Source organism: Hibiscus syriacus, unplaced genomic scaffold (genome assembly GCF_006381635.1).
Source record: "Hibiscus syriacus cultivar Baekdansim isolate YM2019G1 unplaced genomic scaffold, ASM638163v2 tig00111745_pilon, whole genome shotgun sequence".
Taxonomy (NCBI): Eukaryota; Viridiplantae; Streptophyta; class Magnoliopsida; order Malvales; family Malvaceae; genus Hibiscus; species Hibiscus syriacus.
Window position 1 is genome coordinate 707975 of NW_024063168.1, and position 72089 is coordinate 780063.

At 35.1% G+C, this 72089-nt stretch overlaps 2 protein-coding genes and 1 pseudogene across 2 annotated transcripts; 1 reads left to right on the forward strand and 2 right to left on the reverse strand.

Moving 5' to 3' along the window:
• Positions 1-9149: 9149 nt before the first annotated feature.
• LOC120169096 lies at positions 9150-29488 on the reverse strand (annotated as a pseudogene).
• Positions 29489-39682: 10194 nt separating this feature from the next.
• LOC120169121 (cellulose synthase A catalytic subunit 5 [UDP-forming]-like) lies at positions 39683-46405 on the forward strand. Its single transcript, XM_039177345.1, has 14 exons — positions 39683-40000; positions 40547-40742; positions 40828-41063; positions 41150-41252; positions 41385-41553; positions 42119-42385; positions 42558-42903; positions 43177-43314; positions 43429-43554; positions 43676-43888; positions 43988-44258; positions 44522-44718; positions 44828-45178; positions 45516-46405. The coding sequence occupies exons 1-14, from the start codon at positions 39920-39922 to the stop codon at positions 46095-46097; spliced, it is 3276 nt and encodes a 1091-aa protein (XP_039033276.1). The 5' UTR covers positions 39683-39919; the 3' UTR covers positions 46098-46405.
• Positions 46406-48483: 2078 nt separating this feature from the next.
• Positions 48484-69234, reverse strand: LOC120169071 (protein-tyrosine-phosphatase PTP1). The gene is made up of 10 exons (XM_039177299.1): positions 69230-69234; positions 64962-65216; positions 64785-64881; positions 64556-64638; positions 64312-64452; positions 63476-63610; positions 50040-50188; positions 49815-49956; positions 48911-48994; positions 48484-48752 (listed from the first exon to the last, which is right to left on the reverse strand). The coding sequence occupies exons 2-9, from the start codon at positions 65160-65162 to the stop codon at positions 48926-48928; spliced, it is 1017 nt and encodes a 338-aa protein (XP_039033230.1). The 5' UTR covers positions 65163-65216; positions 69230-69234; the 3' UTR covers positions 48484-48752; positions 48911-48925.
• Positions 69235-72089: the final 2855 nt, after the last annotated feature.

Consider the following 72089-nt stretch of genomic DNA (forward strand, 5'->3'; position numbering starts at 1 on the left):
TGCAAAAACGTGTATGCTAAAATGATGAATGTGATGCACCTAAGTATGTTTAAGATGCATGCAATATGAATGAATTATGTGTTATCTTCTGGATGGAGTCTCGTGCGTTGCCTGTCAATCAGGTCATTGGAATGGATCGTGCCCCATTTGCTTCCCGAGCTTTGGCTTTACAGACCTTTCATATCTGAGATTGTTCTGCTTGAAAATGTTTTTCTCATTTTTCTTTTTTTAGGAGAGAGACATGATAAAAATGTTGTAAAATATTGTTCGCAATTGAATCAAATTGTAAATGTGAGTTCAAAGAATATCAAAGGAATCAATAGCTCTTTTAACGTTTTCAGAGTTACAGCTCTTTGACAAATGTTCAAATGGATGGGTTGGCTTTCGCTTGACCTCCTTTCTAAGGTTTTGGAAAAAAAATGTCATCATTTTTTTAAAATATCTTGACATGCTTTGGCACTTCAATTGGGTGCGGACAAGATGACGAAACTAGCATGATCACTTATTAGACCTTTTATTTCAGTCCTCTGAAATCTTCTATTTGTTCAAGCTTTGTAGGCTCCTCTAACAAAGGCAGTGCAAAAACATCGGTCTAAAAATGAAATTCTTGAGTGCTCGTGTGTAGTTGACTATAACAGGTGTTCCTTAACTCCCTTAGTCCATTTTACCAAAAATTTCTTGCTTAGATAAATTTGATTTAATTTGTCGTTATCTGACTAGCTGAATCCATAAAGCCGGGGCATTAAACCAATTGCTTTAGAGGGACAGCTTAATATTATAATCACTCTTATCAAGTTAACTGAAGGGTTCATCTCATCACAGAGTCTTCGGCCTGACAAGAGCAGTGGAGCAAACACCGAATTGCCAAGTGTCCGAGCAATGTCATGGTTTGAACGTAATCTACTCATAAGGCCAGGGCTTTCAAGTTTCCTCTATAACCAATTGCCTTAGCGGAATAGCTCAGTTTTTATGGATTCAATTTCTTAAGATTGTCAAGAAGAACCTGTTATAGTCTAGGTGTTTGTTGAAAGTAAAAAATTTCATCTTTAGAGTTCAATTTTCAAGCAATTGACCTAAACTAGATTCACTTACTCGACTATTCCATCTGTGAAGATCATTATCATCACTGAACGTCTTAAATAAAAAGCATAGTAATGTCATATGCATATGATGCCCCATGTTGTTCGCACCTTATAAAAGGAAACGGTTACATTGGTTAATTGCAAGAGCATGGTACGGTGTTTGAGGGTATATTTTGGATAAGGTCAATGTCCTTTTTTTTAAAATCATGTTACTTTGTCAAAGATCCGTAACTTTGGACCATTAACAGAGTTTCTTAATTCAAATGATATGCAAAGAATTACAAATTTGCAAATGTGATTTATTGCTCGCCATCATTAAAACAACATAAATTTATTTAAAGGTCCTTGCAAAAACTTGAGAAAAGAATGAAAAAACAAATCCAAACAGAATGGCTCAAATGATGAAATGGTCTTCCTCACTTGGATGCCCCCAAGTTGTTGAAGTCAATCCGATTCTTGTTACGTATTTTCTGTATGATTCTCTTGATTGTGGAGTAATTCTCGATAGTGTGCCCTGGGACTCCGCTGCAATGAGCGTTCTCATCATACTACCTGGGGTACGGGGCTTCATGGATTTCTCTGGATATGGTGACACCACATGTGCGTCAAACAACTGTTGGTAAAGCTCCTTATATGTCATAGGGTCGAAGTGTTCTCATTTTTTGATGAATCATGTGAAGATAGTTAATGTGAATGTAAAGAAATGAACAATATGCAAAATGTTTAAATGCATGAAGCATGAAATGTCCGAGGCATTGATCCGAAAAATGTGCCTATTATTCTGAATAATCCTTATTGGGGACAAAAATGTTACGTCTGAAGAGACAAAAAACTTTTTGATGGTATAGATCCCGCACAGCCTCTGGCAGGTTGATTCGTCTTCCGCTTCTTCACCGGTTGAATATCCTGTCGAACCGTTCCAGCTCCTTTGGCTAAACTTGTGCGGGTGACGAGTTGTTTGCCCCAAAAAAGGTCTCGAATGACTGCATCTTCGGCCTTCACTCTATGCCGAGCTCGTTCCAAACGAAAGTGTCTTTGGAGCCTTCCATCCGAAGTTTGTCGACTTGTTTTTGGAATTCATCAATAATGGTCTCTAGCTTAGCTAGGGTTTCACCATCTTATTCTCGTAATTTTCGAAAGGATTCTCCGGGTCAATAACCATTTCCTCGTCTTGCCCCTGCAACCTTTGCCTCTAAGTATTCTTTAATCCCGGTTGGACTTCTGAGCTTTTTGTCTCTTTGTATTATAACTCCTTTGTCCATTAATGCAGATTATTTATGTTTAACAAACACATTTTTGGTGGATCAACACCTCGTTTTAATGATGCGAATGATCAAAAAAAAAACTGCAAAAAGAACAGAAAATGAAAGGAGGAAAAAAAGTTAGTGAGACAAGGATAATAAAAAAAAATTAAAATGAAAATGAAAAGTCCTACCCCACATGCTTATTATTCCTACCCGGACATGATCTCTATCCCGCATGTTGATTTTGAACAAGTCCTAACCGCATAAATTTCTAGTTCACATGCTTTGAACAGAAAGTAAAGCAGGAAATAATTCCAGCATCCTAGGGTTTGAAATGAGGTTTTGGGGTAGGCTCTAACTCCTTCAAAGTCTCCCGGGTTAGGTTCTAAAAAAACGGTACCCGAGTTCTCCTTGCTGGTGCCTCCTTAGGCTTACCAGACCCTTAGTCCTAAACCCATCACAGGCTTGTGTGGACTAAGTTAAACTCGAGAGGAAACATTCCCTTATGCCCATACGGAGAATAAATTCACACGAAGGCATAAGGTATATGAATCCCCGAAGGCTACTTGCTAGGCATATGCGGTGAATAAATTCACACGAATGCGTCGCTTTCACCCCCACTTAAAATGGGTTCGGAGCTCGGGTTTAGAGCTAGAGATGGAAGCTTTTAAAAAATCTGAAATCATTGAAAAAATGTTAGTACAACTATTTATTTGAAAAATAATCAAAGGTAAATAATCTGAACCGAATAAATAAATTAAAATTTAAACTTACAATTTTCGCATAAAAAGACAACCAGAAATTAATTCTGGCCTGACTCACTTACCTGTCCCCAGCGGAGTCGCCAAGCTGTCGCAACCGTCTTTCGGTTGGGCCCCGGAATTGGGCTTCGACTTGAAAAATATGGATTGGAGTCGCCACCGACCACTTTAAAACGAATTTAGGTGGGTCGGACACCATCTTACCTGATCTGCGTTGTACCAGAGACGTGTCGGGTTCGGGAGTCGGTTACGGTTAAGGAAGGATTAGCACCCTTGAACCGCCCTTTCGGTACCAATTAATTTATCGGTTGTCTTGATTGCGAAAAAATTAAAAATTTAAATTTAAATTTAAAAACTCGATTCGAATTACTTACTTGATTGGAATTACTCTAAAAAAGTTGAAAATGTTAAATAATAAAAAAATCAAAGAAAAAAAATAAATACAATGAAATAAAATAAGATAAAAAAATATTAAATGAAAAGGAAAACAATAACAATAAAATTCGGACGAATGGTGTTGAAGTTGATGATGCAATATTGCACATTTAACATCTTTAGAAAACTTTTAACATGTCAAACAAGAATTCAGCATGGTAGCCAAGTATAAAATATACGTACTCTCCAGGGATAAAAAACGAGTGTTGAAAACTTCATCTTTCAATTCACCGTTTGCAATGTCAGGATCCCGCTATAAACACGACTGAAGCATGCTGCTCCACCTCATCATTGACAACACCAGATGATTAGCGTAGATCTTGAGAGTTTTAGATTGCCTCATGACAAGACAAATTTTTCCAGTCTCTTTCTGCTTCAACAGCTCCACAGTGTCAGCGCCTCTCTCTTTCCATTGATTTGTTTCTTTATCAAATCGATACAGCTTCAACTTCAGATCGAGGATGCTATCTTCATTTTCCTCGTCGGTGCTGACACCTACTTCTTCGAGTTTGGCATAGAAGCAACTTGGACTCGGGTGTCTTCATCCTCAGTGGCGGGAGCAACTCAAACTGCTGGGAACAAAAGCATCGTGTTTTCACCCTTGGTCTTCGCTGATGCAATCCACATGAGATTCCCAACCGTGTAAGCAAAGTGAATATGACTAGTTTGGGCCATAACTGCCTTCTCAAGAGGCGGAAGTGCAGCTTTAATCCGTTGCACAAGAATTGTCAACTTATGACTCCTAGAAGCTGTGTTCATTACATGCTCTTGCAAATTCAGCAAGATCCCCTAACTGGCGTAAGAGCCCAACGAGGCCAGCGACGCCGTCGAGAACAACTTTTGGATCTTCTTCATTAGCTTCTTTGTAAAGCTCCAGAGGCATTTTCGTTTTTTTTTGCTTACTGAAAGAGAGAGAGCCCCCTAGGTTAAAGTGATCTTGCAAATCCAAAATCTGCAATCTTTAAAATTGAACTGCTATCATTTGTTGAGAGGAGAAGGTTCTGAGGCTTTAGATCTCGATGTATAAGATTATTGTCGCGGAGAGCTTGCAAGCCAGCTGCCAGTTGCTGCATGAAATGTTTTGCCGTTCTCTGGAACACTTCCATGGCGTGAAATATACATAGAAAGGTCCCCCTCCTTTTTTAATAAACAAAAAACCCCAAATACACGTGGGTTTTGATTAACAGAAAAGGATATTAAAGTGGAGACAGGTAGAGCCCACCAATAATTTGGTATGATGCTAACCTGATCTTTTTGCTGGATTTCAAACATAATAACAACAACACGAAACAATATGAAAACAAAATACGTACGATTTGCATGTCGAACTTTCATTAATTTGAATCGAAAACTTCGGTGTTGAGCGGTTCATGGTGACCTAGTTCTTGGCTTGATCGTTGGCGGTAATCTCAACACGATCATGTTGCCAAACACCAACGCAAGAATAAGTGGTTCCGAGATTGATGAACAAGGCGGCGTACATCCTTGCAATCGGCGGTGGACTAGGAATTGAGGATCGCTTCTGAGTTGAGGAAGGTACCCGGTGTGTGGAGACTCAAGTGGCAGAAGATAAAAGATGGATTGAACCACCATATGTAATGAAGATCCAGTCGGTTTCATGCTTGGGCTCTATCTGAGTTCTGTTTTCTTCTCGGTCTGTTCGTGCAAAGGGAAATGCTTGAAGGCAGAAGAGGAAGGGCCATTAGTTTGCACTGGATTTGGATAAGCCAGGTAAGTATGCTCCTTTCCTCCATCATTTTTACTTCATGTCGGCCTCTGTTTCCTCAGCCTGCGTCAACGGAATGACCACGCGTCTCGGTCAAGACGACGACAGGAAAACCCACAAGGGCTCTCGGATTCGCTCACCTCGGCCACCTCCACTAAAGCTCTCGAACCGCCCTCCTCTCTGGATCCGAAGAATCTCCTTAAATATTAAAAGTACAGACGTTTTTACAATCAAAGAGGAAGAAGATGATATTCACGTGGTGGCCCCCTTCCAATTTTTTCCCCCTTTTTTATCGCCCCCATTTAGGAACAAAAATGAGTGATAGATAAGGTGATAGTCGTGGGGTACTGGAGTAGGTGGAGATAGTGGGATTGAACGTGGTTTAGTGGGTTGTTTGATGGGAATGGAAGACCTGCAAAAAAAATGTATATATATATAAATTAATAAAATAATAATAATAAATAAATAATAAATTTTTTGTTGTCTCGGACAAAAATGGATGTCTACATATATTATCATCTATCATGACTCTCCGTCCAAATCAAAAGGGATAAACCATCAACTATCGAGGAGTTATTCCTATCAACAAACATATGATTGTGTTTTATTAGATTGTTTTTGTGATGTCAACAACTATAACCAAAGTTAACAAATGGGATGAAATTTTCAAATTCATAGAGTAGAGGAGCTAAAATTAAAATATAGGGATTAATTTTAATAGTTGGGTATAATGTAGGGACTTTTTGTTATAAAAAAAAAGGTTAACCGTCTTTCTCCGTACAGGACAGTGATCTGAAACATTTGGGATGTCTGCGGGCAGAGACAAGGTCATGATTTTAAGTTTAGAGACTGAACTTGAATTTATAAAATTTTAGGAAGCGAATTTAAACTTATAAAATTTTAGGGGGGCAAAAATAGATTTTTAATAGAAAATACGTAAAAAAATCTAAAATATATGATAATTTTATATTTTTAGGTGACGACTGCCTCCATCTGTTCCCCTATGTTCGTCCCTGTTTGCAGGTTCACCTTCACTGAATTCCTAAAAACATTTATATTTATTTGAAATTATGGATTTAGTTAATTACATGTATGATTATTGATTAAGAATATTATTAAATAAAGTTAATAATATTTACTTTCTTTTCGATTACATTGGAACTACGACTGGAGCATAAATATATAAAAGATCTTATATTTAGGTTTAAGTTTATAAAATTTTAAAAGAAAAATTTGTGAAATTTCAAAAGATACGAAATGAGATCATTAAAAAGGTATAAAATCGTTTAAATTATATATAAATTTAAAATTTTTAAAGATATAATTGTTCCTCCAACATTTATCGACACATCACTTAATACAATATTTTCATTAAATAACTCTTCATTTATTTGCATAATCTTAATATATAAAATAATAGGCATAATAAAAAAATTACCCTCGTTGCCTGCACAAATGTTCACTTTGTCTCCTATCTATTTTTTGGAAGCATTTTAACCCCTCCCTCCCAACTTTTTATTTTGGAGCAAAATATCCACATGGCTGGATGAAAATCGTTAGTTGACTAATGGTCAACGCATCTTATTGATGTGGCAGGTCCACGTGTGATGTCACATAATCAAAAAAATATTTTTAAACTATTTTTAAATATATTTTTATAAATGTATATATAATTAATTATTATTATAATTTACTCTAAAAATAATTTTTTGCTGAAGTGACATCATACATGGGCTTGCCACATTCGTATGATACATTAACAGTTAGTCAACTAACAATTTTCCTCCAACTAGAGGATATTTTACTCTAAAATGAAACGTCGGGAATTAAAATACTCTAAAAAGTAAGGACTAAAGTGACAATTTCTACAAACGTTAAAGGATAATTTTGTCATTATGCCAAAATAGTATTAGTTTAAAGCAGAACTCAACGCTTAAGTATGGTGGGAGAACATTATATATTTTGTAAAGTCAAAAACATTCTCTGAGTCTGTCTGAGACTTAGGTTAACAATACAGAGCATAAAATAAGGCCCAGGACGGTTTGTATTGACAAAAGCTTTGTTGTCATAAGCATTTTCAAAGTAGTACATTAAACAACGGGGCCATTTTCAAACAAATGCACGAGCTTCGTCCCAATTTTCAACATTAATTCTCTATTCCTTCAATACTTATTAATGATCTCCACCACATGGAATTAGCAATGCTACCAACTTCACGAAAAAATTAACACGAAAAATAATTATGAGCCATTAGGAACAGTTGAAGATAGGGTTGTTCATGGACAATTAATCGTACCGTTTAGTCTAAACTGTCGGTTAACTGTTATAATGGTTATGAGATTTTTTTAATCGTAACCTAACCATTAAGAAACGATTAACCGCTAACGATTAACTGTTATTAACGGTTCATTACAGGTTAACCTATTATAATTATTTGTCAAAAATTTTCATAATTCTTATTACAAAAAAGCATAGTGCTTAATACATACATACATACACCGGTGTAAGTGAATAAAAAAAATATCACTTAACACATACTTACATCGTGTAAGTATACCTCTCAATATTGATGTAATTATATTGATGTAATTTCAAAGAAATACAAAATAAAAAATAATAAAATATATATTAAGTTATTTGTTTACAAATTTTATTAAAAATATATAAATTAGAAATAATAAAAAGTAATATTAAGTTATTTGTGTAAAAAAATTAACAAATTACATAATTATATTGATGTAATTATGTTTATGTATTTTCAAAGAAATACAAAATAAAAAATAATAAAATATATATTAAGTTATTTGTTTACAAATTTTATTAAAAATATATAAATTAGAAATAATAAAAAGTAATATTAAGTTATTTGTGTAAAAAAATTAACAAATTAGAAACATAATTATAAATTTAACTTATTAACGGTTAACCCTTTATAAAAATTCGTAACTATAACCTTAACCGTTAACCACCATTTTGAGCGTTCGGTTAACCGAAACCATTTAATATTAATGGTTCAATTAATTAACTTGTTAAATATAACGATTATACCGGTTAACATTTGACCACTCAACTTTTCATTTTGGGTCAAAAAATTGCACCTTCTGTCACATTAACAAAAGATGCTTCATGTAAAATGCGCCTTCTGCCACATTAATAAAAGATGCTTCATGTAAAATGCGTCTTCTACCACATCAACAGAAGGCGCTTCATGCAGAATGTGCCTTCTTCCACATTAATAAAAGACGCTTCATGCAAAATGCATCCTCTACCATATCAACAAAATCCACTCAATACCACCACAGGTGTGGCCCAATTGGCAAAGCAATGACTCTTGGGATTATAAGCTGATTTCATGTCCTAGGTTCAAACCGTGCTGGTTGAGAATCCTAAAAAAAAACGGGAGGACAGAGTGATAGGTTCTTTGAGCCCCTCTGAAGGTTGTCTTGTAAGGTCGGATTCTTTAACCTAACCTTAGGAGGTACTACGTTATAAAAAAAAAGCCCCTTCATGCAGAACGTACCTTTACTTATGTAGCAAAAAATGGTGTTGATTCAATAATTAATCGAATATAGATATTAAAATAAAAATATTTTTATACAAAAATATTGAGGTAAAGAGCCTCTTTTTTGGGGTATTTAGCTTCTAATCTCTCTTTTTATTTCGACTTCATCAACCTCTTGGCTACAAGTATTTTATTAATCATGCATGACACGAAGCTCATAAAGAAAACAAATGGGTGTGATTGAAATGCAAATGGTAAACAGAAATCAACAAGTATAATTAGCGAGTAATGGAACAATAATAGGTGGAAGCTAAGATTATCAATTTCACCTCGGCTACAACTATAATTCTATGTGCTTTAATAATGCTATATCCCGAAATTCCCATTAAGATTATAACATCTTCCAAACAATTATGCCATTAGCTAAACCGTAACATATAATCAATCACATTCAACCTAAAATATTCACATTGGAATCTGCATCCCACAAACTAGGAGCTTTTAATTTCGAATATAAGTTGGAGGGGTAAAAAAAACTTACAAGCATAAGGTGAAACACCGCCATCTTCAGAGAGAATTTAGGGGTGCTCAACTCTGTATAGCTGGCACTAAGACCAATTCAAGCACTTATGGTGATTAGGCAAAGATCCATGGGAGATATGGACAAAACGATGAGCGAGTTCAATTTACATAATATCGGCTAGCATTTCATGTCTCCACCACTGTTAAGCACCCGACGTAAAAGGAATGCTTCACCCTGATCCCCGTTTGCCGACCTTCTCTCCAAACAGCATGCAGTCAGCTGCCTGAGTAATCTCTCAAGATAAGATTGTAAGCAGCCTTGCGAATCTTTCAAGTTGGGATTTGTTGATAAGACCATAGCATTTAACTGTGTCGGCCACAAGTTCACGTTGCGACTCTTCAAGAAGGTATCCAACAGAGGACTCCTGTGGAAGTTCATAAGCCAGCAGAGCAACACAGTCCTAAAAGCAAAACCAATTAAAACATTAGCTTCGGGTGCAACCAAAATACACAAGGATCTGGATCTAATTTTCTCAGCCTAAGCAGAGAGCGGAAGCAGGCCAGAAAACCATAAAACAAGGAAAGTTTTTCTCAGCCCAAGTAGACACTAGACATGCACTACAGACAAATAGCTTGTCAACTGCCTAAAAGCAAATACAATGAGAAAAGACAAGCTTATGTACATTTTAATTTTCCTAAAATATAGGCTAAAAAAAGCAAACAAAATTATATCAGATTGTATACGTGTCAGAATGAATTAATATAATTAAGAAATAAAGAAAAGTCAAATAATAGTCACGTCCCTAACATAATATTCATCATCTCATATTCTACAAGCAACTATCAATAGACCAAAGGGAAAGTAGAGGAAAAGGAATCATCTTAATAGTAATACCTGAAGTAAATCATCAAATCCAGCCAACCCAAAATATTTTCCAATTCAATCCTTCCATACTTTACAGCCTCTTCCAGTGCTCCCACCTACAAACAGGATGTACATTTATCTCATCTCAACGAAACTAGGCATCAACCGTCTGGTGCTGATATAGCAACACAAACAAAGAAGGATATACTACGCATTTCAGGAATCAAAGTTTAAACCTCACAAGCATGCAGAATTGAACAAACTTAGAAAGAAGGTTGTTATCATTCACCAAGTAATTTTCAGCCTTTATAGAGAGAACTAGGTACACATAAGGAAGTAATCCCTAAAAATCAGTAAAATTTCTAAGAATCGGTAACTAAATTAGTTCCTACTTTACAAGGCAACTCCTAGGAAGAAATCTGTCAATCTTAGGGATTCCAACACTCCCCCTCAAGCTGGAGTGTAGATATTTATCAAACCCAGCTTGCCAATAAGTTCCTCAAGCATGTTTCTGCTCAAGCTTTTGGTTAACAGGTCTGCAACTTGTTGTCTAGTAGGTAGGTAGGGTTTAGGGTACTTTTAGTTCTCCCATTAGTCTTTGTACCCATATTCCTTCGCATATATCATGGGATAGTGCTCGATACTCTGCTTCTGCACTGCTGCGTGCTACAACAGACTTTTTTTGCTTCTCCACGTCACAAGGTTACCCCAAACATAGCTACAGTAACCACTTGTAGAACGTCTTTCATTAACAAGCCCTATCCAGTCTGCATCGGTGTATACTTCCACATTCCGGTTGGTAGTTTTCTTGAAAAACAGGCCTTTACCAGGAGTCCCTTTTAGATACCTTAATATCCTGTACACAGCTTCCAGTTGCTTCTCCCTTGGAGCATGCATGTACTGACTAATAACACTCACACCAAAGGCTATGTTTGGATGGGTGTGAGATAGGTAGATAAGTGTCCCTACTAGTCGTTGATATCTCCCCCTGTCAACTTCTTCTCCATCATTATCAGTCCCAATTTAAGATTAAATTCCATAGGAGTTTCGGCTGGTTTGCAGCCTAACAAACCAACTTCAGATAGTAGATCAAAAACATATTTTCTTTGGGAGATAGAAATACCTGCCTTAGACCTTGCTACCTCCATTCCCCAAGTTATTGAGTTCGAATTCTGCACTAAGGAACTCTTTTAGCTTTTCACTTGAATTATCTCCTGTTAATATTATACCGTCCACATAAACAATTAGGATGCAGCATTTTCCACTTTCCGAGTGCTTATAAAACATGGTGTGGTCGGTTTGTCCTTGAACATAACTTCTACTGATCATAGCTTTGGCAAATCGGCTGAACCACGCCCTTGGAGATTGCCTCAGCCCATATAAGGACTTCTTCAACTTACACACTTTGCCTTCCTTTCTTCAAACCCGGGTGGGAAATCCACGTACACTTCCTCATTCAATTATCCATTGAGGAATGCATTTTTTACATCCAATTGAGTTAATGGCCAATCCAAGTTGACTGCTAGGGATAGAAGAACTCGAACGGTGTTTAACTTAGCAACCGGTGCAAATGTCTCATCGTAGTTAAGGCCATAGGTTCGTGTGAAGCCCTTAGCCACAAGCCGAGCCTTGTGTCAATCAATACTACCATCGAGTTTAAATTTTGTAGTGAAGATCCATTTGCACCCCTTTAGGTAGATCTGAGACTTCCCAAGTTTCATTGCTTTTTAGTGCCTTCATTTCTTCCATCACAGCTTGCCTCCACTCATTTGATTCAAGAGCTTCTTCTATATTTTTTGGAGTTTCTACAAATTCAACATTAGACACAAAAGTTTTGTAAGACTTAGACAAGTTTCCATAGGACACAAATCGAGAAATAGGGTGTTGAGTGCAATTCCTTGTGCCCTTTTGAATTGCAATTGGAAGATAGATGGATGGAGATGGAGGAGACACTTCTGTTTCAGAATAGTCCTCAGTTGGGGATAAAATTGACCCTACTATATCAATTTCAGGAGGATGCCCCCGCCGAGAGTAAACCGAACTTCTGGACGAATTTCTAGAGCCTATTCTTGTTGTCTTCCTATATCAGGTGGTTGCTGCTCCTCGGTGGTGTCAACCGTGTTAATTTCCTGCTGCATAGAGGAAATAGTGTCTAAATCTGGGATTACAATGGCACTCTGGTTATTAGGTTTGTTTGTGGTAGTAGTGGTAGGATCAGGTGGTATAATGAGAAGGGTATTAAGGGACTCATCTTTGTTGAATGTCTCCCCCTAAAGATGAGATACTGCAAAATATGGTTCATTCTCAAAAAAGACGTTGTCCCGAGAGACAAACATTCAGTGTAAGGTTGGTGAATAACACTTATAGCCTTTTTGTGTGGGGGAATAGCCAATGAAGGCGCAAGTGTGGGCATGAGGGTAAGTTTGGATTGATTGGGTTGATGATTATGGACAAAGGCTTTGCAATCGAATATTTTTTGTGGTAGATTGGGAACTCGAAATAAGGGACAAGCCTTTTGGAGGGTATTTAGAGGTGTTTGGAGATTTAGAACTTTTGATGGTAATCGGTTTATGAGATAGCAGGCAGTAAGGACAACCTCTCCCCACAAATATTTTGGTACACCCATGGTGAACATGAAGGCTCGAGCTACAAGTAGATGTCAATTTTTTCTCCTGGAGATCTCGTTTGTTGAGGGGTGTCAGGACGAGCTTTGGTGAATGATTCCTTGGTCAGAGAGATAAGGATTTAGGACATAGTTAAAATATTATCTCCCATTGTCAGTGCGAAGAGTAAGTATGGTAGAATTAAATTGGGTTCGAAACATTGAGTGAAAGTTTCGAAATATTTTGGGTGTTTCAGAGTTTTCTTTGAGAATGTAGACCCAACAAACCCTAGTGTAGTCATCAATGAAAGTTATAAACCACCTAGCCCCCGTAATATTTTTCACTCGGTTGGCTCCTTATAGGTCACTGTGGATTAATGAAAAAGGTTGGGATTGGATATATGATTTTAATGGGTATGGTACACGGGTAGTTTGGATAATTGGCAAATCTCACAGTTCAAGGAACTAACACTTTTATTTAGAAATAACAGTGGAAGATGTTTCTTCAAATACAAGAAGTTTGGATGCCCTAGTCTATGGTTCCATAACATAATTGTGTCCTCTTTTGAAGTAGATAGAGCCAATCCCTCTTGTGCACTGTCATTATTCCAAACATAGAGTCCATCATCGACTTTAGCAGTGCCAATCATCCTCCCCGATATCTGTACCACACAACCAAATGCGGAAAATTCAGCAAGAACATTTTCATCCTTGGTAAGTTTGTTGATTGAAAGTAAATTGTGAAACAAGTTTGGGACATGTAAGACTTTATCAAGAGAAAAATTCTTTGTTAGTTGTATCCGTGAATAAGAGCCATCAGCTATGCGGATTCGGGACTGATCATGGCAGGGTGTAGGTTTGAAACAAAGTGGAATTACCTGTCATGTGATCGGAAGCACCCGAATTGAGTATCCAAGAGGAATGGTTGTTAGATTCAAAAGCAATGTTGAGGGCAATACCTTGGGTAACTAAAGATCCATGAGAATTAGAAGTACCAAGCAACTTATGGAGACTCTCAAGTTGGGTTTTGGTTAGGTGAACATCGAGAGCATCATCTGCAGCATTAGAGTTATTAGAGGACAGCATTGCAGTCTTGTTATCCATATGGTTTTTTCTAGAATAGTTATGGAGTTTAAAGCATTTTTCCCTTGTATGACCAACACGGTTGTAGTGGTTACACCATGGACGAGTTGACCCTACATCATTCCCAGCTCGGTTTTCTGGAATTGCGTCCCTTGGAGATGAGGGCAGAAGTTTCAGCCGGACGGTGACCAAGGGCTGTCACTGTTTTAGATTCCTTTACGTCTCCCATTCATGACTCGGCACCAATTTTCCTCCCATCAAACTTCTGCAAATGCTTCACCAATGGTTGGTAGAGGAGTTCTACCCAAAATACGCCCACAGACTTCATCCAGCTCTAAGTTCAGCCCTGCTAGGAACTCAGAGTCGTTCCTTGTTGAGATGTGTCATAAACTTGGAGTGTTCCAAGCCTTCACCCCAGTCAGCCTCATAATACATGTCGAGTTCTTTTCATAGGATCTTCAGATTGTTGTAGTAATGAGTTACTTCGAGCGTCCCTTGTCGAATATCTTTTCATTTGAGTTGATCTCAAATACTTGCGAAGTGCTTCCTAAATCGGAGTAGTTCTCCTTGACTGCATCCCACATATCTTTCGTAGTCTTGAAAAGAAGATAAGTCCTGCTTATGTGGCTCTCCATCGAGTTGATTAGTCAAGCCATTACAATTTAGTTGTTGAGCTCCCATGTAGAATAAGTAAGATCTTCTATGGTTGGTCGTGGGATGTCTCCTATGTATTAGTTTTCCACGACCACGAATCACCATAAGAACGGATTGGGACCATTGTAAGAAGGTGTTTCCATTGAGAGGGTGATTTGTGATTATAAGGGAGGAGTTAAGGTCATCTTGAGTGACTACCTGATTGGTATTTGGAGGAACTTGTGAAGTTCCTGGTTTGAACTGGGTTTCGTCAACCATGGGAGGAAAGGGAGGCATTTTGTGAGAGAAATCAGAGTTGAAAGAGAAGGATCGAAAGAGATGGATCGGGATAATTCTAGCACTCTGATACCATGAATAAACTTAGAAAGAAGGTTGTTATCATTCACTAAGTAATTTACAGCCTCTATAGAGAGAACTAAGTACACATAAGTAATCCCTAAAAATAAGTAAAATTCTTTAAGAATCAGTAACTAAATTAGTTCCTACTTTTTTTTTTATAGAAGTTGGAGGTCTAGTTAAAAACTCCCTTCATATTCTTCCACATACTTAGAAGTATGTTGAAGAACATTGGAAGCGAGAAAAGAGTACCTCATATTTTATTAAATAGAAGACCAAGTACAAGTGGTAACACCAAACCCTCAAAGGGGAATAAAAACCAGTACAGACCGTATCACCTAAAAATCTTACATCTTCAAACAAAAAGCCCCTAAGACAATAACCGTATTTCTAAAATACACCTCAAGATGTAAGATAACATAGCAAAACAAAAACCAACAATTACAACCACAAACTAAAAAACACCTCTGAATACAGCTGTCGAATAATCACAGTCCAATTGGAGGAACAAGTTCTAAAGAGATATCGCAATCTTCAGGGACCCAAAAATTAGGTTTGAAGGAAGGGTCAACTTCATGCACCAAGATTTTGAATAAATTATCCCCGACCTTCAACTCTAACAACTCATCAATTCTCCCTTGAGCATTTGTGAGTATTTGAATTTTAGCCCGGTCAAAAGACGAAGGGAACTCACAACTGTTATCAATTCCTACTTTACAAGGCGACTCCTAGGACTAAGGAAAGAAATATGTCCTTATTCTTAGGGATTCCAACAAGAATTTTAGGGACCATTTGATTTCAGGAAACATAGATCGTTCTTGTTTTCATTTTCTTTGAAAATGGAGAACACAAAAGAAAACATGTTTTGTTGAAAATTTTAAAAATTGTAGAGACAGTAAAAGAGAAAATAATGCTTCTTGTGTAATTTATTTATCAACCATGTGGGTATATATACAAGTATAAAGTTCCTATAATAGGTAAAGTACCATCCTACATTAATTACAATATATTAATCCTAAGATTTAGCCTACAAATTTGTTACACTCCCCCTCAAGTTGGAGCATAGATATTAATCATGCCCAGCTTGTTATATAGATAATTAATTTGGACCACATTAAGAGCCTTTGTGAAAACACCTCCTAGTTGTTCTTCAATTTTCACGTAGTACTAATCAAGCCATGTTGGACTTTTTCACTAATGAAATGACAATCAATCTCAATGTTTTTCATTCGTTCATGAAAGATAAAATTAGAAGCAACGTGAAGCGCAGCTTGATTATCACACCAGCTCTCACTGCAGGTACTGAAACCTTATTTCCTACAGAGCTAATATACCCAAATGATTTAACGCACAAACTTGGCCATAGCTCAGCATTCAGCTTCCGCACTTGATCGTAAGACCACATTTTGTTTCTTACACTTCCATGAAATCAAATTCCTCCAAAAACACAAAATATCATGAAGTAGATCCACTATCTTCCTTACATCCTGCCCAATCCAAATTTGAAAAACATTTGATCCTAGCATGACTATGATTGCCATATAGAACTCAACGTTAAAGAGCACTTTTCAAATAATGCAAAAATTGTTCTACCACCTTCCAATGATCAACATTTGGAGATGACATATATTGGTTCATCACACTTACCAGATAAGCAATACCAAGATGTGTCACAGTAAGATAATTCAACTTTCCAATAGGTTTCTCTACCTATCAGGATCTACAAGTAATTAACCTCTTGATTAATTGTAAATTAGGAACCACTGGAATACTTCAGCACCCAATTTTCTCGACTCTGATAGTAAATCAAGCACCAACTTCCTCTGAGACAAGAAGATTCTCATCTTACGGATGTTATCTTCAACTCCCGAGAAATAATTTAACATACCCATGCTAGAGTTGTCTTGTAAAATACCTAATCCACCCTCTTATTTTTTCTTTCACGTCTTTTTCTTTCAATTTCCCGGTACATAGCCAATCTATATTTACTCCAATGCTAGATTTGTCTTGTAAAATGCCTACTTCAAGCTAGCTTGTGAAACCAGATCAAAGCAACTGAATATCTTTGTACAAGCTTGTATGAACTATCAATTTTTTATTATAGGCATCTATCTAAATACTAATTGACAATGGCATAGGCTCCTTTATATTCAACAAAGATACCCCAGGCATATCAACTTCGGGATTTACGTTATCACCAACTAAAATTAACCTATCATGTGGTATACACATCACACAGAAGCATAAGAAGCCTATCATGTAATGCCTGCAACAGAATCACCAGGCTTGTGCAGATACAAAGTCAAATTTTCTTATACATAAAAATTAGCTAACCCTATTCCCATATGTAAGGAATAGGATGAGGGGGAGGTAGGATAGTAGGTTGCCCCCAACGCCAGGTTGAGAGCAGCTTCCGTGGAAGACCTCTGACAGTCAGAATTATGAATTGCCTACCGTGGGACTCGATCCCACGACCACAAGGTTAAGAGCCTTGCGCTTTACCAACTGAGCTGGACGGGGCAATTTTCTTATACATATCCTACCTAAATTAGCAATTAGTTTTAAGTTTTAATGTTCACAGGTGATTTTGATATGATGTCAAGTTGTTTCTTTGCACATATGTTATTTGGTGCTAGTAGTTTGTTCCTTCGTAATTGTTGTCCATGCAGTAAAAACCATTAGTTTTAATGGTCTTGGTGGTGGGGGGTTAAGTAGTATTGTAACAAGCATTTAAGTTTGGAATTTCAAGTTTGTCTTTTCAGAATATATCTCCCAATATATCAAAAACTAGAATTTGGGTTAGAACTTACAAGATGTGAAAAAGACAAGTAATCAAGTATACCAAGCAAGTTATTTTCCATAAGATTTTTAAAAATTATGAATCAGTATTCCTGTAATTAGTGCCTCTTCATAAAAAAATACAATTATCACTAGAATAGGCTAATATACATGAAAGAAAATGTACCCGAATCAATTCAATAAATTTTTGGCAGTGCAGCAGAAAACATGTAGCAGATTTGTCATCCTGCATGTAGCATAACATAAAAAAAAGATGAATTAATTCAAAGCAGTGAAACTATTTCATGGAATAATGATCAAGTGGACCGCCTCAACACTTTCTTCAACATTTAAAACTTACGTGCAGCAGAGTTTTGTATCTAATATAACAAACATAAGTAGCAAACCACCATAAAACAAGAAATATCATAAATGTGTGACTGATATCGAAGGCAACCTTAAGGTTTGAGGAGAGCAATTAGGATTTTTTTATGTTAATGTAACCTTCTGCTTTGAAAGCATAATAATTCGCAATTCTCTTTTTCTCTTGCAGAGGGATGAAATGGCATGAACATAAACATATACCCAGTTTAAACATTGCTATCCCAACCAGTCCTGAAAAGCTACCAAAAAGTGTCTTCTTCCTTCACCCCACATCCCCACTCCAAAAAAAAAATAGAAGATTGTTTTTCCAAATCAGCAATTATGTATGTATTAGCCAATATCCATGTACGTAATAACCTCTACCATAGCATATGGACCGATGAAAACAGAAAAAAGGAAAGACGAATTATTAATGTAAAAGGAAAGAATGCAAGTTAAATTCGACTTTAACAATACAGGACTGAGGACACTCCTTCAGTTCCTAATGGTCAAAACAATAAGGAAGATCTAGTAAACCAAGATTATGGTGCAATGGCAAAGGACTTGAATTGAAATAAAACCTCGGATGACACCATATCCAACTAGAGGTGTAAATGATACAGTTGTTCTCACAAGCTATTCAAGTCCAACTTGAAAAAGAATTTGAATTTGATTTGGCAACCATTTTTTTTTATAGGAATATTAGGCCTCATTAAAAACCCCCTTCATGATTAATGGAACTCTGAAAAAGTTTCTTAATCAGCGGAAGGAGGAAAAGAGTGCCTTGGATTTTATTAATAATAAACTTAATACAATATATTACAAAAACCTAAAACTCCTTGAAGGAAATCGACAACCTAAATAGTTACAACCTTAAAAACAACATAAATATTAACCAATTCCAGCCTTAGCTAGAGCGTCTGCCACTAGGTTAGCTGCCCTATTAACCCATCTAATAACACCTTCACACAGTCTAAGCTTTTCAATAATATCTTTAACAATGTAAGCATAAACAGCAGGACATGAAACGAAATCCCTAACCCAGTCAACTGCCACCCTGCAGTCACTCTCAATTATCAACCGATCCTTTAATTTGTGTCGTATAGTGTGAAAGAAAGATAAGCCCTTTAGGATAGATTTCAATTCCATCAAAGTAGGAGGACCAGGACCTGCGGATTCCTTGTAAGAGTCAATGATTGTCCCGTTATCATCTCTCAAAACACCACCTATCCCACTTCTCTTCCAGTCAGTAGTAGTAGCAGCATCGACATTTAATTTGATGAAGCCCTTTGGGGGAGGGGACCAATTAATCACAGTTGCAATCAGTTTGGAGTTAGGAGAACAAGAATCCCCTAAGGAAGGATCTGAAATAAGCAAATCCTTAGAGATCGAAACCTGTTTGTACTTAGCTAAGTACCATGAAGCTAGCCTGAATCTAGCTAAAACGAAGAGTTCTGCTTGATCTACCTTTCCTCCTTCAAAAACAATATAATTTCTGAATTTCCAAATTGTCCATAGGACACCCCTGGAATAAATGACCATATGGTTGAATTAATCCTCAAATCAGCCCATGCTAGGAGAAATATTTTTGCATCAACATGAAAGACAGATTGAATGTTCCAGAACCTAATGAATTTATTCCAAATGCTCCAAACCACCGAACAAGTAAAAAATAAATGGGAGGGTGTCTCATCAAACTGCTTGCAAAAAGGACACAACAAGTCATCTATACCCATCATACCTCTTTTAACAAGAGTTGACTTCACTGCCAACTTCTGTAGAACAACTTGCCATACAAATGTCTCCACTCTTGGAGGCAGTAATCCACTCCAAACAACATTCTTCCAGAAATTAACATCTGATGAACTTGAGGTCCCTGAATAACACTAACTAACACAAGATTTCACAGTAAATACCCCATCTCCAGTGCCTTTCCAGACCAGTACGTCAGATGAATCAACCGAAAGGGAAATATTTGAAATAATTGTCATCAAATTAGACCACTGCTCATATTCCCAATCATTCAATTCCCTTCTTAAATGTATATCCCAAAACCAGCTGCCTGAGCTAAAATCACCAAACTCAGATAATTTTCCAATTTTGTTTAAGGAAATGGAAAACAATCTCGGAAAAATGATCTTTAATGGTTGATCCATTGCCCAAACATCTTGCCAAAATCGAATGCTACCCCATCGCCAACTTGAACAGAATAGTTGCTTCTAATTTTACAGCCAGTAGGGTCTATTCTGTAATGATTGTTCACCACAGATCTCCAAATCCATGAAAATTTGAGTGTAACCTTATTGTCAAATAGCAGTAAAGAAGAGTCTAAATTGTATTTAGAACAAATCAATCTCCTCCATTCTGCATTTCTTTCATTAGCAAACCTCCAAGACCATTTTTCTTATAAAGCTCTGTTTACCTTGTCAATGTTTGGAACCCCCAATCCACCTTTGAATTTCGGTTTGCACACATTGGGCCAACCCACCCAATGAATCTTGTTCTGACCATTTCTTCCGCCCCATAAGAAGTTGGACATAATAGAATTGATTGACTTGTACACCGAAGCCGGAACTTTAAACAATGACAAATAGTATGTAGGAAGCGAGCATAAGACTGAATTAATTAAAACTAACCCCCCTGCCATAGAAAGAGAGGATGCCTTCCAACCTGCCAACTTCTTGTTGAAACTATGAACCACTGGATCCCATAGGGCAGAAGAATTTCTTTGTGCTCCCAGAGGTAGTCCTAAGTATTCTGAAGGAAAGCTACCAACAGTACAATCCATCGAATTTGCCCAATCTCTTATTTCCTCTTCATTCATATTCACCCCAAATAGTTTTGACTTCTTTAAGTTCAACTGGAGACCAGATATAACTTCGAAGACTCGAAGTACTCTCTTCACGTTCATAACCTGCTTCTTAGATGCACCACATAATATTATTAGGTCATCAGCAAATTGAAGGTGGGATAATTTGAAAGTTCCCTTCTCCCTGCTAATAACCATACCCGAAAATAACCCTTCTGAAACAGCCCTACGAAGCAAAAGATTAAGGAGTTCCCCAACTATGTTAAATAACATAGGAGACAAAGAGCAACCTTGACGAATACCCTTTGCCATTGGGAATTCCTCTGTAGGAACCCCATTAACCAAAACTGATATAGAAGTTGTTGTGACGCATTTCAAGATCCAGCTAATCCATGTAGAACCAAAGTCCATTTTCCTCATTACTCTGAAAAGAATAGGCCAGTCAACTGTGTCATATGCCTTTTTAAAATCCACTTTAAAAACACAACCCTTTAAACCTTTCTTCCTCCAAAAATCAATTCCCTCATTAGCAATTAAAGAGCAGTCCAAAATTTGTCGACCTGTGATGAAAGCAAATTGAGAAGGACTGATAATGTCTGAAATGCAGCTCCTTAACCTCCTTGATAAACACTTAGATAAAATCTTATATAGCCCACCTTCTAAACTTATAGGTCTATAATCATCGAGGCCACCAGCATTCGAAATCTTTGGAATAAGAGTATTGAATGTATGGTTTACACCATGTTCCCAATCTTTTCCCAAATAGAAATTTCGAAAGAAAATCGTAATATCTTCCTTTAAAACAGGCCAGAACCTCTTGAAAAATCCCAAATTTAAACCATCCGGCCCTGGGGCTTTATTACTGTCACAAGACTTCAAGGTTTCCCAAATCTCATATTCAGAAAATTCTCTCTGTAACAACTGATTCTGATCCAGTGTAATTTTGCTAAAATCCAGCCTTATGTCATCAATTTCCAGAGTTGAACGCTCATTGTAAATTTTGAAGAAGTAATCCCTAACTGCTGCCTTTATTGCAATCGGATCCTGAATCGTAATTCCCCCAAAATTCAGTGCATTCAATGCATTTTGCTTCTTTCTAACTGTAGCACAAGTATGAAAGTATCTTGTGTTGCGGTCCCCATCTTTAATCCATTTTGATCTAGAATACTGGAAACCGATCTGCTCCAGAATTTTAAGCAGTTTCCACAATTCTGCTCTGTGAGAGTTCAAATCTGCTATTAATTCTGTCTGAAACACCATGCTGCTGCTGTTGGACAGCCTCTAACTTTTGAATTTTCTCTTCTAAATCAGAAATCAAAGCTTTTGGATACTGATCTCTTCTCCCAACCCAGTTCTTAATTGCACCTTTGGCATTCTTCAAAATATTAAAAACACCCACTTTCCTTTGAGTTTTCTTACTGTTTTGAACGGATGACTTAATCAAGTCCTCAAAACCTTTCTCATCCATCAAGTAATTGAATAATTTGAAAGGTTTTTTACCCAATCTACACCCCTATTCTGAAGAATTATAACATTGTGATCTGACACAGACCTTGGAAGAATGGACTGAACTATATCCGGGAATGCTGCCAAAAACTGACTATCAACAAGAAAACGATCCAGTCTTACAAAGGTTGGATTATCTTGTTTATTTGTCCAAAAAATCTGCCTCCAGTCATAGGTAAATCAATAAGACCAGATTGTAGGATAAACTGACTGAAAAGATTCATAGAATTTCTGTTCTGCCCTCTGCCAATCTTCTCTTCTTCATACAAGTAAGCATTGAAGTCCCCTCCTACACAAATCGGACAATTCTGATCTCTTAGAAAAAGACTTAGTTCTTCAAAAAAACTTGTCTTCTCCTCCTCCACCGAAGGACCATAAACAAGCACCTTAGTACCCAATTCAAATGGCCCTCGATCTTTCCATTCATAACATATTTTTAATATATCTTGTAATATTAAATTACTTTACATACTCTTAAACGTAAGCCATTTTTCTCCAAACCCTATCAATGTTGTGGTCCTCTGTTTTCCAGCTCTCCTTCCAACCCTCGTGTCCTCCCGATTGAGTTGTTCATTGTGCTTCTAATTCATTTGTTCAGGTTCAAGCTCTAAAGCATGAGATTGTCAAACAGTGTTGAGAAATGGGTCATGACTAGCAAATTGGCAATGGGAAATTCACTAGGAACAGCTCCTTTTATTCTACATTATTCTATTTCCTTACTTTTAGCCCTTTCTCCATCTCCATATCATTTTTAATCACTGTGAATTCTTTATGGCTTTGCAGTTTTTATCGATAATAGGATTGGCCTTTGTTTTGAAAAGCCGACATATTCTGTTCCAGTTTGTAGAACCATCACCTTTAGGATTACACATTAAAATTTCAGCATTCCAAAGTTCTTCAAAAAATTTATATGCGATCACTTAATTTGAGCTCAAGTAGGAATTAATCATGCTTAATTGAGTTCAAGCTTGAGTACAAGAATCTGTAAACTAGCTTAATCAAGCTTAAGTACAAGAATCTGCAAATGAGCTTAGTCAAGCTCAAGCTTAAACAGTTCAACTACATCTTGAGGATAGAAAATGATATTTGATCGAGCTTGCACCAAGTATCGAGCCCTGAGTTTAGAATCAAACTAGAGTCCGTGCTTGCCACTATTTGGGCTCATCTCGATTACACTCCTAGTTCAAACCCTGGAAATCTATTCCCCCACCCCTTTTTATTAATTTAAAAATACCTAAAACAAAAAAAATAAAAATAAACAAAGAATTAAGAGAGAGAGAGAGAAGAAGAAGAAATATAGAAATGCTTTAACAGAAAAAAGAAACAAAGTTCTAGAATGACATTAAATGAGCTCAATACAAGTCCCATTCACATTCATTGACAGCATAACTTATTCCTCTTATGGCAATCAATATATGTTTCCACCACAGTATGATTGTGTACACCTGAACAATTTGCGGATACCAATCACGTAGTTTGCTAATTGCTGCATCAATCTCACCATTCCTGATTAGCTTCATTGGCAACGAAAAAATACATTAAGCACTAATTTAACTAGAATACCAGAGAAAAGTATGATTCTAGTTGTCCCCTCGAAATTAAAAAACAATTCCACCACTTGTAACAAGAGTTCTAGTTAATACCCAACTTTAAACACCTTATCCTCAATCATATATCTGAGTTCTAGTTAATACTCAAGTTCAAACACACTATTTATGTTACCACTATAATATAAAAATGTGAAACGTCAAACAATTACAAACCTGTCGTAGAATCTTTCTTTGATTTAGTGCATACAATATCCTGCTCGTCAAAGCCATTTTCTTCAGTATATAGATGGGGGGTATGGGCTTTTACTAGCCAAATCAAATGAATTGAGTGTATCTTCATAGCCATAATGTAGCAAGTAAGACCGGACAAGTCTGTTCAAAATATTAAAAAAGGTATATGTTAAAATACACAAATATGCCATACCATACTAATAATTAAATCTAATGAGATAAAAGCATGAGTTATCTCAAGTCAACTTTTACAACCACCCAAAGAGAGACAGAACCTCAAGTTGAGGTGGTCCTCAACATGAGGCTCTACAACTAAAAATCTATTCTTTGGATCTTTAAGTTCCAGCCAAGAATAAATACAATCATTTGTAATTTGTATGCACATACTTTTATTTCATTTAATAGTATAACACTTTACCCGCCAAGTTAAAAAATTTAACTTCTATTCATGGTGGTTCTGGTGCTTCGATCCTTTTCAGAGTCCTCCAATGTGCTCTAGCCAAGAAAAAATCCAATTACATGCAACTTGTATGCATACTTTCATTTATAGTATGAGACTTTATTCCCAAAGTATTAAAAATTTTAACTTCTATTCATGGTGATGAGTGGTTCTGGTGCTTCGAACCTTTTAAGAGTCATCCAATGTGCTCTTAATCTGTGAGCTAGCACAAGGTTGAAGACAGACAACTATTATCAGGAAGCAACAGCTTGTCATTGGTATTCTCATCATTGTCTAGACCAGAATCTTATTGTACAGCAATTAATACATAATCATAAAAGCAGTAACTCAAATTTAAAGATTTCACACTTTTCTTAAACCAAAACATCAAATCATCAGATGGTAATCAGACAAGCATGAAGCAGAAAATGCTTTTAGTGGCAAAAGAAAAACTCACCCATAACTAATATTTGATGGTAGAGATATCTTGTCAATAGTCATATGTTGCTTCAACCTCTCTTGAGCTTCATATTCCTGATACACAGCAACAAAAATATAAATCTTTAGAAAAACTAACCGTCAGGAAATCCCTTGTAGACTGAGAGGACCAAGATATAATGAAACTTAGATTGCCAAACATTTATTAAAAATAAAGCATGATGCAGAATAAGGAAGCATAACTTGCCTTCAGATCAAAAGCAAATTTCTTTTGCCCAAAGTTGACATGAACCCTGCACAATTTGATATAAAAGTCATACCAATAACTTAAAGTTAAAACCAGACAATATCTATTTTCATTTGATGAAACCGTGAAATATATCAGCACAATCGGCAAGAAAAAATGAAACAAGTGGATGAGATGCATCAAATTGCATTTAGGAGCTCATAACAACCAAGGCATTGGTTGCCCATGATCATAAAGGACAATCTTAGCGCACATTGAATGAGAAGATTTCATACGACTTTTATACTAAAATTTTTATGACGGATAATATTTTCAACATATAAAGACCAAAATCATAAACATGTACTTCTACCATGATACCACAAAATTGCCCATTCTCCAAGTTTCAAAATATACCTGCCTCTCACAATGTGTCATGGGCCAAATCTATGTTGTGAAAGGCCGTTAAATTATGGCATATTGATACATCAATATAAAGTGCACTACTAGTCCAAGGATACACCTCTCAACAAGCGGAGTAGCATGCAGCAACCAATTACTCAATTACAGCAGTGGAAGTTTTGGAAGGTGACTCGCATATGATAATTGATTTTGAAGTTGGAGGTTCGGATGGTCTGTGACGACAAGACGAGCAATAAGTAGCAAAAAGGCGGATTGAGTGTTTTTGAAGCTTGCTTCTCTGCACTCTTATCATGTGGAAGCTCATGACTTTTGTGTTAGATTTTGGCTTCTATGGATCAGCTGATATTTTGGCTTCTATTATAGTTGTCTTGTTTGTGGTCTCTTTCGGGCCAAGTTCAGGCTTTAAGTCTGGTCAGTCATATTAGAGGCTGTTGTTGAAGCTAAGTTGGATTAGGCTGAGTTAGTGTTGTTGTTTAGGGTTGTTTTTTATTGTTTTTGGTGTTCTGTTTATGTTGGAGGTGGCTCTCTGGACGTATCTTGTATTTTCATATGATTAATGAAATCTTAAGGCACTCTTTTTCTCCTTCAGTTGATTAAGGAGCTTCTCTATAAGCTCCTTTAATCAAGAAGGGGGTTTTTAACGAGGCCTTCATTTCCTATCTTCTGCTGATTAAGGAGCTTCTCTATAAACTCCTTTAATCAAGGGGGTTTTTAACGAGGCCTTCATTTCCTATAAAAAAAAGTTTAATAATTTATGCTCTTGTACAAGCAGCATTTAAGCTCAATTTCAGTTTAATAATTCATGTTCTTGCTCAAGCAGCATTCAAGCTCAGTTTCATCTCTGGAAATTTTATTTCAACTTAAATCAATATAGTTTCGAACTCACTGTTGTATCCCACTACCATGAATAAGCTTGTACAATCTCCAGCAAGAAAAATAACATTCGTCTCTAGAAAGAAAAGCAATCAACTTACAACCTAAGAGCAATTTTAAGAACAGAATAATCTACGTTCTTGCTCAAGCAGTAGCATTCAAGCTCAATTCATCTCTGGAAATTTTATTTCAACTTAAAGCAAGGTCCTCCTGTGCGCAGAGTTATTAGCTATTAAACAAGGCATCTCTATGTTCTTCGATTTTGAAGTTAGCAAGAAGAATAGGTTGATCGTTGAGAGTGATTGTAAGACAGCTATAGACTGGGTAAAAGACCCTCTACTATGTCCCGGACCTTTCTTGGATCTGGTTAGAGATATTGTATCAGTTATTAGAGAACTGACAATTGTACTTCGTTGTGTTAATGTGAAAGCCGACGAACTAGCAAAACAAGGAATAGGGTATAGGTTTCTGTCCTTTAGGAGGCTAGGGATCATGGGGCTGGTTACTGGTTGTAGATGGAGTGTGGGATTTTCCTTTTTTTGGAGAGGTTTTATGATGATTTTTGTATTTGATTCCCTTGTAATTGATTTCTTGTGGTAATAAAATCCGAGGTACTCTTTTCCTCCTTCTGCTACTTCTCGGATAACTTTATAGTATTCCGAAAAGCATGAAGGGGGTTTTTAACAAGACTTCCAATTCTTATAAAAAAAAAATCGACTTAAAGCCATATAGTTTGTAACTCGCTACTGTATTCCCACCACCACGAAATAAGCTTGTACAATCTCCAGCAAGAAAAATAACATTTGTCTCTCTAGAAAGAATAAGCTATCAACTCACAAACTAAGAGCAATTTTTAGAACAAAAAATTTATGTTCTTTCTCAAGCATCAGCCAAGCTCATTTCCTCTGGAGATTTTAATTAAACTAAAAGCCATATAGTTTGTATCTCACTGTTGTATCCCCACTATCACGAAATAAGCTTGTACAATCTCAAGCAAGAAAATTTACTAAATTTGTCTCTCTGGAAAGAATAAATGATCAACTCACAACCTAAGAGCAATTTTAAGCCAAATCTATCCCTCAATGTAGCTTTACCGGATCATGGCCAATGCCAGAAACAAAAGTGCCATAACTAGCACATCACCATTCATTTATTGAAAAGAAACCTCAATGTATCATGAAGCAGAATAATAACACATTCAATTAGCTAAATGTGAGGAAAGTATAGAGTGAAATGATATCTCCATTATTCTTATTCTTCACTCAAATCAATTATTGGTCATTTATCAAAACATATAAAAAAGAAGGTATGCATACTCCTCATTTTGGCTGTGAGCTGCAATTGTAGGATACAAGCGACCCTTCATTTCCTTCTCCTTGCAAGCCGTTCCAACTAACACCCCATTTTTACTGGCATCCACATAAACAGAATGCAAAACCGTGAGAATCATCAGACAAGAATATACCTTAAAAATCAAGGAACTTAGAAGCCCTAGGACAAATATAATACGTGAAAAAGAATTCTTGTGAAGCATAGTTAATGCCACCACCAACAGTATCTCCTGTTGTATATGGGGCCAAAAGCATCTCCCTTTCCTTGTCCATGGTATAGCAATCCATCATCACCGTGATATCCACAACTGTTTACTTCCCATCTGCCACAGTCAAGAAGAATACCTTGATATTACATATAAGTGAAGACAAATAATACAAGTTCTCAGAAAATTAACAAATACCAATCAAGAACTCAAAAGCTATCATATTCAATATGTTTCTTCTCTACTAACATGAACTTTTGTTGCTGGCAGTATTAAAACCAAAATTTAAAATCTATAAAAATATTACTTTCAAAGAGAGGAACAAGAAAACTAATTCTCCTTTTGTTTTCTTCCTGCACGTTCTCAAGCAGTAGAAAGACACTCTCTCACCTAGAAGGCGTTTACTCTCCTTCTTCATTTCTCTCAATATCAAGAACCTTTCTTCATATCAAATAAAAATGCAACTTAACCGAATTAACAACAGAAAAGCCTCCACACAAGATCATACCTTTTTCTTACTCCAATGAAGTGCAGCAGTGTCACTTCAAATAATTTACTATTTTCCTTTTTTCCCATAAATTAACATATGTTCACTTACTAAGAGCTCATCTTCTTTCTCTTTCTTTCCCTCATTTTTCAACTCAAAAACACTAGTTAAAACGAGAAGGAAAGAAACAAGACGCTACCAAGATTTTATGCAATTTCGCCCATTCTCAAGCAACAATACACAATCATATACCGTGTTAAAGTGCAATAAAGGAGGAAACAGACACATAGAGTGATTCTTTTAACAAAAATTCATTGCTTTTCTTTTCCTCTTGTTGATTCATAAACAACTGATTCCACATACGCACGCGCATTCCCCTTTCAACAACCAACGTTAAACAATTTAAAACAACAGAACTCTTAACTATGAACTATAATAGTCACCAACACTTCAATTAAAACTGCTTTCCATCAAAACATTATTGAAGTATAAAAAACCCTAGCTTACCCGGGCTGCCTCCGCATCTTGAAGCCTTCATTGGTGAATCCAATGGCAATTTGTCCCTTAGCACCGGCGTCCTTCACATAAATCTCGAAGTAATAAAGCAGACGCTTCACTGGAGCCGGCTTATTAGCTTGAACCACACCTACGTCGTGGCCATGGAGACTGACACTCGTATACCTCACCGACAATTTATCAGGCGCCACCACCAAGAACCCTCCCGAGCTATTGATCGTGTTGAGCTCTTTAGGAGCCTCCTCGTCATCCTCCTCCATCTCCGTCGGAGCCTTAGACGAGCCGACACGAGCCAGCTCTAAGAAGTATAAGCCAAGATCTCGGTTTATGCTATCGAAACTGTTGATCTTCCCGTTGTTGCTTTCGCCATTGTTACTATTACTGGGGTTCATTTTTATCAAAGCCTAAACTGTGAAACCCTAAAAAAATAAAACAATCATTTCAAATTTTTTTCTTTTTGCCCCTAAAATAGTCTTACTTGAAAAGAAAAATTTCAGATGGAAATGTTTTTTTATTTCGATTAATAATAAAATTATGATAATTGCTATCACCAAAATAAAAATAGGGCAAATTTACAAAATTGACAATTGAATTTTGTTCTCTCTTATTTCACTTATAACGTTTTAAATTTTTTTCAGTTTTCTTAATGAACTTAATAAATTGTGTTTTTTGGTCACTTGACTGTTAAATAATTAATATCGTTAAAATGGACGGTCATATAGATATAAAATGATGTCGTTTTGGTAAAAAAATTATTTTATTAAAACAACGTCGTTTTTAACACATGTTAAATGATTCGAACCAAAACGGAAGAGAAGATGAAGCCTATAGGGATGCCCTGGATCCAGCAAGGATAGTCCCCAGTCCCCTTGAGCAATTTGAGATCGTGCCATTGATTGATTTGAAGATTGAAAACTTCTATTTCTCATTCACAAATCCATCTTTGTTTATACTGCTAACTCTCAGATTATCTCTACTTCTAGTTCATTTTGTTACTAAAAAGGGAGTAGGAAGCAATCCTCGGTAAAGCTTATTTATGATTTCGTGTTGAACCCTGTAAATGAAAAAATAGGCGATCTTTCCAATAATGTGAAACAAAAGTATTTCCCTTGCATCTCGGGTTAATGGCAGAGTGAAAAGAATAGGAGAGAGTGAAAAATTCAGTGACCAAAAGATCCAATGTATTTCAGTGAAGAAATTGTAGACTTTTAAAGTTCAGTGAGTAAAATAGGAAAGAATATAAAGTTCAATGATGAAATTTGTAATTTATCCATAAAAAATAAATTGAGTGAGTCAACTTTTATTAGGTGTGTGCAAAAAGGTTCGATCTGATCGATCCGAAAATTACGATATCCGATCCATTTTTTAATTTTCGGATAGTTCGGATCGGATATCCGGAAAAAATCAGATAATCGGATCGGATACGGATTGGCTAAAATTTGTTTTCGGATTATCCGAAAAAAGTGGGCTTTTACAAAATTTTGCCCAGGCCCAATAATATCAAACAGCCCACCCTCGCCTCGCTTGAAATGCTAGCGCCCCAGCCTTGAGTTTACCGTAACGCCTTGCAGATTGAATTAGCATTCCTTACTCAAAACAGTAAAAACATGGATCTATCCCTTATTTTCAATATTATACACTAAACAATCCTCCCCTCAATATTCAAGCACATGAAAAGAATCTGAATATGCCATTGGCGAATTAATAATGAAAACTTAACTCTTTTAACATATATATAGCAGTATAACACCATCAAATTTATTATTATTTAATTAGTACTTTTATATGTATTTTTTTAGCTACTTGGTATTAATATTAACAGTGCAAAAATTTAACATTATTTGGAAACAAAAGTATATAAATACATAATAATAATAATATATAAAGTCACAAAAATTAAATTTAAATTTAAATTTTTTGTCAAATAAAAATTTATATTCGGATTTAGATATTCGGATATCCGGTTTTCCGAAATCGGATACTGATCGCAATTTTAATGATCCGAAATTTCGAAACGGATAATATCCGTATCCGAAAATGCACACCCCTAACTTTTACTAAGATGGTTTTGGGGCAGGTTGATCGGATTTTCTATCTCAATTTCATCACGATATTATTTCTATTGGATTTAAAATTGATCCGACTCTAATTTAAAAATATTTTTTTGCTCCAAATCTGATTATATATATAATGATAATTTTATGAATATCATAAAATAATATTTTAATAATTAATCAGAACGAATTAATATGGGTATACTCTAAATTTAACTCTGCTTGATTTCGACTCATTTTGAATAAAAATATATATATATTCAAACTAATCCGAACTCAAATTTATAAAAATAATTTTATAAAATTGAATTCAGATCCATATATTTCTTAATTCTATTTATTCTTAACTTTTAGATATATTTAGAGAACAATTAAACACAGCTATCATTTTAATTGTCAAAAAATAAGAAAAATAATCAGGGATGAAAAATAAATATTAAAAGTAAAAAGGTAAGTAAATATGCATAAACTGTAAATGATGAGGGAGAAAATATAAAGTTATTAGTATTAAAATAAAACTATTAGTAGTAGTTAGTAAAATAATAATATTATATTATTTTCAGTAGTAATATGTACTATTATATTATTTTTATTATAAAATCAAAATATAAAATTATTATTAAAAATAGGGTTGTAAGGCGTTAGTAATAGTACTTATAATATCAAAGTTAAAATTATTATTTAAAATAGGATTGTAAGGCGTTTGTAATTACTTAGTATAATGTGAACGAGAGAGTTTGCACAAGTGGTTGGGATTCAGGAATTTGAGCTTGTAAGGTCGAGTTCAAATCTTTTTAATATCACTCTTAGTGGGCAATCTGTAAATTCCTATGTAAATCCCAATTGAGTTTTAGGTATGTCTTGACCCTGAACTGAGTAAGTTACTCCTGACCTAAACTTTTATGTACCAAAAAAATTACTTAGCTTAATAAAAAATATTAAATATAATAAAAAATATTTTTGATAACGATAGTTATTATTATATTATTTTATTATTAAAATTGAAAATATAAAATTAGTGTCAACAATAAGATTGCAAGGTGTAAGTAATTGTACTATATTATTAAAATTCTTTAAAAAAATAGTGTATGAAATAAAAAGTAAAGAAGTAATAAAAAGAATACATAGATGAAATGAGAATAAAAACAGAAAAATTAGCTAACATTTATTCCCATATATAATGGGGTAAAGGGAGGTAGGATAGTAGGCTGCTTCCAACGCCAGGTTAAGAGCAACTTCTGTAGGAGACCTCCGAATTATGAATTTCCCTCCGTGGGACTCGATGCCACGACCACAAGGTTAATAGCCTTGTGCTCTACCAATAGAAATAAAAAAAGAAATGTTGTAATATTATCTCAATATGAATTATATATAATATTTTCTCTAAACTTTGTATTTATATGTATAAAGAATCAATATTATATAGAACTCTAATCCTAATGGATATTAAAATCCTCACGATAAATTACATCAAAATCGTGTGTAATACATAATGTTATAATCATAATAGACATCCGCATAAATAAATATTTATAACACTCCATCTTGGATGTCTATGAAAATAATGTGTCTCATTAAAACCTTCCTATATTTGACATCTACATCAAAATAAATCTGATTAAAAAACATTAAAATAAAAAGATTAATTAAATTACACAAATTCTTTATAGATTAAAATATAGTCATCAAAATAATAATTTATCCTCCTAATTAATGGACCATAATGTTATAAATTAAAAATGTTGTCCAGAAAAAAAAACAATGGCAAGACCAATAATCCAAACACAAGTATTTCATTATTAGATGGATAATCTATCAAGAACTCTAACTCTACTTCTTTATTGTACATTATTATTGATTTGTTTATCAACTTAACATAATATAATATATTTATAATCTATATAGATTTTATTAAAATTGATTATAAATTTTAATAAGTTAAATTAAGTTATTAATTGTTATATAAGTTAATATATATATTAAAATTAATTAAGTCATTGTATTTTAAAAATTTATTATTATAATTGTATGATCAAGATTAAGATTTTAATATTTAATAAGTACAATATTAAAATGAACTAAAATAGAATAAAATAATTAAACTTATAATTTATGCATAATATTAAAGTAATGACAGTATCTAACCTTATAAATATTGATTAAAAATATTAACATAAATTAAACTCTAGAATTGAAACCTTACCCTTGAAACTACCTAATTAAGAGTCTTTCATCTATTAGACAAAACTTTGAAACCCAGTAGTTAACTTGCACATATAAGAGTTAGAGAATAATATTTGGGTATTTTTCTTCCAATATTTTTAGGGTTTAGGTTCAACCATTTGCTTTTTCTTTTATTAACTAATATTGATTTGGGTTTAAAAGTTGTTGGATCTTAAAATATTAATTGGGTTTTAAATGGTTTGAGCTAAACATATATATTATATATAATATATAATATAGTTAATATTTAAAGTCGGTTAATTCAGTTAATTCGATTAATTAACCACTTTCGAATCGAATTAACCGTTAACTGAATTCTAAAAAAATTAACCATTCCCCAATCAAATTAATTTTGGTGGTCAGTCGTTTAACCAAACTAATTTGGTTTGGTCGTTGATTCGGTTTTAGTCTAATAGTGAACACCCCTATCAACCAAACACCTACGGTGGATCTTATCCACTAGAACATCTAGACATAATAGACTTAAAACCCTAACCTTGACCTCAAGGTCCTCAACTATAATACCTCACTCTTGGACAAGCTCATGAAAAATATAAGAATGAGTAGATCTCGGATCTATTAAAGTAGTAACATGAGGATTAAAAACAGTGAAAAAACATAAAATGACAACGACGACTCATACTCCTCCCAAGCCCTCACGCATACTATCTCGAGGCAACCCTAGCCTATAGTCCAGTTGCTAATATGGCGGTACTCCTACTATGTTGACCTGACACTGAGCTACCACCTCTCTAGATAGATCCTCGGCTCCTCTGAACATACTGAATTGATCTCTTTGTAGTCGATAGTGCAATACTCCCTACCTTGAGACAAATTCTTATGTAGTGGTCTAGGGAGTTACAACTGAAGCATGCCTTGGAAACTCAATAATATTTCCTGGAGTGCCATTAATCGCAATGTACTCACATGGAATGTTGCAAACCTCTGTCGATCCTCCGGTGCTCACCACAGAGGTTGAAGTCAAAGGTCTTCTACGAGACTTCGACCCCTGACGGTATCTTGAACTTTAGCCCAACCTTCGAGACTGTAGTGGTTGTGACCTCCTCCTTCCTTGGGAGTCCTTAGACCTATTGGCTGAAGACTGGGAGGTTCCAATGGAATCTTGTTCCCCCGACTCTGACCTCTTGAATTGCCCATCAGACAGGCTCTCATGCTTCACACCCTATTGATCGTCTTAACTTGGCGAGTCAACTCAGCAAAGATCCTAGGGAGTTTATTGCCAAATGGGTGAGGATGTTAATTTGTAGCCATTCTCAGAACCTCTTATAAAGAAGGTCGTCGGTCACTACTAACTCTGGCACATAATGGCTCAAGCGAAGAAAGTCACATTCATACTCGAAAATAGATCGATTACCCTAAACTAACTGCGCGAATTGGTTTATGGTACCACTCTCTTAGGATATCGATACCACCATGTGTATCAAAACCAAGTTTAGATTCGATGTTTGAGAAAATAATTCAGTATCGATACCCTTACTTTGAGTATTGATAGTTCTTTGTAGGGCATCGATACCGCCCAAGTATTGATACCAAAATTAGATACTGAAATTTGTAACTTAGCGATGGTATCGATGCTCTTCCCTTAGTATCTATACCATAAGAATAATATCAATATCTTATGAATAGAGTACCAATACTACTTGATCAAGATCCCTTGACTCTGACCTTTTAGACGAACAATATCAATATTGTTTATCCAATATCAATATCTCAATAAAATAAGTAATCAATCGAAAAAATTCAAATCTTAGGGTGGACTGTCCACCCTCCCAAGCTGTGGCTCTGCCTCTGTTTAATAGTTTGAAAATGATTCAAAAATTTGGTATGAAAAAAAAACTATATTATGAGAAATTCTCAAACCAATGAAATGGGTAATGTAATGAAAACAAAACAAGAGATTGATTTCCCATGTTATAGGAAGAGGCGTCCACTTGCCTAAATTTTTTATTTTTCCCATAAGATCTGTCATTTCACATTTCTCTTCATTGTTGAAACAGGAAAAACTATGCACATGTGATGCACACATGATTTTTCAATTATCCTCTAAACACTCCCTCACATGTGCTTTGGATTCTTTTAAAAGTTGATGCAACAATTTGTAGGGTAAGATTGGGCCTCTCACATTATAATTATTGAATAAAACACATTAAAAAAATATTATTTAATCAAATATTGTGTTTACTTGTTACATACTATAATTAATTTTATCTGCATGAACCAAATTACTTTAGTGGTTAAATGAATGATTGTTAGGAGTGTATTCGGTTTCGGTTCGATTCGATTTTTCACTAAAATATGAACCGAATCGTACTTTGTCGATTTTTGGAAATGGGAATCGAGACCAAAACCGAAATCGAATGGTATAAAAGCCACGGTTTTTTGGTTCAGTTCAATGGTTTTTAACTGTTTACTATTTTTCAAACTCAAACTCTAAAAAAACAAATGTAAAGCTTAAATCAAGTGCAAATATACACATTTAAATTTATAAAAAATATTATTATTTTTAATAATTTATTTATTTAAATTTATCTTATAATAAATTCATAAGATGAATGTGTTTAGGATACTTATTTTCTTTTATTTTTTTTTAATTCGGTTCAAACGGTTTTCATATGAAAAAACCAAAACCGAAACCGTACTGAATTGAATATTTAGTTTTAAATTGATCCAAAATTGAATCGATTGGTCTGATTCGGATCGGTTTTTCGATTTTCTCGATTTCGTTGCTAAGCCCTAATGATTGCTATTTCTAGAGATCTTAGGTTCGAGCACTACAAACTGCAGAGTATTTGAGAGTTCATTGTCAAATTGTTGATAATCTTTAGAACATATACTGTCACTTGTAAATACCCTAGATTAGTAAAAAAATCAAAATATCATTCGAATCTACTGTTATTAATTAAAACTTAAAACGATAGTAAAATCTTATATAAAGATTGAAATTTGGCTTATTAGTATAAAGAGACCTTGGTCTTTTTTTAAATAAATCTATTAAGGTATTTCAAAAAAAAATTATGTTTAACTAATTTTTCTAATTTTAAATTTCTGGTTCAGTTAAAGGAAATTGATATTATAAAAAAAGAATTTAAAGATGTTATATAATTAATTGGGGAAATAGAGATATTTTTAATAATTAATAATGTTATTGGTAGATAAGGACAACTGTAGTAAGTAACTAACAACAGACGATGACTTTATTTTATTTTGTATTTTTGAGATTAAATTAAAAGAAAATTTAAAAATAAAAAAAGAATAAAATTTTATGAAAAAAATATTATAATAAAATAAATTTTTAAACTTCATGAAGACGCCCAAAATTAATTTGGTATTAATTTATGAAAGAATTTTATTTTAATTGTTAATTTTCACAAAGATGACTGTTGTTGGTGATTCTATCAAAATTATTTTTATCTATAGACGATTTTTTCAATTATTGTAATTTTTTTTATTTTTTAATTAATTTTATATTGTTTTTAAATTCTTATTTTGTAAAACATTAATTTTCTCCGAATTGCACCTAAATTTGACTTCAGTACTAAATTAAATATAAACTATAATTGTTAAGATCTGTTGCTGCAAAGAGTGTCTAAACAATTAATAACATTGTCGTTTGAGAACAGTAATTTTAGAACCACTCGATTTTATTTTATTTTCAGATCAGTTGGAATATCAACATTACACATTTAATTAACATATATAAATAAATAATTTTTTATGGTTGCCATTCGGTTCTAAGGCTTCGTCCAGATTAATTTAGACCGACCGGGGTCGAACACTTGACTTTGATGGGTAAGTTTCCCACATAGATTTTTTACGTATACAAAAACTCGAATCTTACTTAAATGTGTAATGATATCAAAATATTTACTACTTAAATCAATCTCGTGGATAATAACTATCATTTTGATTACGATAACAATTGACCTGCTGTACATCCTTTAATCAATAAATAAAACAAATGTTACTCTGTGTAGTTTTTCTTATTGATATTAATATATAGAGGAAATGCAAGACAGGGTGGAAAATGACAATAAATAAATAGAAGACAATTAACTTTGAGTGCATTAAATTTAACACGATCAAGTTATTTTATGTTGAAAACTATATTTAATAAATTTAAATTTTGATTTTTAAAGTTTATAAATTTTATTAGTATAATATTAGAAAATATTTTTAATATAGATTAAATAGTTATTTTAATCTATTTTCGTTAAAGTATTTTGATCTCAAAATTTTATTTTAAGAAGAAAAATCATAACATTTGATTAAGCAGTTAATTTAGTTATCATTATTTTTAATAACATTTTGATCGTCAACGTTTCATTTTAAGATAAAAGACTCTTATTTTAACACAAATCAAATTTCCTAAATGATTAAAGAAATGATTGTTATTTTTAAAGGTCTCGGGATCGAACACCAACAATTGCATCATGAGTGATTGAGCGTTCTTTGTCAAATGATCGAAAGTATTTATAATAGATATTATTTTATAATCATCGTAGTTTAATAAAAAAATATTATTTTAAAAAGTTATCCATTTATTTACTATCATTTTCCAACATTAGATGAAACTTTTTATTCTAAAATAAAACTCTAAGATTGAATAAAAAAACAAAATAATTATTTAATTGATTGCTAATTCTCCATTATATTTTTATTTAATATATATGTATACATATTTAAGGATAAATATTTACAGCAGTAGGTCTGCCGACACTCGCACGATAAAGAAATGGAATATTGCTTTTGGCCTTATTATTTTTATAATATGGAGAAAAATAATCAGAAAAAGGACTAAAACAGTTGGCTATTATAATTTGGAGAATTTTGTCAAACTGATTCACAGTTTAACTCAGTTGCTCTCCTAAATTTGCCGTCTTGTTTTCCTCATTTTTCAGTTTTTAATTCCCCTATCTCCCTCTAGTTTACCTTTTATCACCGCCAAGCACCACCGTGGCACGGTGGGGTAATCCTTGGTCCCACCACCTCCACAACCCTAACAAAGAAAGTGCAAGAACTTGGGTCCCACTCAAAGATCGATTTTGATTTTGATTTCAGTTTCTCTTCTCTTCGAGGTTTAAATTTAATTTCTCAGTAACTAGTTTCCCCTTTTTATTATTTACAGTTGGAGGGATTTTTTAGGATAAATTACACTGTTTCTCCTTTTTATTATTTACAATTGGAGGGATATTTTTAGGGTAAATTACATCGTTTCTCATTAAATTTCACTCTCTTTTATTTTATTCATCGTACTTTCAATTTTTTATTTTGCTCATTGAACTTTACAGATTGAACCATTTTGTTCACTCTGCCGTTAACTTTTTATTACAGTGTTATGACATGATACAAACATCAAAACGCAATCGTTTTTATAAACTTAAATATACACCAAAACGACGTCGTTTTAAATCATCTTTTTCCCCCTCCTCACTACAATCGCTGACCACCACAATATTTTTCATTTCGACCACTGTAGACCGTCGTTGATGGTGATCGTTCGACCCCAAAATTCATAAGTATGTTCATCTCGACTCCCTGAGTTCGAATCTAGTGGTTGTTTCATTGAAAAATATCCAAAAATCTGTGAATCTCGATTGAAACATTTCAGCTTCCTCACTTTCAATATATGACTCGTAGACTTCGAAACAAATTCTGACAAAACGGAGCTCGGATTCGAACTCAAAGAGTCGAGATGAAGCGACCCCATTAAATTTGAGACTGAACGACCACCATATATGGCGATCGAGGTGGCTGACTGTGGCATCCGACCACCTTCTGTTTTATTTTATAGTTGAGTGAACAAAATATGATAGAGAGTAAAGTTGAGTGATGAACAATATAATTTACCCTTTATATTTTAAATTATTTTATATTAAATAATAAAAAGACATGTAATCATACCGTTAGAAGATTAACGTAGAGTGAGTAAAATAATTTAATATGTATAGTTCATTAAGTAAAATAAAAAAAAATTAAAAAATACGATAAATAAAATAGGAGATAAAATAAAATTTAATAAAAAATGATATAATTTATCTTTTTTTATTGTTCAAAAACCTTTGACGTAAAAAGAAGAAGAAGAAGAGTGCATTACTCAAGAAAAAAATTGATTCATAATCGAAATTAAAATGTCAGATTTTTTTATTTGCCTCTTTGTGTGTTAAGCGTTGAATTTTCATCAACATTCTCTCTCTGACTCTCTCACAAGTTTTCATTTTTATATTTCACAGAGGGAGACAGCGGCTCATTAGTTGGCAAAATTGGGTCTCTCTCTATAAGAATCAATCAATAAGATGCGATGACACGGTGAATGTGTATTTTTTTTGAACTATTACTTTAGTATTTTTCTACTTCGTTCATTATAATAATTGACATTATATTTTTAGCTAGCTGTCTTCTTCCCATTTCCCGTCTCTCTCTCCTCTCTCTCTCTAAAGCTGCGTTTTTCTTCATTTCATTCTATAATGTGCGTGGCGCTGTTCCCTGTAATGTGTGCTTGAGAGGGAGGGACAGAGAGAGGCGGGAAGGTAAAGTTTGGGTCATGAGTTTTGAAGAGAGAGAGCTATATTGAAGTGGGTTTGTCTTGCTTTTGAAGCTTTGAGCTGTGTTGTTGTTATTGGGGTTGAGAGGTAAATGGATACCAAGGGAAGACTTGTTGCTGGTTCTCACAACAGGAATGAGTTTGTTCTCATCAATGCTGATGAGATTGCGAGAGTAAGTACCTTCAAGGCGTATTACTTCTTTTTAGCTTTTTGTTACCGCTTATGATCTACACCAATAGTTTGTGAAGGAATTTTGGAGGATTAAAACCTGGTCGATGTGATCTTTTTGGAGCTTCTTTTGTGTCTCACGCTTTTCTTGGACCCCCATATTTGGATTTGGGTGAGGCTTTTAAAAATTTTTACTTTTAGGTCTCATTGGTGGATTAGCAGAAATTTTTACCATGTTTCCATGGCTGTTTTCTTCAGCTTGATTGTCTAGTGTTTATATACAGCCTAGATTCAACTAAACCGAACTTCATTAACCATCCCTTATAAACCCAATTAAGTAATTTGTTCTATACTTCGTAGATCTCAGAGCTGCTAGATGCATCCAAGTTTGGCAATTAATAACTGTAGTTTTGGATTTTTCTTGGGGGAGGATTTATTTAGCTATTACAAAAGCTTTTTAGTTGAGTAGTCTTTTGTCCGGTGTTTTGAAAAGCATTATTAATGATCTGGTGACAGTTGACAATGTAAGTTCTGTAACGATGACTTGCAGGTGACATCTGTTAAAGAACTAAGTGGGCAGATTTGCCAGATCTGTGGAGACGAGATAGAGATTTCGATTGATGGTGAACCTTTTGTCGCCTGCAATGAGTGTGCATTCCCAGTATGCAGGCCTTGCTATGAATATGAAAGAAGTGAGGGGAATCAAGCATGCCCTCAATGTAAAACCAGATACAAGCGCATTAAAGGTGAGGCTCGATAAGTTGATCTTTTAGTAAAACCTGGAAATCCCTGGGTGGTAATAGTTTTAGCTAACAATGTGACCTATTCCAGGTTGCCCTCGTGTGGAAGGGGATGAGGAAGAGGATGGTGCTGATGATTTGGAAAATGAGTTTGATATCGCTAGCCAAGATAGGAGAGACCCTCACCATATTGCTGCCGCCATGCTCTCTGCTCGACTCAATATCAGACGTGGTTCCCAACCTCATGTTTCGGGACTAAGCACGCCAGCTGAGTTTGATGCTGCTTCTGTTGCTACAGAGATCCCTCTTTTGACATATGGCGAAGAGGTGAATTTTTGCTAGTCATGTTTTGTTCGTTTAATTATTATTCCATTGGTGGCTGACATTTATAATTGATTATTATAAAAAAAAAGGATGCTGGGATTTCCTCTGATAAGAATGCTCTCATCATTCCTCCTTTTATGAGTCGCGGAAAATGTGTCCATCCATTGCCAGTTCCTGATCCTTCCATGACTTGTAAGTTACTCCATTTCTTGGTAGCAATGTACAAAAACTTGCAATTTAACTTCAAATGATTCATTGCAAAATTCCGAACTTTTTAGTTATCAGATTATTCTGTGTAATGTAGTTTTGTTGTTGATATCACAGTGCCACCCAGACCAATGGATCCTAAGAAAGATTTGAGAGTTTATGGGTATGGAACTGTTGCATGGAAGGAAAGAATGGAGGATTGGAAGAAAAAACAGAATGAGAAACTCCAGGTGGTTAAGCATGAAGGATATAACGGAGATGAGTTTGACGATCCCGATTTGCCAGTGTAGGTGCATTTTACCATTGAATTCTTAACTTCTGTTTCTGTGCATGCTAGCTCGTAGAAACTTGTTCCTGCAATTGTTTTTTTTACTAGATTCCACTTTCTTTTTTGGGTTAAAAGAACATAGAAATTGTCCATTCAGAAAAAGACCTGCCTGCTTCAGCTAAAGCCTAAGTTGCTAATTATCAATGGTATTTATGATTAATTGTAGAAGCATAATTGTTGTTTTCACTTGTGCTAAATGAACTATTTTAACCTTGGCTTCTTTTTTCCTGGGAAATATCAATCTTTTATGTGATTGCGTTATCTACTTTGTGGTGGCACTAGAGTTAGTCTTCTCCTTACATATATGTTAATGTTACTTTCATGTTGTGCATGCCTCGTTCTTTTGTGTTGGAGAAGTAATGCGAACTTGCATATGAGCTCTCTGCATCAAGCACGATAGTAATTCATATCAGTTTCAGTTACCAAATCTACACTAGGCTAAAAGTAATTATAGTTTCTTATGCCGGCCCTTTTGCATTCATCAACTGTTCCAACTGAAAAAGTAATTTTTTTATTGTTGTAGGATGGATGAAGGCAGGCAGCCGCTTTCAAGGAAACTACCAATCCCGTCTAGCAAGATAAATCCATACAGATTAATTATCCTACTCCGGATTGTGGTCTTGGCATTGTTTTTCCACTATAGAATTCTGCATCCTGTGAATGATGCTTTCTTTCTGTGGCTTCTTTCAGTCATATGTGAAATATGGTTTGCTATATCATGGATATTAGATCAGTTCCCGAAATGGCACCCAATTGAACGAGAAACATACCTTGATCGTTTATCATTGAGGTGATTTTATCTTCCTTTCTCATATCCATGTCTGCACTCTTTCTCTTTGCATCTCAATCCATCTCTACCCTGATGAATTTGAGTGCATGTCAGAGAGGGAATTCTGTTTTAGTTGTTATTTTTATATTTATATCATTAGTTTTTGTTTTCCTCTTTCCCCCCCTCCCCTCAGATACGAGAAAGAAGGGAAGCCGTCTGAGCTAGCTTCTGTAGACGTATTTGTGAGTACAGTTGATCCCATGAAAGAGCCACCACTTATCACTGCAAATACAGTTCTTTCTATCCTTGCTGTAGATTATCCAGTTGATAAAGTAGCTTGCTATGTCTCTGATGACGGTGCTGCCATGCTCACGTTTGAGGCTCTGTCTGAGACAGCTGAATTCGCAAGAAAGTGGGTACCATTTTGTAAGAAGTTCATCATTGAACCCCGGGCCCCAGAGTGGTATTTTGCTCAGAAAGTTGACTATTTGACAGATAAAGTAGATCCAGCATTTGTGAGGGAACGCCGTGCCATGAAGGTTTGTAACTTTTCTCCTAATTACAATATGTTTACTGCTGGTAATTTTGTCATTTGATTAGCGTACCTAGCGCCTAAATGCTTTATGAAGGAATCAATTGTAGACCTGGAAATTGCGTTAAGTTTAGCAGACAGAGAGGCTGTCTATTTGCATTGGGCAAAAGAAACTCATTTATTTTATTCATGGTATTTGTGTACACTAAAAATGTGCTCCATTGGTTTCAAAATTCAATAAATGATGTTCATAATGAGTGTTGCTAATTTGTCAATACAGAGGGAATATGAAGAGTTCAAAGTTCGAATAAATGGCTTGGTTTCCACGGCTCAAAAGGCTCCAGAGGAGGGTTGGACCATGCAAGATGGGACTCCATGGCCAGGAAACAATGTCAGGGATCATCCTGGAATGATCCAGGTGAGGTGTTTTCTTTATGTGCTGTTTGAGATATGGTTCAGATGCTACCTGATTCCCACACTTATGCCAGTATGCATATTAACATCTGTAAAAATTGGGTATTCTTTGATATAGGTTTTCCTTGGTCATGATGGCGTTTGTGATATTGAAGGGAACGAATTACCTCGTCTGATTTATGTTTCTCGTGAGAAGAGACCAGGCTTTGATCACCACAAAAAGGCTGGAGCGATGAACTCATTGGTATGCTTCTCTCTTTCTTATCTCAAGCATGCGCAAACAATAAAATCTAAGTTTGACGTGCCATCTGTTCTGTTTGTTGTTTGATTAATCTAATTGTTGAGAACTTTTGGCTGAAATGAAGGTGCGAGTTTCTGCTATCATCTCCAATGCTCCTTTCCTACTGAACGTTGATTGTGATCACTATATAAACAACAGCAAGGCTCTTCGTGAAGCTATGTGCTTCATGATGGACCCTATTTCAGGAAAGAAGATCTGCTATGTCCAATTTCCCCAAAGATTCGATGGCATTGATCGACATGATAGATACTCAAATCGCAATGTTGTATTTTTTGATGTAAGTATAGGTTTTGGAAAAATTTAATGTTGACTTGCAAACCATGTTTCTTCCTGGAAGGAAAAGATGATATGTACTTTTTTATTTTTGTTAAAACAGATCAACATGAAAGGACTGGATGGGATTCAAGGTCCTATTTATGTCGGAACTGGATGTGTCTTCAGGAGGCAGGCACTCTACGGGTATGATGCCCCTGTCAAGAAGAAGCCTCCAAGAAGAACATGCAATTGTTTGCCAAAATGCTGCTGCTGCTGCTGTTTCCGATCTAAAAAGAAGAATAGGAAATCAAAGTCCAGTGAGAAGAAGAAAAACAACAAAGAAGTTACAAAGCAGATATATGCTCTGGAGAATATTGACGAAGGAATTGAAGGTTAGTTTTCCTATGGTTTCTGGTATGCATCTGCAAAATGAATTTTTCTCATGGCTCATAATCTCTGTTAGGTAGTAACTATAAATTATCTTGGACTGGTCTCCTTTGCATACTTTTGTCCCATCTAAGTCGGGATTGATGTTTCGTAATATATTTTATTGACCGAGAATCTATTACCTTTATTATTTCAGATACATGCTCCCTTGCTTAAATAGATTATGTTAGACCCTTATCACTTGTATTGCCATCATATTATATTTCAGGTATAGACAATGAGAAGTCATCCCTTATGACGCAAATCAAGTTCGAGAAGAAATTTGGTCAATCACCTGTTTTCATTGCTTCAACTCTTATGGAGGACGGAGGAGTTCCAAAAGGAGCAACAACTGCATCACTTTTGAAAGAAGCCATCCATGTCATCAGTTGTGGTTATGAAGATAAATCAGATTGGGGAAAAGAAGTATGTAGAAACCATTTTGAACTTAATAAATTAATTTGTCTTTCGAAGTTCTTTCCCTTTGAATTATTGCATTATGTATTGATGCTCATCAATGCTGATCTTCATCCAGGTTGGGTGGATATATGGTTCTGTTACAGAGGATATATTAACAGGCTTCAAGATGCACTGCCATGGCTGGCAATCAGTGTACTGCATTCCTAAAAGGCCCGCCTTTAAGGGTTCGGCTCCCATTAACCTCTCAGATCGTCTGCACCAGGTTCTTCGTTGGGCTCTGGGATCTGTTGAAATTTTCTTGAGCAGGCATTGCCCAATATGGTATGGCTATGGCTGTGGACTGAAACCCTTGGAGCGCTTTTCTTACATAGCCTCTGTTGTGTACCCTTTGACATCAATTCCACTGCTCATTTATTGTACACTGCCAGCTGTCTGTCTCCTTACTGGAAAGTTTATCGTCCCCGAGGTAATTCTGCTTGGCATGTCATTCTAACGGGCCATCAGCTCGGACTAGTAAATAGTAATTTTGACTGGCATGTCATTCTAACGGGCAATCAACTCAGACTAGTAAATAGTAATTTTAGAACCGATTTTATGGGTGATAATATGACCGCTTATCATTAACATGCTTTTACTAAGTCAAAGGAAAGCTCATACTGCAGATTTTATTTTCTTTCCCTTTCTTTTATTCTTTTGAGTGGGGATACAATATCACTGGATATACTGTGGGAAGTACAAAAACTGGATATGCACTTAATCTGCTTTATCCGAGTTTCAGCTAATTCCAATTTTTCCCTGTGCAGATTAGCAATTATGCCAGTCTTCTTTTCATGTCTCTCTTCGTAGTCATTGCTGTGACTAGCATCCTCGAAATGCAGTGGGGAGGTGTTGGAATACATGACTTGTGGAGAAATGAGCAGTTCTGGGTGATTGGTGGTGTCTCCTCACACCTGTTTGCTCTCTTCCAGGGTCTGCTCAAGGTTTTAGCTGGTGTTAACACGAACTTCACAGTCACCTCGAAAGGAGGAGACGATGGAGAATTTTCTGAGCTATATATATTCAAGTGGACATCATTGTTGATTCCTCCTATGACGCTGTTGATCATCAACATAATTGGAGTCATAGTTGGGATTTCAGATGCCATCTCTAATGGATACGACTCATGGGGACCTCTATTCGGTAGACTGTTCTTTGCGATCTGGGTCATCGTTCACCTCTACCCGTTCCTCAAAGGGATGATGGGGAAACAAGACAGGCTTCCCACCATTATTGTGGTTTGGTCAATACTATTAGCTTCAATTTTCTCCCTTTTATGGGCTCGAGTCAACCCCTTTGTTTCGAAAGGAGATATTGTTTTAGAAGTGTGTGGTTTGAACTGTGACTAAAATACAGGAAAAGAATAAAAGGAAAGGGAAGGGGGGGTTGTATTTCACGAAGAAAACTTGTCCGGAAATCGCATAAAATCCGCAGCGCATTTGGTGGAAGATGAAGACATCGTCAGATGTGCCATTGTTGCCCTCAGCATGTACTGGTAAGGTAAGCAAAAGGGGAAACCATGTTGGAATAGCTGTAGATACACAAGAGTCGTGATCCCCATATTTGTTTTTGTTGATTTCTTTATTGATTCTTTGGATCCAAAAGGGTAAAAAATAATAATGATATTATATTCCCTTCTCAATGAGAGGCTTTCAGGAACTGTAAAAACTTGGATTGGAATTTGTTTTTTCTTTCATTTTAAGGTTGTCTGCTTTGTCTTGCAAATAAGATATGGCTGCAAGCATCACCATGGCATTGAGGAATTAAGGCTTTAGCTTTTCATTTCATTAGCTTTGTTTTGTAACATAATTTCGAGTGCATCAGATTGATGGTCTAGTCCCTTATTAGAGCCCACATTGCCCTCAAAATAAGTTTAAAATACTTATTTCTCATGCGTTAAATAGTCAAGAGTCTTTAGAACATATACTATAACTTTGCCAATTCTTTTAACTATCACGGCAATATTTCCATCCATTCTTATGGTTAGTGGCTTAATTGACAATAATTAAATAGTTAGGTAGTCTGATTGACAAAATTGAAAGATCGATGAAAAAAGTAAATGAGCTAAATTGTTAGGCGGTCAATGGTATAGTTTACCATTTTGAAAAAATTAAAAGTTTATGTACTAAAGGATCAAAAATTGATAATTTGGGTATTAAATATGTAAATTATCCTAGATTTTGTACCTTTTATACAAATAATAATTTAATATTTTTAGAAAAAATTTCAACAATAATATTTTTGGAAAATTTAAATTTTAAGATAATGTTTGATTTCCTTTGGAAGGACATTGATATTCAAAAAAAAAATTCGAAAATATATGATCATTTTCTCTATTATTTCCTTTTTTTATTTTTGATATTTTTTATTATAAATTATTTAATTTAAAAATAAAACAAATTAGAAGTTCTTAAATTATGCTCATACAATATTCGTGATCTTCAATTTTCTAAAATTATAAAATAACTATTATTTTTTTAACGGAGATAAAATGATTACTGAAATATTAATTATAATTAAATAGTAAAAATATCACATTAATAACATATATTGATCATTTGTTAACTAACGATTTTTATTAAACATGAGCTATTTCGATCAAAAATTAAAATGACGAAAGCTAAAATACTCCAATAAAAAAGAGAATAGAGGATAAAGTAATCGTTCGTGCGAACATTCTAGGACTAATTTTTCATTATATCTTCTCTAATTTGATAAGCTTTTAAGAACAAGATTTAACCTTACAATTCTTTTAAGATTTCTACTCAAATCTTAACACTCGAACCTTATCAAAAGATAAAACAAATAAGCAAAATAGAAATGAGATTTATATGATTAAAATATTTACAAATTAAGCACACACAAAAATCATTTGAGCTAAAAGAATACAATGAATGCTCACAAGTGTCAAGAATAAAAGATAAAGAAATTTAAGTACAAACGAGTCTCTTCAAATAGATGTTCCTTTATTGTATAGTTCTTTACTCGTAAAAAGCTTTGGATGTTTGTATTTATAGCTTCTAATTGATGGGGACTGTTGGGGACATGAATGGAGTCGTTGCAGCAATGTTTTTCCACAATAAATGTCATTAAGAACTTGTTACTATCTATACTCAATGAGTATTAGAATAAAATACTTATCGGGTATCGATGATTAGAAAAAAATATCAATACTGAGATAACAATATCGATATTGCTTTGATATACGATTTTTGGACAAGTTTTTTTAACACTTAAAAGGTATTGATATTTATGAAAAGGTATCGATATTCATGAACGAGTACTGGTACTCTTTATTTAATATTGATATTTATGAATGAGTATTGCTGCTCTTTGTCCAACATGGTGTTAGTGTTGAGTTCATAAATGCCTAAAGATTGACCTCATTAGCTAACAGACTATCAGTAGAAAATACAAAAGAACTACCTAAATTAATTGACAAATTGAAAACTTTTACAGGGGGCGACAGCCCCCCCGGGCCAACCCCTTGATCCATCCCTGCATCTAAGTGCCTTAATGAAAACAAATTCCACGATTTCATGGATAAATCTGTGATCAAGCTAGACTAAACAGTGTAACCAAATGGATTCCCTGATTGAAACCAAACCTAGAAATTCAACTATTTCAGTTGGGTGTTCAAAGAAAAAAAGACTGCTTGCAGTTTAACATTGTGGGCAGCTGCTGAAATTCAAGTAGACCACAAATCACATCTAACATAACTCGGTGCTTGTGAAAAAGAACAGTTTTGAAGTACATCTTATTCTTTTCGGTGGTTCAGAACCAAAGTACAATCTGGGTGCGGAATGGGTAAAACAGTTTAATTTCGTTCATATTCCTAAATTTTCTACTAACTTCAGCAACAATGAAAATGAAGTCAACTGATTAGCAGTGCTATTTATTTCCAGTATTGCCATGTCAACCCCTTGATACCTTAGAAGCAAAAGATATGCAAGAAACATATAAGCAAATAGCTACCCGGAATCAGCTTTCGTTGGGACATCTAGCTGCCAATTTAACCACAGAAAAACATAAATTAGCAAATTTATTTTATAACTTGATACATCACGATTCAACAAAGGGGGCAAATTTTTAACCTAGAATCATGAGTGATGTTATAAAAATCAGCAAAAACTCAGATATTTAACGGACTTCATGAACGTACCATTTTGAACTGTGTTCACTGCTGAAGTCTGATGAGGTCCGTTAATTCATCAACAATAGCTTTGTAGCAGAAAAAATATTGATCCTATTAAATGGTATGTAGAGAGTCGGTCAAAACTTTAGAAGGTTGAAAACAAGAATGTGAAAGATAAAAAATAAAAAGTAAATGAGCTTGTTCAAACACACTCATCATAACAAAATCTGAAATTATTTCTCCGAGTTGCTTCTACCAAATAAGTCTAAAGTAGAAGTGTTATATTTATTCCTATTGTAATACTAAAGTCTATTCAACATAGGACCAAATAGCTATCCTAGTCCCATCCTTTACAATGTGAGCTAACATAATGGGCAACAAAAAATTGAGTAATGAAACAATCTTGATGTTTCATCTCTTCTCTATCTTTTTGTTGGTATAAAGGAACTCGGGATTAAATGCCAGCCCTTGCTGGAATCCACCTAAGAGAGGTGGGGGAAATATTTAAGCTACAAGTTATTGGTGAGTAGTATGATTACTTGCCAAAGAAATGAAATTCTACAACATAACAGCAAACAGTGCAGAACTTATTACAGCTCTCAGAAGAAACTTTTGATGCAATTATACTGTAAATGCAAATATATCTTTAATAATTGCTTAAGATGTTTCTAACCAATAAGCCAAAGACATTGTACTGCAATGAATAAAATGAACCATGTAATTTGTTGCTTATTTCTCTCTTTTGGTCTGATTGCAGCGAAATCCCTAATGAAATTCTTGCATCCTTAGCATTAGCGCTGACCATGATTTCCATATGGCTATTTATACTTTTAGGAACTTGGAGTATCATAATAGCTTAGCAATTTGAAATAGCGTATGCAATCAGATTCTCTCAAATTAAAATCTGAATTTATAGACATGGAAGTAATACCATGGTTTGAACCATTCCAATGCGCTGGGACCTGAATATAGATACGGTATTAGCAAGGTCTAGCGCAGACATGTCCCCAATGAGGATTCTCTGGACAGTGTTATGAATTGCACAGTATGTTCCAGTTCTCCCGATACCTGCACTGAGCCAGAGAGAAATTGTCTCAGGCAGATACATAACAGACTTAAACCTTGAACCATATTTTAAAAAATAAACGAGTTGTACCTGCAATGCACCAATATTGGACCAATATTTACTGGTACTTGTAATAGTCTTTTCAAGATTTCACGGACAGCAAGTGTGTCAGTGGGAACTCCATGGTCAGGCCAATCAGGATACTGAATGTGCAAAACAGATAGTGGTGGATCTTTTGACTGCAAAATCATACCCAAAGGAATCAGGAAAATAGTTGATTTATAGTTCTCGCAATGTGCAAAGGAAAATAGTTGATTTATAGTTCCTCCATAAAAAAAACGGTTTGCCTTAAAGAGCAATACGATGGTTGACTTCTCTTCATTTTTCCCGTGGGGGAGAGGAGATTGTAAAATCTTCCCCCATGAATTATTTTAAAAGAGGATGCCCAACATACTGTAGATTTATAGTTCTCGCAATGTGCAAAGGATGGTCAAATAAACAAAAAACTACTGAAAATTTACAGTTCTAACTTCTAACCCAAGCATAAACAAGAAATTATTAATGTATCCCACTTGCAAGTTATTTCATAATCTGTTGCAAGGTTACTCGACAAAATGATGACTAACAAAGAGTTATTGATATTGACTTAAACTCCAAGTAATTTAGGTCATTCATTATATTGTGAGAAACAAGAGTTTTAATCATCATCATTTGGATGGTAGAATTGTCAGTTAGCCTTAGGGTTTATATGTAGGTGTTGTGGATGCTTACAACTCGTGGTTGGTAGGACTTTATTTAGTTTGATATACTTTGTTTAATTATTGTAATCTCTATTTAAGGGGACGATGGATAAAACAAAGTCAAGTCGAATTTTTATCAAAACCCTACAAAACAAGTATTTTTCTTTTTCATTCCAATAACGCGACAGTGATTTTCCCATAAATCACACATGAATTTACTGAAAAAAGAGGATAGCGTTTACTGGAAGAAAGTATTTTTCTTTTTCTTTCCAATAATGCAAGTAAACAGTCATGTTATAGGTTGTGTCTACAGCAGCAGAATCTTATTTAGATTAGTGTTTGTATAGGAGTCCTACTAGGTTACATCTTTGTCTAAAAGTCTTTTCTTAGTAGATATCTATCTTATCTCCTATCTAGACAAACCTAATCATAAAAGACCCTTTAACACAAAATTAAAAGCATATTAAATTCAAATTCATTCTACACTCCCCCCGCCCCCAAGCTGGAGAGTATATCAATTTGGCAACACCATTTTTTACTTCCTCTGAAATAAAGTGTCTATCAATCTCCACATGTTCAGTCATGATGAACGAGATTCTTAGCAATGCTTATGACAGATTGGTTGTCACTTTGCACCATGAATTGATCATTGAAGTCCACCGTTATCTCTTTTAATAATCTCTGAATCTACATTCCTTCACAAGTTCCTAGTGCAAGGGCTCAAAACTCTCCTTCAACACTACTTGAAACTACTGATTGCCTCTTACTCCATGTAACAAGATTACCCCAAAAAAGGGGCAATAGCCGCTTGTAGACATCCTTTCAATTAACTCTCTAACCCAACTTGTATCAATATAAATTTCAACTTCTCAATTTCACTTCTTTAAAAAATTAAACCATGATCGGGTGTTATTTTGAGGTACCTAAGTATTCAATTGATTGCTTCCAGATGCTCTACTCTAGGGTCATCCATATGTTGACTTACAATACCTACTAAAAAAACAATATTCGATCTTGTATGGGATATTAACTTTCCCATTAACCTTTGGTATTATTCTTTATTTTTTTTGATAAGAATTACAGGCCTCATTAAAAAACCCCTTCTTGACTAATGGAACTTTTGAGAAAGTTCCTTAATCAGTGAAGGGAGGAAAAGAGTGCCTTAGGATTTTATTGCTCAAGAAAACATAGTACATAAAAAACACCCAACAGACTGACTAAACACCATAAAAATTACAGAGCATTTAACACGACCAGTCCGCCCCTATACAATAGCGAAACTACCACATCCCCTACAACCACAATAACCCAAAACCCCACTGAATGACCTCTAAAGCTATATTGTGTGATCAGCCAATCCCCTGTTTAGCTAATGTATCAGCCTCACAATTACAACTCCTCGGAATATGTCTAATAATGATCGCCCTCTCCGAGATTAAGGAAGCAATTTTTTGAACCAGTAACCTAAGGAAAGGAGGAGAAGAAGTCGGTTGTAAGATCCAATCCACCACTGTCTTACAATCACTCTCAATAATTAACCTTCCTTGAGTCGCGCCCATTCCGACGATAGAAAAAATTCAATGCCTTTCTCTATTGCTTTCATCTCAGCGAGTGGAGGAGGACCTGGACCTAGGGGTGAGCAACGAAACCGAGAAAACCGAAAAACCGACACGAACCGAGTAAAAACGGTTCGGTTTGGCTTTAAACGGTTCGGTTTTCGGTTCGGTTTAAAGGCTTCATTTTTTTGATTCGGTTCGGTTCGGGTTTTCCATATGGAACCCATTTGTTCCATATTGAACCGAATAGGCAATTTTTGTAAAAAAAATTATAGTTTCAAGTGATTTTTTCATTGAAAAATCGAAAAATCGAACCGAAAAACCCGAACCGTTAAAAAACCCGAACCGAACCGAAAAAACTGGTTTCGGTTTTTTCGATTTTTTAACTATTCGGTTTCGGTTTAAATATTGAAAAACCGTTTATTTCGGTTCGGTTCAGTTTTTGGTAAAAAACCGAACCGAACCGAACCGAATACACCCCTACCTGGACCAACATCAAGTGAGAAAGACCCAAGGATTTTGCTTTCCGAGTCCCTTAAAATACCCCCCATTCCCCCAAACAGCCCGTCCCCACTAACTGCTCCATCAACATTAACTTTAAAAAAAATGAAGGGGAGGAGGATGCCATTCCTGAACCTTCATCCTTTTAGGGTGCCTTGTCTGGTGCTTGTCTGCAAGCGACGGGTCTCCAACAAGAGAATCAACCTGAATGAAATCGTTCGGGTATTTCGCAAGGAACCACTTAACCAACCTAAATCTGCATAAGAAGAAAAGTTTAGGTTTGTCCAGTTTCCCATCATCAAAAACCACCGAATTTCTAGCCTTCCATAGTGACCAAAGAACTACCCCCGGTATAAAGCCCCATATTAATGACTTTGGCCTTAAATCCGACCAGGAGCACAACAAAGAGGCTGGATCATTAGGTAAAACTGACGAGACTCCCAATAACCTCCAGAAACTGCTCCATAAATCCCATGCAACCTGACACGAGATAAACAAATGCTGAACTGTTTCCTCCTGCTTAGCACATAACGGGCAAGACACCTCCTCCAACGTAACACCCCTTTTTATCAGCTCCGATCTGACTGCCAGTCTTTGATGAGAAACCTGCCAGAGAAAAGTTTCGACTCTAGGTGGGGCCAAACCTGACCAAACGAATTTCTTCCAAGTGAGACTGCCCCCTGAGTTGGAAGAAAGGGTCAACCTGCAGGCTTTAGCAGTAAACAATCCATCACCCTTTCCCGACCATGCCAAAAAATCATCCACCGAATCAGATAGCCCAACATTCTCCAATAGTGTCATCAGTCGAATCCAGTGCTCCATCTCCCAGTCACAGAGATTCCTTCTCGTCTGAATGTTCCAAATCCACTTATTGCTTATTATACTTCCAAACTCTGAAACTTTTCCCCACTTATTGTTGGATAGAGCATATATTCTCGGAAATTGACTTTTTAAGGATTCCTCATTTAGCCACACATCATGCCAGAATACAATCGACTTTCCATTACCTACTTGTATCTTCCAAATCTACTTGTATTATTCTTTATTTAGAGGAACTCCATCTCTCCTTAGCTTTAAGTTGGGATCCATGGGTGTTTTTTTCTTGTTTATACTCAAGCATATTGATCTTTGTCAGCAAGTCCAGAACATTTTTCCTTTGTGAGAACAAAATCACAGCTTTGGATCGAGCAACCTCCATCTATACAAAATATTTGAGAGTACCACAATCTTTGATTTCAAAATCAACAGCAAGTTGACTTTTCAGGCAATTGATTTCTTCAAGGTCATCTCCTGTTATGATAATATCATTGTGAGTTGTAGATATACTTAGTTAATTTGTTATTTGTTAATACTCTTAGTTAGTTTAGATTAGATTGATCTTATCTTTAATTTAAATTTTAAATGTTTGTATAGTTGTTACTTGTTAGGCATCCTAACAGGGGTAAAACTCTAGTCTAAGTAACACTGTAAACTTTATTGATATGAAAAATAATTGAAAACAAACTTGTTTTCAGTTTCCACTTGGTATCAGCCTAGGTTTCGGTTTCTAAAACCCTGGAGATGATAAATTGATCTGTAAATGCTGTTCACTCAATCACAGAACCTACTTTTCGTTCTGATGATGTTTTCGAATCCTTGAATTAGGGGCCCTTCTAAGGTTAACAATATTAATGGTTGTAGTTGGTTCATCACCTTCATTGATGATCATAGTAGGATCACTTGGACTTACTTGATGAGAGAAAAATGACACTGTCCATATTTTTAAACGCTTTTATGCTATGGTTGAAACCCAATTTTTTTTTTTTGATAGAAGATTTGGCCTCATTAAAAAATCCCCTTCTTACCCTCCATGTTACGAAAATAACATGAAGGACATTGGAAGGAGGAAAAGAGTGCCTATAATTTTATTAATCTGAAGAATAATACACTGCCACCCCTAACAAACTTAATACCTTCCCACAAAAACATAAGACTTAAAAACCACCTTCTGCTGAAAAACCTTAACACTAGTTACATAAGACTGGAAACAAAATCCCTTCTGAAACAAAGGGAATCCACCCTCTAACATCCCACAAACAAAGCCAAAAAATCAACCTATACCATCTTTAGTTAATCTATCCGCTTCCCAGTTGGCAGCCCTCAAGATAAACCTTAACAATATATCCTTCCCTTCCTTTAAAGAGACGATCTCCTTCACCAAGGATTGGAACATAGGGTTGCTTAATTCTGAATTTTTGATCCACTTCACCGCGACACTTGAATCCGATTCTAAAATAATCCTCTGATTAAGATCCAAACCTGAATCATTAAGCATACTCGGCCCCCTCTTTATCGCCAAAAGTTCTGCCAAAATCGGAGGACCACCCCTAACCTTTTCAGAAAACCAGTGAATCAACACACCACTACTATCCCTAATCAGACCTCCTATACCACCTTTATTCCACCCCTTCACCATTGCTCCATCAACATTGATCTTTAAAAACCCATCTGGAGGAGGAACCCAGCAAGTGGGTTGGGATCTTCCTTTCTTCTGTCTATCAACTGAATCAGCAAGAGTAAGGTCACCCACTAATGAGTCAAAAGGGATATGCATGTCAAAACTAGCAGCAAACCAAGACACAATTCTAAAGCAAGCAATAAAGAATAACCTCGCCACATCCAACTTTTCCTTCTTAAAAATAACCTCATTCCTGCTTTTCCATATCGTCCACAATACAACCCTTGGAATGAATTTCCAAATACAAGAATTCGGAAGTAGATCATCCCACTGAAAAATACAGTCTAATATGTTATTTGGAATAATCCAAGAAACGTTCCACAAATTTGAGAATCTAGCCCACAGTCCCCAAGTTACCTCACAATGCAGGAAAAGATGTGAAACTGTTTCCCCAAAACTACCACACAACGGACATAAGGGATCTTCAATCCCGACCACTCCATGCTTCAACAATTCCTCCTTAACCGCCACTCTCTAATGAACAACTTGCCATAAGAAGATTTCAACACAGGGAGGTGCTATCCCCACCCTAATATTTCTATCCCAAAAATCTTGATTCCCCTGAATACTGACCGAGTCAAGAAAATTCTTAATACAAGAAATAGTAGAGAAGCAGCCCTCTCCATTCCCTAACCAAATCCAGCAATCTTCCTCATCATGAGACAATGAGATGTTATTCAACATAGAAATCAGGTGTAACCATTGCTCAATCTCACAGTCCACCAGATTCCTTCTCATTTGAATATCCCACACCCAGCCTGCAGCATTATTCGCCCTAAACTCCACCACTTTACCCATTTTATTAATCGAAAGAGCATACAGTCTAGGGAACAAATCTTTAAGTGGGACTTCTCTCAACCAAACATCATTCCAAAAAACCACAGAGTGACCGTTACCAGCTTTCAACCGCAAATTACTCCTAATACAATCCCCAATCCCATCATTAGAAAAGAAGTTATTAATTACTCCTCTCCAAATCCAAGAGGCACGAGTCGTCCAAGTATTCTCCAACATTTTGCAACTCGGGTCCAAGTTGTTCACACAACAAACAACCCTCTTCCACCAGCAATCCTTTTCAGAGGAAAACTTCCATACCCATTTACCCAACAATGCTCTGTTCAAAATTTCTAAGTTCGGGATCCCTAGACCCCCCCAACCTTCTCGGCTTACTTACCAAATCCCAGTTCACCCAATGTATGTTTCTTTTATCAGTCGAACCCCCCATAAAAAACAGCCATGATAGAGTTTAATTTCTGCAACACCGTAACTGGAATTCGAAATATTGAAAGGAAATAAGTAGGGAGAGAGCACAACACAGCTTTGACCAACACCACCCTTCCTGCTAACGCTAGAGAGTTTGCCTTCCAACCAGTCAATTTATTATGAAATTTTTGCACAATTGGTTCCCACATTACAACAGAATTTCTCTTGGACCCCAAAGGGAAGCCTAGGTATTCCGCTGGAAAGTTACCCACTGAGCAGCCAATTTCCTTAGACCAATCGGCTAGCACATCCTCCTCAACATTGATCCCAAAAATTCTGCTCTTGACTAGATTAATCTTCAATCCCACCAATAACTCATATATCAAAAGCAAAGGGGATAACGAACAGTCCTGTCTAAGACCTCTTTCCATATGAATTCTCTCCGTAGGAGTCCCATTCACAAGAACCAAAATAGAAGCTGTTGACATACACTGATACATCCAAGAATGCCATTTTTCTCCGAACCCCATTTTACCCATTATCTTCAATAACACCGACCAATCAACTGAGTCATATACTCTCTTAAAATCCACCTTGAAGACCACCCCCTTCAACCTTTTCTTCCTCCAAAAATCAATTCCTTCATTTGCTATAAAGGAATAGTCCAGTATGCTCCTCCCTTGAATAAATGCAAATTGAGACGGACTAACTATTTCATTAATGCACAAACTAAACCTTCTAGCTAAGACCTTTGATAGAATTTTATATAGCCCTCCCACAAGGCTAATTGGCCTAAAATCTCCCATCCACTCCGGGTTATCCTTCTTAGGAATAAGTGAAATGAAAGAATGATTCACCTCCAAGTCCCACTCCTTCCCCTGAAAAAAATCCTTAAAAAACAGCATAATATCATCTTTCAAAGTGGTCCAGAATTTCTTGAAAAAACCTAAATTCAGACCATCCGGGCCAGGAGCTTTGTTGATATCCGAGTTAGCAATTGCTCCCCAAACCTCCTCTTCTGAAAATGCCTTCTCAAGTGCCAAACTCTGACCTTCCGATAGCTTGAGAAATTCCAGATTTAATTCCTCTGCCTCCAATGAATTACTCTGAGTAAACAAACCCTTAAAAAACTCCACTACTGAATCTTTAATTAAGGTAGGATCTTCTATAACTTCATTACCCATTCTAAGGGACTTAATACCATTTTTCCTCCCTCTAGCTGTAGCACTATGATGGAAAAATCTGGTGTTCTTATCTCCCTCCATTCTCCATTTCAATCTCGATTTTTGCAGCCAAATCGATTATTCTTTCTTATGAAGCTCCCATAATTCTTTCTTTGCTTCAATTATTAATTTCATTGTCACCGAGGGAAGACCTTGTTGCATATCCAATTCCATGTCCTGAATTCCTTTCTCCAACAGTTTAATTTTCCCGGGCAGCTCTAAATAACCCCTCCCAGACCATCTCTTTACCACATCCTTCACCCGCTTTAACACCTTAGACATGGGCTTCCCCTTTTCCTCTCTACAAAATTTATCCAGCTCCTTTTCCATCATCTCAGTAAAACCATCCTCCTCCATAACATAGTTAAACAACCTAAATGGTTTCAGCCCCCAATTGCATTCTTTGTTCTCAAGCAGAATAATATTATGATCGGAAACTGACATTGGCTGCAATGATTGGCTTAACCTCGGAAACAAAATTACTAATCTCTGATCAACCAAAAAGCGATCCAACCTCTCAAACGTAGGAACTTCCCTATTATTGCACCATGTAAAACGGCCTCCAGACATTGGTAGGTCAAACAAATTTGCCTTGCTCACAAAATCTCCAAACATATTCATAAAAACTGAATTCACAGCTCCTTCTTTCTCCTCCTGTGACAAGATTACATTGAAATCTCCTCCTAAACATAATGGACATTCAACGTTCTCCACAAATGCTAGTAACTCCCTGAAGAACATCTCCTTATCTGCATCCACACTAGAACCATACACATTGATGAAACAGCAGATTCAAATCCTACAATCCAATAATGGTGGAGAGTATTTTGCAAACACCTTGGGTGATTTTTTCCAAGAGAAGGGCATAATGCAAATTAGTTCTTGTGTTGATACTCCTCAGCAAAACGGAGTTGCAGAGAGAAAAAATAGGCATTTGTTAGAGGTAACTCGTGCATTACTTTTTTCTACCAATGTTCCTAAACGTTTATGGGATGAGGCTCTTTTGTCCTCCAAATATTTAATTAATCGAATGCCTAGTAAGGTATTAAATTTTCAAACTCCTCGGAATGTTTTCTTAGCAAATTATCCTTCTTTTAAACCTATGTCCTCTACTCTTCCTTTGCGTGTATTTGGTTGTACTATTGTCTTTGTTCGAAACACCAATCCTACTCGATCCAAATTGGATCCCCGGTCTCGTAGATGTCTTTTTCTAGGGTATTCTTCTCTTAAGAAGGGTTAGAAATGTTATTGTCCCACTTCTCACAAAATCTTTTTTTTATGGATGTCTCATTTCTTGAACAGGTTCCTTATTTCCAAGCGGTTGCAATCCAAGGGAGACTGTGGATGGTTTGCAACCTTCTCTGTTCATTGATGACCTATTATATCCTCCTATTTTGCCTATGGAACATTCGAAACATGTGTCAACTTTTGTCCCAAACAAATTTTCAAGTCCTATTAGCATGTCTCCCACTAGTCCGTCACCTTCATCAGCTTCACCGAATACTCAAACACCAACCGAGACCTTACGAGTCTATAAACGAGGCCCAAAACCTATTCTAGAGGCTATATTACATTCTAGTGCTTGACGAGAGTTGGCACTCAGTTCGATTGCTTCACAAGGTGATGAAGGTAGTAAAGTTCCTCTGAATGAACATAATTTTGATGATTTGTCTATCGCTAAAAGGAAGGGTGTTAGGCAATGTACTAAACATCTGATACAAAGATTTGTTGCCTATGGGAGATTAAAGCCTTCTTTTAAAGCTTTTACAGCCAACTTGGACAAGGTATAAATTCCATCCACTATAGAATAGGCTTTACAGAATTCAAAATGGAACAGTTGAAGATGAACTTGGAGCTCTAGAGAAAAATGGCATGTGGACCATGGTAGATCTACTAAAGGGGAAGAAACTTGTTGGCTGCAAATGGGTATTTGCAGTGAAGTATAACTTGGATGGCAGCATTGAGAGGTATAAAGCCAGACTGGTAGCCAAGGGCTTTACTCAGACCCATGAAATTGACTACAAAGAGACGTTTGCACTGGTAGCTAAACTCAAAACTGTGTGGGTTTTGCTTAGTTTGGCTGTTAATAAGGATTAGGGGCTTCATCAACTGGATATAAAAATATGCCTTTCTAAATGGTTTGCTAGAAGAAGATGAGTATATGTGGCACAGTCCTGGTTTGAAAACAGACTCAAAAACTTAAAAGGTTTGCAAATTACAAAAGCCTCGCTATGGCCTTAAACAATCCCCTCGTGCTTGGTTTGAACGATTTATAGAGTAATTCTTAGTTATGGTTACAAGCAATGTTAGGTCGATCACACACTTTTTGTGAAGATTACACTTAATAAAAAATGTGTTATTCTGATTGTGTACGTAAATGATATTGTTATTACTGGTGATGATGTGTGTGAGATTGACAGGTTGAAAAGATTGTTGAATATTGAGTTCGAGATAAAGGACTTGGGTAAGTTGAGGCATTTCCTAGGTATGGAAGTAGCTCGATCAAATTCAGGAATTGTCATTAATCAATGGAAGTATGTTCTTGATCTCTTAGCCGAAATGAGGATGTTAGGTTGTAAGCCTGCGTCAACTCCAATGGATACAAGTTTAAAGATGAATAAGGAAGAAGTGGGAAATCCTGTGGACAAAGAGCAATACCAAAGGTTGGTTGGAAATTGATTTATTTATCTTTAACTCGGCCTGATATAACCTTTCCTGTTAACATTATTAGCCAGCATATGTCTGATCCTAGAGAACATCTTACTACTGCCTATAGAATAATATGGTACTTAAAGTTCACTCCTGGTCATGGTTCGGAAATCTGAAGATAAAATAGTAAAGGTGTAAGCGGATGTGAGCTGGGCTGGAGAGTTGACTGAGAGAAGTTCAACTACTGGTTATTGTACTTTTGTATGGGGGAATTTAGTGACATGGTGAAGCAAGAAACAACCAGTTGTTTCTAGGAGCAATGTTGAAGCAGAATATAGAGCTTTAGCTCTTGGAATTTGTGAAGGGGTGTGGTAGTTGAGGTTACTCAAGGAATTAGAGCTAAATCACGATGACAAGTTCTCCATTTTCATTTATAATCAATCTGCCATCATGATTGCTAGAAATCCTGTTTATCATGATCGTACCAAGCACATTGAGATTGACAGGCACTTTAGGTTAATGGTGGAATAGCTGAGTTATCTTATGTTTTCTCTAATCAACAGTTGGCTAATGTGCTTACCAAAGCACTACCAAGAGCAAGTTTTGATGCTTTTATGTGCAAGCTGGGATTATACAATGTATATTCACTAGCTTGAGGGGGAGTGTGAGTTGTAGATATACTTAGTTAATTTGTTATTTGTTAATACTCTTAGTTTAGATTAGATTGACCTTATCTCTAAATTAAATTTTAAATGTTTGTATAGTTGTTACTTTTTTTTTTTTTGATAGAAGTATAGTTGTTACTTGTTAGGCATCTTAGCAGGGGTAAAACTCTAGTCTATAAAAGACTAACTCTGTAAACTTTTTTGATATGAAAAATACTTGAAAACAAACTTGTTTTCAGTTTCCACAATCATCAACATGAACAATAAGGTTTTTTTACCTTTTGGTGAAACCTTCAAGAAAATATGTGATCTGATTGACACTGACTGAAGTCATAGTTAATTAAAGATTTGGTAAACCAATCAAACCATGCATAAGGAGATTGTTTCAGGTCATACATTGACTTCTTTAACTTACATATGTTGTAGCCATTTGAGGAATTTTCTAAACTTGGAGGTATCCCAAGTACGCATCTTCAAGATCCCATTTAGGAATGCATTTTTTATCTTTAATTGATGAATTAATCAACCTTCATTCACTACCAGTGATAGCAATACCCGAACTATGTTTAGTTTCGCAACAGGTGCAAAAGACTCTTGGTAATTAATTCCATGTGATTGAGTCAACACTTTTTCCACCAACCTTATTTTGAATTAACCTTGCATTTGACTGAATATCCATTCACAACCCACTGTTTTCTTGTGGCAGCTCAGTGAGTACCCATGTCTCATTACTTTCTAGGGCTTTAATCTCTTCTCCAATAGATTTTTTTCAAACTGGGTTTTCCAATGCCTCATGGATTGTTTTTAAATCTATATGTAGTCAAGAAACATAGTAAATGCTCGATATGATGGTAATAATTTTTCATACGCCACATGCCTCTCAATAGGATAATTAGTGCACTTTCGAACACCCTTTCTTTGAGCAATAGATAGAATTAAATCATCAGTAAAAGGAACAAGAGTCTCACTGTGCGAAGATTCCACACATTGTGGATTTTTTAGGCAAAATGATCAAGTTCAAGTTCTAGAAAATTTGTGATATCCTTTATCCTCTATGTAGGTTGACCCCTCCTAGTATAGACATGAAATTCTTGATTCAAGATCAATTTTGGATGGTGTTTTGGATGGAGAGGAGAGGACGATAGTGTTTTGGTTGGCGAGTCTTTGAGAAGGCAATTGTTGGTTTAGAAGAAAGTATGACTCTTTGGTTTCTAGTTTAATGGAAGAAGGAATATGTTAAAGGTTGTCCAAAGCTGAAATTCCTTTGAATTCTCCCTCTGGATGTCAACTTTGGTAAAATAACGTTGATTTTCATAGAATGTGGCATCCATGGTGATGGAAGTATACATTTTCGGCTGAAAGAAGAGTAACACTTGTACCCTTTCTATTAGACGAGTGTCCTAGAAATACACAATTGATACACTTAGGATCAAGAGTAACACATTTAGCCTAATTTATTTTGTTAATTTTTAGCCCAATCTGTCCAACCCAATGTCCAAAGAGTTTTATCACATTTGAACCCTAAAAACATGTAGTTAAAAACAAACAAAAATCTATCAATAATAATCACATAATAAAGTACCTAATTTTTAGTGATTCAATCCTTAAGAATTAGCCTAAGCAATCTGTAACATGATTTAAACAAGCTGAAAATGTAGCTGTCAGTAGAGTTAACATTATCTAGTAAAATGGCATTTGTTTCAACAACAATGATGATTGATGGATGTGTAAGCATCAGAAAAATGTCAACCACTTTGGAGGAAAACACCTTTCGCCAAGTTTATCCTGGCTCTAGGCTTGAAGACATGGTTTTCCCAGAAGGGGAGTATTATTGCAGACAATTAATAGTTGTTAGATGAGGCTATGAAGAGATGTTGCTTGATAGAACTTAGAATAAGAAAACTTTTAGGACTCTTAAAATTGTTGTGTTTCACAATATTTTATTTAATTTGATACGCTTTCTTTAAGTATTGTAATCTTTATTTGAAGGCACAATGAATAAAATAAAGGTAATTCAATTTTTTATCAAAATCGTATAAGGAAATCTTGGCCTATCTCTAACGAGTCCTAAGAGTTTCAAACTCCCTTTGAAGAGCTTGAGCTTTTCATTAATTATTCTGATATTTTATTATTTTTCTTATTTATTAATTATTACATACATAAATCGATGGTTAGGATTATTAGTTATTTAAGATTTAAATCTAAGGTTGGGAATAAATTTTTTCTTATAACCATAGTAAAAGTTGTAAAATAGCTTCATAGAAAACCTTGTTATTTTATTTGAATTAACAGACTTCAAAATATATAGGTTTATATAACCCTATGTTTTTATAGGGTACAAACTTCCATCTATCAATTTTCAGGCTTATTTCTTTTGATTGCTGCTATTTTCTTCCTAAACCACACCAATGTAGTATAAAATTAGAAGGGGGAAAAAGCATAATTAGCATCTCTTTAGCAAGTTTCATTTTAAAGAATAACAAAAATCATACCTCCTTATAATTTACTTCCAAGTTGCGTAGCAATAATGATGTTTCTGTCGCTTGTATCCATTTAGTATCAATACAGATATTGCCAAATTGTCTGGGACTATCTTCTGCTTGAAAATAATCTCCACATTTTAACATCTGCACATAAATTCTAAATAAGAATGAAACCAAAAATCCAAATGAATACCAAAAACATGAAATTGTGCATTCTCAGATCAAAAAGTGAAAAGGTAAATGATATTACGCAAAATTATATCATCAATAAAAACACCAACATCAAAAGCAACTAGTTCATATGATAACTTCATGAGGCAAATTCACATGGTTTGTTGAAAGGAATGCGCGACAGTTAGGAAACAAAAGCAAGCATAAAGACCAAACAAACAAAGTTTCCTTCGAATTGTTGCCTCACTATAGAAATTATACTACTACCATATATTATAATCCAAAAAGAAACCAATATAATCAAAAAGAAAAATGTTATTAAAAATGTTATTATATATATATATCAATAACATTTTTCTTTTTGAAAGAAAGAAAAGGGTACAAGCATACATGTTATCAAATGTCATCAAAAACACAACAAGGGCTAAACTCTATACTAATGAAAATACAACAAATAATTATCATGGAGATCATAGTTTAGGGGAAAGTGTTTGTACTTAATTTTATCGTGCACAGTGCACACGCATGTAAGACCAATCACTTAGATGGACCAACCAAACTTTGAATGGTGAAGGTTTCTGGTTTAACAAAACATGCCTAGATGGAAACAATATGAACAGCATATAGTCAAACTCAACCACGTTCAAGGGCAATGACATTGGATAACTAAGTACCTTATAATTGTCAACCAAACGAGTAAGCATCACGATGACAGGGCAATGGCATTGGATAACCATTTCCCAGAAATCCTCATAAGTGTGAGGTAAGGGACCTTGTGTGGCTATAAACTGAGAGATGTTTCCCGAAGAAGAAGTCTACATTCAAGAATAGCAGGATCCAAATAGGTCAATTCGAGGAAACATTCAAACTCCCTATATAAACTCCTCCAACTAAAACACAAAGAACATAGAAATCTACCTTGATAAAGCTAGCATTGATATAACCCATTGAAGCTGGTCTGTAATCTTTGCATGAATTAAGAACTACCCTATTAGCGTCAACTGAAACCATTAAAAGCAAGTACTCAGAAGAAATCAATTTAACCAAAACGAGAGAAACAAAAACTCTTAATCATTTTCTACGAAACTAATCATTCAAACGACTGAGACAATTTACTTTGGAAAGAAAATAAAACATTTTTAAGTACATGGTACGACATCAGAGTATCTATTCTTTTCCATATTGACACCGTTAAGACCCACTGTGCATCTCCTCATCATCTCCGAAGGTGTAACCCTATTTGCCTACAAATAGTAAAACAAGAGTTAATATCCAATTTCGGATAAAACAATTTTAAAATACAAAAAAAAGAAGTAATTAGCACCTGCAAGAGAGAGAACTCGCGGATGATTTCGAGGGGCGTTTGGAGCTTTTCGGAGAAGAATTTGAGAGCCTCGGAACAGAAGTTGAACTGATCGGGAGTGAGTGAGATTTTGGGGGGATAATCAGCTGAGAAGACAAAGCGGTGGGGCTGAATAGGGTTGGAATCGGAGTAGAACGGGCGGGTATTAGCGGCGGCGGCCATGGCCTGTTTCCGCTTTGAAGAGACGCAACTGGAAATGAGGTTACCCGTCTTAGTCTGAATGGGATTAAAGTGAATGGTGGGAATTTGAGAAAAATGCAATTAACCCTTCAATCATGCCAGCTTTGTGCCGCCCCTCATCCAATTAATTTTATAAAAGTATTATCTTATCATTATTATTGCATTATTAAATATTTTAAAATACATTTTTAAAATATATTATAATCTTTTTATTTATAAATTATAGGAATAACATTCTAATAATATAAATAATATTGAATAAATTATTCTAATATTTTAGAAAATAATATTAATTTTTATAATAAATAATAATATTTATTTTATTCGATATTTATAATAAATTATTATTTGAGATTAATTTCTAAAAAAAGTTATTTGTAAAAATTATTTCTTTAAAAAAAAAGTTTTGGTAAAAAACAATATGATTAAAGGGAAAACATACACCCGAAGAGTTAGGTACCTCATTAAAAACCTCCCTAATTCTAAATGGAGGAAAATAATATCCTCATAAAACTTAAGAAAACGAAACACAGATTATCTTTACGGGAGATATGGCTAAAGTGAACACACTAATTTATTTTTAGTTAAACAAATTGTTGAACTATGTTTTGATATAACAATTTAAGGCAAAATGGGTTTTGGACTTGAATTGAATTTACAAAATGTTTTTGGACTTAATTGAATTTATTCAAAGTTTTAAAAGGTTTCAAAAATAATTCAAAGTTCATTAAATTCGGATTTGAGCCAAAATGCTAAAGGGTGTCAAAGTGCATCCATGCACCCCTGCAGTGCATCCATGCACCTGCACTAGGGCATCGATGCACCATGCAGTGCATCCATGCACTCAAACACCGAATGCAATTAGTGCATCGATGCATCCTTCTGTGCATCCTGTTGTGCATCCATGCACGAAGGCTGCAACGGCTAGTAACGGCTAGTTTATTTGAATTTAATGAAGGGGTATCGATGCACCATGTTATGGACAGCCTTTTTGAGTAGAAAAATCATCCCCAAACGGCTCCAAAACATCCTCAACGGCTATATACAACATCAAACACATTCCAAGCTATAAATACAAGCTAAGGACACTTGAATAAAAAAGAGAACAACTATCCAAGCAATCAAACACAAGAGAAGAGTTTTTCATTCTTATTTCATCTTTCTCTTGTAAATATTTTGTTCTTGTGAGCTCAATCTTGTAAACACCTACCTTAGAGAGGTTTTCTTGTTTACTTATTTTATCATTTTGTAAAAGGGAAAGGTTCTAGCTAATCTCGTGTAAAAGCTAGGGAAAGGTTATAGTTTAGCCCGGAAAAACTAGGGAGTTTGTAAGGTTACTATTTGTCCTCAAAAGAAAGAACAAATTAGTGAATTTGTTGGAAAATCCTTGGTAAGGAGCTAAGGTAGTGGATGTAGACTTAGTTGAGAAGTCGAACCACTCTAAATCGCTGTGCAATTCTCTATCTTTTAGTCTCCTTACTCTCTAAACACAAAAATCGATCCCGACCCTCTTTGCAAGCAATTTCGGTTATCGATTCGAGCCTCCTAAAATCCCAACAATTGGTATTAGAGCCTAACTCGTTAAGAAGGTTTAACCACCTTGAGACAATCCTCGAAGAAGCTCTACCAATTCCCGACGACACAACCGAGAAGATGACTTCCACCTCCGGCTCGTTCCACATGGAAAATTCCCTACCAACTGACAAACCTCCATACTTCAATGGAGTCAACTATCATCATTGGAAGAAATTAATGAAGGTATTAATCCAATCCAATGATCTTGATACATAGGAGATAATCGAGAACGGCTACTCTTCTCCAAAAAAGAAGAATAAGAAGAGGAGTGACAAAGAACGGAAGAAAGCTCAACTTAATGTCAAGGCCATGCACATGTTGTTTTGTGCATTTGGTCCTGAAATCTATGAAGGGGTTTCTTCATGTTCAAGTGCCAATGAACTTTGGAATAAGCTTGAGGAAATCCATGGAAACAAGAAAGAAAAACCAATAAAAGTGGTGTCTCTAATGACTCGTGAAGAGCCCGAGGTATCTTCTAACTCAAATGAATTTATTCATATACGGTTGATGAGTTACAAGATGCTTTTAATAGGTTATATTCGGAGTTTGAGCCATGAACTCCAAATATAAGAAAATGATTTCAAAATTTAAAATCGAAAACGATTTTCTTTTGAAAACAAAAATAGATTTTGAAAGCCAAAATGAAATTTTGAAAAAGGATTTAGAGCTTCCAAAAATAAAAATTGAAAGTTTTGAAAAAAAAAATTCTGATTTAAAAGTTAAGCTTGAATGCTTAACAAAAGAAAAAGAAATCATTTTAAATAATTCATTTAGTTCAATAATGACAATATGCCCACATTGTCATTATCATGGTCACAAGGAACATACTTGTCATTTGAAGAAAGGAAAACGTTTTAAAATTAGACAAGTATGGATTCCGAAAGGAACAAGAGGCATTGAAACTAACGTTGAAGGATCCAAAGCAATTTGGATACCAAAATCGAAATAAATGTCTCTTGTAGTTGTGTGAGAGCAATGGTGATGAAAGTGATAATATTCAAGATGCTCTAGCCACACATGAAAAAGGAATGGGTAACCTCTAAGCTTAATGATTTAATTTGGGTTATTTGGTTACTCATTCGATTTTAAGCATGCATGAGTTGTGATATTAAATGATTATGTTTTGTTTTAATCTCATGTATGTTGAAAACAATTGGTATGATGAACAATTTTAAAGTTTTAATAATTTTTCAAAATTTTTAGTTCATCATAATAAAATTTTGGTCAAAATTGGTTTTAATGCAAATGATATCTCTATAATAATTGATATCAATTTTTTTAAAAAAAAAACTTTGATTTTACAAATTTTAAATTTTTGACCTAAATTTGAATGTTTATACATGTGGTTTATATGAAAATGATATATCTCTAACAATTGATATCAAAATTTTCAAAATGCATAACATTTTTTGAAAACTTTATGCATATGCACTTAATTTTAACAAATGGTATTGATATCAAATTTCAACAATTGGTATTGCATAAAGTATTTTAGTCTTGGTTATATTGAATTTCATGTGTTACTAACACATTTGTTATTCTTTGTAGAAATTCAATTTCTTTTTAAGTGTTAAGTTCTTAAAGCTAAATTTTGATTGGAATGCATTTATTGAGGGGGAACTTTGATTTTTCAAATGATTTTTAAATGTCAAATTTAACACTTAATCTCCAAAGTTATTTTGAACTTCAAAGATCGAATTATTTTTGATATAACAAAAAGGGAGAGAAGTTTGGTTTGAAAAATTCAATTTCTAAATGAAAAAGGGGGAGCTTAACATTTTCATATATTTTCCAACAATTGTTAACAATTGATATCTTTTTCATTAAACAATTTATCAAGGGGGAGTTTTGCCAAAAACAATTTTCAAATGTTTTGTTATATAAAAAAGGGGGAGATTGTTGAACTATGTTTTGATATAACAATTTAAGGCAAAATGGTTTTTGGACTTGAATTGAATTTACAAAATGTTTTTGGACTTAATTGAATTTATTCAAAGTTTTAAAGGGTTTCAAAAATAATTCAAAGTCCATTAAATTCAGATTTGAGCCAAAATGCTAAAGGGTGTCAAAGTGCATCCATACACCCTTGCAGTGCATCCCTGCATCCCTGCAGTGCATCCATGCACCCTTGCAGTGCATCTATGCATCCCTGCAGTGCATCCATGCATCCCTGCAGTGCATCCATGCACCTGCACTAGTGCATCGATGCACCATGCAGTGCATCCATGCACTCAAACATCAAATGCAATTAGTGCATCGATGCATCCTGCTATGCATCCATGCACGAAGGCTGCAACGGCTAGTTTATTTGAATTTAATGAAGGGGTATCGATGCACCATGATAGTGCACCGATGCACCATGTTATGGGTAACCTTTTTGAGTAGAAAAATCATCCCCAAAATGGCTCTAAAACATCCTCAACGGCTATATACAACATCAAACACATTCCAAGCTATAAATATAAGCTAAGGACACTTGAAGAAAAAAGAGAACAACTATCCAAGCAATCAAACACAAGAGAAGAGTTTTTCATTCTTATTTCATCTTTCTCTTGTAAATATTTTGTTCTTGTGAGCTCAATCTTGTAAATACATACCTTAGAGAGATTTTCTTGTTTACTTATTTTATCATTTTGTAAAAGAGAAAGGTTCTAGCTAATCCCGTGTAAAAGCTAAGGAAATGTTCTAGTTTAGCCCGGAAAAACTAGGGAGTTTGTAAGGTTACTCTTTGTCCTCAAAATAAATAACAAATTAGTGAATTTGTTGGAAAATCCTTGGTAAGGAGCTAAGGTAGTGGATGTAGACTTGGTTGAGAAGTCGAACCACTCTAAATCGCTGTGCAATTCTCTATCTTTTAATTGTTAGAGTATGCCCAAAGACCAATCATATGATGATTGTAATAATACTTTTATTTACCGATTTTATTGAATAAAGGCATTGCCGCTATTATTTTCAGTTATATATATGTGTTTAACATAAACTGGAAGATAATAAAGTCCATATAATGACATAATTGTTATTATTAAAAGATCCCTAGTCAAGTATTATTATGGGCATGGACAATAATAATACGCTCAAGACTAACATGTTATTGATTGATGACAACGAGTTGTCATTGACATAGAGATGTCAGAATTAATACATGATTATATTGTTAGAGAACAATGTATTGGATTGACCCACATGAGCATATGTCTTGGATTATTATGTGACAGTCACAACATTACTCATGGTGATGGCTATATGTATGATCCTCAGACTTGAGATCAATACTATCCCAACATATATCATTGTATGTTTTGATGCAGCTAAACAAGCTCCGTAACTGGTTGCTCTATAAAGACAATTATTGAATATATCTCAATATATGTAGTGGGTGTGTATGATTAAGATAGGATATGTCTTTCCTACATAATAGGAAATATATCATAGGCCACTTGATTGAGTAAGACTAGAAACGCATGGCCATGCTCGAATAAGTTGATATGAGATATCATAAACTATTCGTTAATTAAAGTCTACTCTAGAAATCAAGAAACAATAGATGGGCTATACAAGTGTGACTATTCCAAGACTTGTGCCTATTCTAGATATAAAGGACATAAGGATATAATACATAAAAGAGTTAATCACCAAGATGATATATCGAATCATATTTTCTTGTAACTTAGGTGACAATGATATATTGCTAGATGTCACTCATTGTATGTAATATTAGAATTGTTCTAATAATTACTTTTAATGTTACAAGAACCTACAGGGTCACGCCCTAAAATTGAAACGAGAAAAAATGTACAATTTGTTGTACGTTACTAAAATATATCTAGAGTTAATTAAGTATATATATTTTAATAATCCCGAATATTTAATTTCAATTAATTAAATATAGATTTAATTAATTTGAAATAATAAAATCTGGATATAAAAGGATTATTAAATTCTAATTAATTAAATATAGATTTAATTAATTTGAAATAATAAAAACCCTAATATGAATAGGGTAACTTGGCTATAAAAGGGTGTATTAGGTCTAGCAGCCGTTTTGGGGAGAAAACACACAAAACCTTCAGCCACTTTTCTCAAAACTGTTTTGGGGGAAAACAAAATTGCTCTCAATCGGGTGAACTGAGTAGAGGCCGAGACGTGATTTCGTGGAGGCTTACGATTCGAACCGATCTACACCACCAGAATTCACTGCTTTCCTTGCTGTTTTTCAAGGAACCCGCTGTAAGTATTCGCATCTCTTCTCCCGATTTCAGTTTTTCGTACTTGGATCGTTGGTGAGACCATCGAGTTTTGTTTCCGTTGCGCCATGGGTGCGCCGACGGTCCTAACATTAATCTCCTTACTCCCTAAACACAAAAACCGATCCCGATCCTCTTTGCAAGCAATTTCGATTATCGATTCGAGCTTCCTAAAATCACAACACAAATAGACTCTAATAATGTAACAATAATTATTTTACTATAAATTAATAATTTCATTTATCATTTTATAGCTTTTTTCACTTCTAATGATGAAAAAAAAAGTTTACCCTAACTTTATTAATTGTTTGTGTAGTTACCTCATTTTAAATATTTACCCATTTTTATCTTTAATTTGTCATTTAAGAAAACAAATGGACATATGTTTCATCACAAAATTGATGTAATGAATTGTTAGTCTTTTGTATGGAGTTGATGGTGCTTCTTCATTAACATAAAATTATTAAAATGATTGAATCGTCAAATAGGGGTTCTAGTGATTCCCCAACGAACGGTCCAAATAAGTGTGTTTAATGATTCATTTCAATTTTTCGTTATTGAGGTTAACTACTGTTAACGTAGAGTGATTATTTTGTTATAAATAGGGATGAGTATGAAGTCGAACTCGACGACTTCCGATTTGGCTGTACCGATAGGGTCATTTTTAAAAAATAAAAAACGGTTTCAGGCCAGGTCAGGTTTTTTAAGGTTATCTTCGGGTTAGGTTGGGTTCAAGTTTAGGTTGAAAAATACCCGACCCGACCCCAAAAAATATAATTTTACCTTATATATTTAGGGATAATTATAATAATATCCCTGTATATATTATTTTCTTTCAATTAAATCCCTATTTTTATTGAAGAAGAAAAATATTTTTTAATAAATATATTATTTTGGGTTAGGCTAGGTAGGATTTGAATTTTATCTCAAAAAATCGAGTCAGATTTGGATAGAGTGTTTACTCAAAAAAAATATTTAGATTAGGTGGAAGGTGCATATTTTTCGAGTCAGGTGGAAGATTTATAATTTTTGGGTCGGGTCGAGTGGACTGAAAAACCGACCCAACCCAACCCATACCCATCCCTTACTA

Coding starts and splice junctions, on each gene's coding strand:
- LOC120169121 (XM_039177345.1), top strand. CDS start 39,920: ATGGATACCAAGGGAAGACTTGTTGCTGGTTCTCACAACAGGAATGAG. Junction 41,064..41,149: donor TTTTGACATATGGCGAAGAG/GTGAATTTTTGC, acceptor ATAAAAAAAAAG/GATGCTGGGATTTCCTCTGA. Junction 44,719..44,827: donor AATCAGATTGGGGAAAAGAA/GTATGTAGAAAC, acceptor ATCTTCATCCAG/GTTGGGTGGATATATGGTTC.
- LOC120169071 (XM_039177299.1), bottom strand. CDS start 65,162: ATGGCCGCCGCCGCTAATACCCGCCCGTTCTACTCCGATTCCAACCCT. Junction 64,639..64,784: donor ATACTCTGATGTCGTACCAT/GTACTTAAAAAT, acceptor TAATGGTTTCAG/TTGACGCTAATAGGGTAGTT. Junction 63,611..64,311: donor GTTTGGTTGACAATTATAAG/GTACTTAGTTAT, acceptor ATTTATGTGCAG/ATGTTAAAATGTGGAGATTA.